This window comes from Lissotriton vulgaris, chromosome 7 (assembly GCF_964263255.1).
Source record: "Lissotriton vulgaris chromosome 7, aLisVul1.2, whole genome shotgun sequence".
NCBI classification, from domain to species: domain Eukaryota; kingdom Metazoa; phylum Chordata; class Amphibia; order Caudata; family Salamandridae; genus Lissotriton; species Lissotriton vulgaris.
In genome coordinates, this window is record NC_141695.1 from 173,493,102 (window position 1) to 173,565,190 (window position 72,089).

At 44.8% G+C, this 72,089-nt stretch overlaps 1 protein-coding gene across 1 annotated transcript; it reads left to right on the forward strand.

Moving 5' to 3' along the window:
• The first annotated feature begins 736 nt into the window (after positions 1 to 736).
• LOC147701115 (putative G protein-coupled receptor 33) lies at positions 737 to 36,944 on the forward strand. The gene is made up of 3 exons (XM_086928578.1): positions 737 to 764; positions 1,368 to 1,478; positions 35,018 to 36,944. Exon 3 carries the CDS (start codon positions 35,071 to 35,073, stop codon positions 36,148 to 36,150), a length of 1,080 nt encoding a protein of 359 aa, XP_086784704.1. The 5' UTR covers positions 737 to 764; positions 1,368 to 1,478; positions 35,018 to 35,070; the 3' UTR covers positions 36,151 to 36,944.
• Positions 36,945 to 72,089: the final 35,145 nt, after the last annotated feature.

The following is a 72,089-nucleotide window of genomic DNA, read 5'->3' on the forward strand; positions in this document are numbered from 1 at the left end:
ATTTGTAAGGGAAGCAGAACGAGGAAGAGAGAAAGAAAGCTTATGCACTCTCAAGGGTGCTGGAAGATAAAGTAGGTCCCAAATGTGATCAGTGGGAGGATATTAGTCATCCCTATGAAAGGATGGTAAAGATGCAATGCAGCAGGGGAGAGAACACTATGGAAGAGGAAAGAAGCCATGATGGCAGAAAAAGAAAATAGAATCAAATTGGTGAGAAAGGCAACCAATGGTAGGCAATATGCTGGCCCAAAGCCCAATGTATGTTTTGATATTGTCCACATGAGGTCTTTTTGACACCTAAAATCTCTTTGTAGGTGAGACCTGAAAACGCTGAGGAAAAGGAAGTTATTCTACAAAACCTTTTTGTCTGAAAATATTCCTTCGAACAGTAATTTATTGTATTTTAATCTCTGTCATAACATTGTTTTGGTACATTTTTCACTTGATTTTTAACCTTCATTCAATGTATAACGTTTGCAATCTCTTAGGAAAACAAGTAGGTTTGCCAAAGTAAAGTCCCTCCCCTTTCTTCAGAAACAAGTGTTTTTGAGTTCGTCTTTGGCTCTTAAGGTTAAAGTTGTTTGGGACAGCTAAAGCAATGGGCGCTAGTAAAGCGCTGCCATTCACAGGAGGGCAAACAACTGCTTATAAAAATGTGGGCAGGCGGAAGTTACTTGAGGAAATGCTTTCGAGAAGTAGTTTGAACACGAAGAAGGGGTAGCACTCAGTGCTTCGACGGAAACCTGGCAGCGGACCAGCAAGACGTAAGTCATGCAAAATTATATATAGGCAAGAACTCTCCGTGCATGATTCATTGTCAATAATGCCCGCTTCTATAATGTATTTTAAATCAGTTTGTTTGTCACTGTATATGTCCAATGGCCTATATATCTCCCATGGGAGGCTTACAGTATAAATATTATTAACTGCATGCAGGCACCACAAATTTGTCAAAATTAGTCTTTCACACAGTAATGTTTTTCTGCAAAAACATTTTACAATGACATTTCTCGTTTTAACATTTTGGGTATGTCTTCTACCTTATTTATATTCCCTTCCCCTTTGCTATCATATCTTTCACTGCTGGAGTCGGTGTCAAAGAAGAAGAATGAGTATCAAATAGAAACTCGAAAAGTGATGGATATGTAAGCAATGGGGGAATGTAAGAGAAAAAGCTTAGGTAGAGAAAAAGGTGGGACAGGGCAGTATCGGATTGTATTGGAGAATAGATGTAATGTGGTTGCACAAAGAGAGGTGGAAGCAAGCTTTGGCAAAGCCAATAAAACGTGCAAATTTTAAAGACTCCGTGGTAATAACACCTAAAATCGTCAGACTAGTTGCAGATAATTATATTTTTCTGGTTGCAGACTCTGCCTTGAAAAGAAGGAGGGGATGAATGTGGGACTCGGTGCTGAACCCAGAGCAGGGGCTTGTATCTGCCGTTGACTGGGTGCGATCAGAAAGCATCTTGTTTACAGGTAAGGCATTGCTGGTTGTCAGAAATAACATCACCAGCTATTTAGAATATACCACCATCACGATACACAAGGAACGAGGCCCCAGATTTTCAAAGATTTTGCGTCAGGTTTTCATCACTTTGTGACTCGACAGAAAATACATTTTGGTATTTAGGCTTTGTTAAAAATATAAAAAAAGAGTTGCCTTTGCTGTCACCTCGCCAAAACTAAAGCTCAAAGCCTTGCAGAGAGCTCCCTTCGGGGCGAGGATTGCCAACAGCCTCTTGAGGGTTGCCCTCAGGTTACTTTTCGAAAAATAAAAAGTAAAGAGTTTGTGCCTTAGTCTATGCGTTTCAATTATTCCCACGGGGTGGAAGTGTGATTAAGGGTCTCAAGATCACTGGGAACCGGTGGAATCAGTGTGTTGTGGGGGAGACACAACCTGCCTGAGCTGACCAAGGTGATGGGGTCCGTTTATATCCCCTGTAGGCAGGCCCGTCTCACAGGCTGCGCCCTCTGACGGGGTATCTACCTCTGATGGTCGCATAGCACTAACTGTCCAAGGACCTGGTTGTCAAAGCTCATCATCAAGTTATGTTGCGTCTATTGCATACCTATCTGGATGATTAAATAGACCAGCTGAGTGAATTATCTCACCCAGGACCAGCGGGGCAACCTGGACGATCCCCTTCCCCCCCCCCCTCCAACGTTCAGTCCCAGGGCCAGCTGGCCAGTCTCTGTCCAAGCCTTTATGAATGGATTCAGAAGTGCAAAATTCCCTGCTGTAGCATCCACCCGAGGAGGCAGGAATTTCGGGGGGTGATGGCCCTTCGCAAAAAAAAAAAAAAAAAAAAACTATTCAGCTTGGCTTTTGCTTCTAATTTTGGGATCTGCTGGAATTTGAAGTGCCAGAAAGGAAATACAATGTTACACATTTTCTGTAAGTCACATGTCACATGAAACAGCCAGCAAAAAAATGTGTGGTGATTGTGGTACCGCACATTAATACCAGCAATCGTGGTTACCCGGACCTCAAAATGAGGAATTCTATTTCAGCAGCTTAACACGGATACTTCATCCTTGGAAAATGAAGTATGGACGGTATTAATTTACGAGGGCTCCTGACAGGTGAACAAAGGACATGAGCCTAGCTCAGACCGCTGTGGGTTATGGTGCCCTGACCTGCCAGAGGCTGTGGCAGGCACCGGAGAACAATGGTGCTGGGAGAACAAGGGATATAAGCCAAGCTCAGGCCCCTGTGGGGTGTGGTACCCTGACCAGACAGAGGATGCGGGAAGCACCAGGGAACAATGGTGCTGGGAGATTAATGGTATCTGTGGAGACTATTTAGGGCCTCTTTGTCCACAGACTGGACATACCTGGTAATTCTCCTCTTCCACCCCAAGAGTCCACCAGTCTGTGGCAAAGCTTTATTTCAAAGTAGTCACATCTTCTAACTGTTATTTATTTATGAACACGGGTCGCGACTCCATGTAACTGTATGTTGTGCTGCGTTATTCCATACTATCCTCTGTTACATTACCACATGCAGGGCAGTGTTGTTTTATGATATGCTAAATTACTCGAGACTGCAATATGTTATGTTCAGATATTCCACCTCGAAGTTCTGTACAAGACCATGATACACTAAGCAGTGCTATGTTATGCATCCTATTGAAAGCCATGTTTCGCTATGATATCGTATGCTACTCTGCTATTGCCTTCAATGGTATGTTATTCCATCCTAATGCAAGCTTTATTGTTATGCTACCACGGGTTGTGCAGGGATTTGTTATACTGTGTGACTCCATATGGTCTTTGTTAGATCTGGGGGTCTCTAGTTGGCAGAGGTAGGTACCAATGTCTAAATAGCGACCCATGCTTCTAGTCAGGGTAAGGGGGATACACTCTTTGGATAACCCCTGCTTACCCCTTGGTAGCTTGGCATAAGCAGACAGGCTTATCCAAGGCAATGTGTAAAGTATTTGTACCAACACTCACAGTGATACTGTGAACACAGTGAAAACACCACAAATGGACTCCACACCAGTTTAGAAAAATAAAGTATCTTTATCTAAACTATAAAAGACCAAAACAACAAAAATCCAACATACACTGCTCCAAAATAAGTCTTTAAAAAGAGTTCAAAGGTTTGCACCAAAATAATCCACAGTTGCGTCACTTTTAGCCCAAAGTACCTGTAGATGCGTGTATGCATGCAGCAGGTGTGTTGCGTCGAATCCGGTCTGTATGGGGAGCCATCCGATAACTTGTATAGATTCTGGTTTGCTGGTTCTCCGTTAGAAAGCGTCTCGCACATGCACAATGTGACGATCTTCGGGGCGGCAATCCTCTTCTGTCGCGTCCCTCGATGTGTTGGTGCTGGACTCTGCGATCATGTTTGCAGGGACGGCATGCAGTGTGCAGGCAAGCAGTGCGATGGGTCTCACAGCGACAACAGGCTCTGCGACGACATTCGCAGCAACAGGAATCTTCTCGCACCGGGGCGATGCGCTCCGCAAGCGAGCGATGCGTCGGGTCTTGCAGCGGCAACAGGTGCTGCGACGATCTTCGCTGTGACGGGAATCTTCTCGCACTGTCGATGATGCACTCTGTAAGCGAGCGATGCATGCAAAATTGTAGATCTTCTTCTCTCATGTTTTTCCAGCTCCCCAAACAACAGGAAACAACTTCCAGAGGCCCCACAACTGACTCAAGCACTCTAGGCAGGTCAGAACTCACACAGCAGAGTTCAGGGGGAAAGCTGGGGGTGAAGTCCTTTTGTTCCTGGGATTTCTTAAGAGGAGGCCAGCTCTCCTCAGGCCTTTGGAGATCTCTTCAAGCAGGGGACACAACAACAGCAAAGTCCTTCCCCTCTTCTTGGCAGAATAGCAACTGCAGGTCAGCCTGCAAACAAACAGCAGGGTAGTCCTTCCTCTTCAGTCTTCCATCTTTTCTCCTTTGCAGAGGTTCCTTCTTGATTCCAGGATGATCTAAAATTCTGGGGTCTGGGTATCCCTTTTTTTATAACAATATTTTCTTTGTTCTCAGAAGGCAGAGAGGCCTTTGCCTAGTCCAAACCAGTTCTGGTCAGTCCTGGAGCACTCTGTTTACACAACTCCTTCTTTCCTTTGAGAGAGAGTGGCAGGGTTGTCAGCCTCCCAGCAGGAGGTGGAGCCAACATTGTGGAAGGCAGGCACAGCTCTATTCAGGCCCAAGCGCTTTCCCCTCCCACCAGTCAAGATGCAGATGGAGCTATTCAGCCCAGTGCTGACTCATCCAGCCTCCTGGAGCCACCCCAGCTCCTGTCACTCACAAACCAGACAGTAAATTCACAAATAACCAGTGGCACACAGAAAGGTTAGACAAGAAAACAGCCACTTTCCAAACGTGCTGTTTTCAAACACAGGATTTAAAAACCATCTTTCCTAAAAGATGGGTTATTAAATTCTGAGTTCATGGAAACCAGACTTCAAGTTTCTATTTTGCTCCTAAGGGAAGATATGCAGGTAAACATTATAGACAGCATTCCCCATTCTAGCCTACGGGCAAAATTAAGTTGCCAGTATTTTTACTATCAGAGAATGTCACTCACACTATTACATGCCCTACCTATCACATACACTGCACCCTGCCTGGGGGCGGGGGGAGTACCTAGGGCCTTCCATAGGGGTGCCCAATGTATACAGAAAGGTAAGGGTTAGGCCTGGCCAGTGAGGACACTGGTCAGGTCAGCATGGCAGTTAGCAACTGCACACAGGCACTGCGGTGGCAGGCCTGAGACACCATTTTAGGGGTACTCATGTGGGTGGCACATTCAGTGCTGCATTCCCACTAGTAGCATTTGAATCATCAGCCCTGGCACACTCAGTGGACTTTACTAGGGACCTACTGATGAAACAAATCTGCCAATCATGGATAACCAATCATAATAGCAATTTAAATACAGGGGGCCTTATTTATGAAGGCTTTGCGCCGCCGGTGCGTCACTTTTAAAATGGGAAAAAGTGACGCAGCGGCGGCGCAAGGCCTTCATAAATAAGGCCCAGAGAGCATAGGCACTTTAGCACTGATCAGCAGTGGTAAAGTGCCCAGAGTCCTATAGCCAACAACCACGGGTCAGGAAAACAAAAGGAGGAAGAAGCAAAAAGTTTGGGGATAACCCTGCAAAAAGGGCCATTTCCAACAGTATTGATATGCTTTGGTATCCTATTTTATGCACTGTTACCTTGTATTATGGAATATTATGTTATGCTGCCTTAAATTACTCACATTACAAATCTATGCTAAAGCTATGCTACACCGTGCTGTTATCATGATTTGTTTATTTTAATATGATAAGCTACAAGGAAGTAACCAGAAAAATAAAATACCCCCCACTTAGAACCAGTTAAAAACAAAATATCCTACCAAAGTGGTAGATCTCTACAGGGGCCCATCACAGTTGTTACCCGAAAGATAATACATAAAAATTACCATTGCCCAGCATGTGTATAATAGAAAAAAGTGCACATTTACCAGTGTTGACTTTCTTTCATTCTTTCTATTCGCTTCATCTTTCGTTCATAATTTCAATTTCTTTCTTTTCTTCTTTTCCATTCTCATCTCATTACTTCTTTTCATCTTTATGTCCTTCTGCCTATTCTCCTTTCATTTCATGTGTCCTTTCTATCTTTCTGTCCTTTTTTTTATTTCCTGTTTATATTTTTGCTGCTTTTTATCTTCCATTCCTAGGATTCTTCTATTATTTTCTTGCTCCTTCATTTATTCTTGTCATCCCGCTGTACTTCCTTCACAAATTCTTTCCATTATTCATTTTGTTATATTACATCTATATATATATGTGCTGCTTTCCTTTTATCTTTTTCTAATTTCAATTTTATTTCAGTTTTCCTTCTTTTTATTCTTGTTAATCTTCTTACCAAGCTTCATTTTTTCATTCCCCTCTGTTTCTTTTTCCTTTCCATCCTTCTTTGTGTTTTCCTTTTGTACCTATGTTCCATCTTGCTTTCTTTTAATGTTCCTTCTTTCTTCACTTATTTGCATCTTTATTTTCTGCTCTCTCATTTAATTTGCCTCTAGCTTATATTTTCTTTGCAATTAAAAAAAAACTATTTTCCTTTCTATCGTCATTTTAGGCTTCTTTGCCAGAATCAATAGTTCTATCCCCTTTTTTATTCTTCCTCACACCGTTCTATCAACATCTTTGATTCTTCCAGTATTTATATGTTTCTCCTTCTGCCCTGCAAGGGCTTTTGAGACAGAAATGAAAACTAATAAGGGCTGTTAAACAATTTAATCAGTCTCAAGCAACCCAGATTAAACTGGGTGCATCACTACTCCTTTTAAATGCTATTATGGCAATGCCCTGCTATACCTTGCTGTGTTGTATGTGCATTATTCTCACGTGGAGAAGTGTGGCTCACTGGTTAGAGCGGCAGACTCTGAAGCAGAGATCAGGCCTGGGACCAGGGCTCAAGTCCCAACACGGCAGGGTCTTGAGCTCAATGTCCGCGGACTCGATAATTATCGCCTCAGCGCCTACTCTAATCATGGGTCCCATCCTGCAACTCTGGGCAATAGCTTGCTTAATCTCCACAACGGCCCCTACAACACTGGGATGCCTGGCTTCACCTTGGGGGTGCCCAGGAGGGGCATCTCACAGGGAGAGCCAGGAAGGGCTCCACAGCTTTATACAGCGCCGGGACGCCCCGTTGGAGCAGCTGTGCGCTTTACGAAATACACTACATTTACTTTACAAAATACACTACATATGCTACGTCTTATGGATGACAAGGTCTGTGTCCACTTTGAGAAGCAGGCTTTACGATCTCCTAGGGTGCAGACATGATCTCACCTCAATTAAACTAAAGTTTCGGATGGGCGTAAGTCAGAATATTAAGGTTAGAATAAATTGTGACATCAATATGGTGTCCTAAAGATTGTTTTCAAACATATAGTCTGAGTAAAATCAATGAGGCTTTATTTTTTGTAAATTATATTTAGGACATGAGATATATACCATACAATATTCTTCCCTGGATAATTTGGTACCAAACCTCCGAAAAGGACCATGACGTTTGCAACCATGTAGAAGTTCATCGATAATCATGTGGATGAACCTAGCTGAAAGACAGTGCAGCACTGTACCGTGTCATAGGCAAAGATGCAGGTACACAGAGGGCAGACGTGGAGGTTTACTGCACTGTCATGTAAGGTTCTTGAAAGAGGTGTGTGCCTGCCTTCAGCACTTTCCTAAATTGAGGTTGAGGTCCTAAGGGATGTAGTTCCAAATCCGTGGGGTAATGATGGAGGGTAAACATCGTTTACAACGTGGGGATTACATCGCAATGCTATTACATTGCGGTTTTCACAACGCAAGTCGTTACAATGACTTGCGCTGGATGGTGCTCTAGGACAAGGAATAGTATAATTTACTATCCAACACCTTCCCTACTGTAAGTAGACTGGAGTTGGAATAGTAAACGATACTACTCCTAAGTCCAGCGCCCTCCAACGCAAGTGGTTGTAACGACTTGCATTGTAAAAACTGCGATGTAATGTACTGCGTTGTAAATGTATGCGTTGTAACATCATACATCCTGATGGAGAAGACCAGTTGACTTGTGTCTTCATATTTGCACTTTTTTTAATCTCGTTTTGATTGTGCTGGAGGTGTTCATCCTTACAGTAAGTTAAGCGAAGGTACCAGTCCTGATCGCTTTGCTGCTGATCTGTTGGGCTTGAATATAGTGTGGTCCAGCATGGAGAGCCAGTAGAGTACATCAGGGTTGTTGTGATGTGTTAATATTTCTTCAGGACCTTGATAAGACATACAGTGGCATGGAGGATGATCTTGAAAAGGGCCATCATGAAGTCAGTGAGGCTGTGGAACAGGCCATTGACACTATTGAGAAACAGTAGTTCTGAAGAGTCTTTCTAGGATGATTGGTTTCACTTCCTATAGTTGAGGGAACTTGTACCAGGCCATCTTGACTTCAATAACGATGTGCTCTTTGAGGATGTGCTTCTTGAGGGCGACGTCGGTGAATACAAATGTCTTTGTGTTAAGTGAAAGTTGTGGTGCTGTCAGATCTTTCCAGGTCTACGTCAGTGAGCCGGTTTAGTCTATTTGTTGTTTGCTGTTCTTAGCAAACATTAGGAAGTGACCATAATCCATTGGAGCTAGAGCTCTTAGAGGACCACCTGAATCCCAGTGACAAAGTGATCGATAAACAGATGAAGTACCCCAGGCTTATTACAACGAGGCTATCAGAAGAATACATTTCAAGGATGGAAAGATTACAACAGGTCTGGGAAATGCGAGAGGGCAGGGCTTAGATTGGTATGTGGACAAATTAGAACAAGTGAACTTAGAGGGACTAAAAAAATGTAAAAAAGCACCAAAATGTAACACAGAGACAAGGAAAGTGATTTACTGAGGATTGCCTAAAAAACAAGAGGGAAATAAGGAGAGAAGCACGAAGATTAGAGGTGAAATATGAACAGGAAAGCGTTGATAAGCTTGTAATATTAAAAAAAGAATATATTATGACAATCAGTAGCGCGAAAATAACTCATAAAGAAACCTGCTGGGTAAGACTGCTGAAGACAATTGAGACAAATAACTTAAGCTAGTTCTGGAAGCTGATACAATCAGCAGCAGAACTCCTGGGCGTCTAAATGAACTGTGTGGTGGAAGACGCGGCATGGGAAGAATAGCTGCTGCAATTGTATAGTCCGGGTAGAGAACCGGAATTTGGGAAGCCACAGGAGTGGTTCGGGCTAGTAGAAGAGCTCAAAGCAGATTTCTTACCCCTAAACATGAAAAATGCAATAAAAACCCTGAACTTAACTAGGGCAGCAGGTCCAGACAATCTCCCGGCCCTGTTGATAAAATCACAGTTGAGTTGGTGGGCAAAATTCTTATAACTTATGTTTCAAGCTATTTTAGGAACTGAAAAGGAGCAATAATCTGACCGGTGCATTAGAAAGGAGATATGCATGACCCAAAGAATTACAGATTAATACATTTGTTAGATATAGGGGAAAAGATCTTTGCAAAAATAATATTAGGAAAGCTGAAAGCTTGGGCGGAACAGGTTCCAGTTGTACCGGTAGAACAGGGTGGATTTAAAGAAGGCCACTCTACCATAGGCCACTGCTTTGCCCTTTGGGCACTCGCCAAGAAGTCAATAGAGCAGAAGGGGAAATTGTATTGCTGTTTTGTTGACTTTCGGGCAGCATTTGACACAGTGAATCGCAAGTGTCTCTGGGAATGCTTGACTAGGTATGGTATACCGGTGGGATTACTGGCCATCTTAAAAGAATTACACAGAGAAAATTGGGCCCAGGTAATTAAGGACACACAAGGTGCTCTGATGCAGAAAATAGTGGTAGGGAACGGGCTAAGGCAGGGCTGCGTTTCGGCTCCCCTGCTATTTACCTTATTTTTGGCCGACTTACCAGCAGAATTAGAAGTGGAAAGAAGCGCAAGCCCTAGAATGAGCGGAAATAAAGTGTCATGTCTTTTATATGCAGATGACCTTGTGATACTTGACCAAACAGAGCTTGGGCTCCAAAGGAAATTAAATGTTTTTAGGGAATATTTTGAGGCAAAGTTTTTAGTAGTAAATATGGATAAAACAAAGATGTTATGCTTTGGGAAAAAAAGATAAAAATTTTAGCTGGTTTTTAGGACAAACAAAACTGGAGATTGTAAAAGAATATAAATATTTGGGTCTCTGGTTTGATAGTGCCCTAAAATGGTGTACCCACTTAGAAGCCCAAAAAGAAAAAGCCTTATCTTCAATACACGGTCTAAAAAAATGTAATAAGGAATATGGGGGCATATTACCAAGCAATAGCGATAATTATCGCTATTGCTTGGTTAGAGAAAAAAATTTACCGCTGAGCTGCGGCGATTTTTATCGCAGATAAACCTTGGTATTACCAAGTTTTATCGCAAATGCGATAAAAATCGGCCGCAATGCATAAATATCGCTGAAAAGTCAGCGATATTCATGCATTACCGAGCTAATGCTCTTAGCCATGTTATCCACCTCCCATTGGATAACATGGCTAAGAACTGCTCAGGGCAGGTGTTAGCTTTTGGAGATATTCGCGCTTAGCGCGAATATCTCTAAAAGTTGGTAATAGGAGATAGCAATGTTAGCAACTGTTTCCAGTCGCTAACATCTTGGCACGCCCACTTTGCATGTCATGAGTGATAAATATCACTGACATGCAAAGCGGGGCCCAAGATGGTCGCTATCTCCTACTAGCTGTCGCTAACTGGTGTTAGCGACAGCTAGGTATAGGGAGATAATTTTATCTCCGCTTTCTTGGCTTTTAAAGCCAAAAAAGCGGAGATAAACCCCCTTGATAACAAGCCCCATGGAGACATGTCCCACAGACCAATGCTAAAAGCATATGAAGCAATGATCCCCCCACAGTTATTGTATGTGGCAGAAGTCCTGTACTTAAGTGGTAAATGCAGATGGGACCAGGAAGAAGGAAAGATCCTAAAAACCTTACTGTCTCTACCAAGCACCACAATGATCCAAGCTGTTAGAATGGAGACAGGAACAACAGCATGGAGCATTCAGATCCAAATGAAACTCTTAAGATTTTGGAAACGACAGGACCCAGGGGGTGTGAAGAAGGTCTCACAATGGTGTAGGGAGGAGATCCGAAGTAGCAGCCTCAAGTGGGCTAGGGAACCAAGAAAGAAACTCCTGTCTATAAGGAGAGATTAAATGTGGGACTATCTCAGCACTCACTGGAGATAGAATTTACCAAGTGTTCACTCAGACTCCAAGGTCAGGAACAGTCAAGGAAGAATGACTTGGCATACCTGAGGGAGAAACAATCAGTGCAAGGTACAAGAAATTCATGGGTAAAGGAAACATGGAACCCGTACCTGGACACCATGCCGAACTATGAGCTTAGGTGTGAAATACTAAGAGTACGAATTGGTATTAACCCCTGGCTGTTGGAGGGAAAATCAAAAGCAGAAATGATACATGCTGATGGAACTTGTAAATGTGGGCTTGGAAATAAAAATGATATTCTGCACATATTGGTAGATTGACTAGCAGTTTTAGCCTTGAGGAAAGTGTTTTTTCTCCCAAATTTCTTAAAATATGGAATAAGATCACAAGCTCAAGCTATAGTAAAGCTTATAGAAATGTCAATTCTTGATATTGCCATTGCATTGGGGAATTATATGAAAGGCATAAAAATGTTCTTGAGGGATAGACTGAAGGGGGGTTAGTAATTCTATCCCTCCTTCTAAGATTCCTTTATCCAGCTTACGCAATATATCTCAGTTCAATGTATACTACTGAAATGAGTCAAAATGCTGCTGCATTTATGGAAAGGAAGTGGACATTATATTTGTAATTTGTACTTATTTGATAAGGTATTTTTAATGAACTGTACTGTTATTTATTTAGTTAAATATATATAACTAGCTTACCCGTCACGCGTTGCTGCGATCTCAGAAGAAAGGAAATTTAAGGAAACGTGTTATGATAACATTTAATTTACATTGTGTCATTTTTATTGAAACGTATTCATTTTAATGAGAAAAACATTTTAAAGTGTTGTTTTAATTCTGTTTATTTATTCAAGTGCTTGTGGATACACGGTATTTTTTGGTTTTCCGTCTGGTGCGTACACAAATAAATCAGAAGATTTTCCGACGCATAAATGTAGTATTCTTTTGCCAAGAATCTGCCCAAGATTTCACTAAGGGTCTAATCGGCTCCGTACCTTAGTTTAGAATGGAGAAGATCGGTCTTGAGACTCAATTTCCCAACAACCCGCAAGGGAAGCTTGGAATCACTGGAGCTGGATTTCTCGGCAGGAGAAAAGACAGCGTCTCTCTTAGTGCGTCTGATGGAGGGTCGGCTTCCTTCAGCACTTGCTGTAGCTGGGCATGCCGGGCACGTAGATAGTCGAACTGCTCCAAACCATTTGTGTTTGCTTGGGCGAGTGTGGGCATATTTATACCATGAAGGTGCCAAGTTTGACGTACAGTTGGACATAATAACGTCATCAAAGAGTCTCAGTTCCTTGAAAGCTCCATGAGTTCTTGGAAAAATCAATATTCAAGCAAGGGGAAGTCCCAAGCTGCTGAAGCTGAGTTTTTCCAAGAAATCGTTGTGGATTTTCGGAACGAGTGGAAGTAGCCCTGCCGTATTTGGACTGCATGAGCTATGCCTAAATATTGTTATGATTTCTATGCCTATATAAGGATATGGTGATTTATACCTATGTAAGGGCATGAATCAGGAAACTTACAATAGGGTCCTAAAATAATATATAACGCCCACTCCACGTTATCATGTTCATTTAAGTTCAAGCACTAAAACATATAAACTAGAAAATGTGTTTACAGCCCCCCAAAAAATCATATAAGATGCATTTGAAATGGTTGCACACGAAAAAATGAGCATTTTGTACAGTACACGTTTAAAGGCAATGATTTCATTGTAAGCATATGATATGATATTGGCAATGCTAACTGACTGAATCACGAAAATTACATTTACGAAATGGCTCTTAGTTACAGAAGAAAAAGGTCGAGACAATCCCATAGCAGAATATACAAACTGTTTTGGTTTTTGGATTAGGCTAATATTGTTTCTAGGAAGTGTTCAAAGAACTCTTGTTCTCTAAGAATAGTTCTACCTTAAGCAGATTACTTTTTTGTGCCAAAGTTCAGTTTGTTTTTTGGAAAAAAGTCAAGTAAATTTGTCGTAAAAATAGAGGTCCACACTTGGTAGCTTTGTTTTGAGAAAGAGAAAAAAGAAAAGATGAAGGTCGAATTTTCAGAGTTCGAAAGAACGCTGTGTGCTAATTTCAAAAGTTTTTCTCGGTGTCAGGAGAAAACATTAAGTCATGAAGGCTGGCAAAGAAATCATCTACCACAGTAGGTGGAAGTTCGACTACTTCATTAAGAAGGTCAATTGTGCACAGATGTGAAGCATCGCTGTCAACATCAGCCGCGTTAGCAATGTTTATAGCAGATGGTACCTGTGTGCCTGATGCTCCGCTTATCTCACCTCTAGTTGGATTTGCCGTTGAGACCTCAATGAATGCCGTCATCAGGATTGGTAGCCGCTGGGGGCAACACAACACATGAGCCGTTACCGGACGCAGTAATGCGTCAGTATCCGTTGGCATAACCGATGGTAGGATTAGACAGACATCTAACACGCATTCCTCTCCACAAAGCAAGCATCGTAGAACAGGTCAGATGCAATCTTGCCAGATTGGTCTGAATGACAGGAACCATGGGGTATTCAGATCTCTCAAACGAGCCAAGCCAAGGATCTGTGTTATTCTGTCACAGTACCTCATAGCCTGCAGCGCATTTTCCATACTGGCTTCGGTATCACTGGTGGCTGGATGTGCCATAACGGAGCAGGAAGAATAAAAATAAGATCCCTGTTATGAGTCCCAAAATGAGAGGCAGGCTGCCGAACACAGAGTGAACGAAGTTAGAAAAAAATGCCCAAGACTGCTTCAAAAGCTGCTAACAGTCCCGAAAAAATCGTCTTAAATACGTGTGCAAAACCGCTGGTATCAGACATGTTAAAGATACAACCTAACATTTCTGCAAAATGTATTCGGCAGTTTGTTGATAATAATGCATGTATCTCTGCAGAAGACCATGCAACTTGCAGATCATACGTCTCTCTGGACGAGGTCAGTGGCACAGTTTTTTGCAAAAGAATGGCTTTCATTCTGCTTAATGTATCAATTCGTATAGAAGAGATGTTCAGTGAAGGCCATAGTGGCAACTCTCCATCTGTCTTGCTTTTAGGAAACAATACTTGCATTTACAGCAAGTGACCCTGGCTGACACAGTAACGAGATAGCTTATTCCAGGCATCATTCCACAACAGCTGTGATCATTTAACATAATGTAGCTACCATTGGAAAGCTGCCTGAAAATTGGATCTAACACTGCTGTGGGTGAACCCTGCAGGTGGCAAGAAAGGTTATTGGAAGAACCTTCGCAGGCTCCGTGGAAATTAATACCCTGACACAATAAAGTACCACTTAGTGAGTTTTCACAATTTTTACCACTAAGAAATACTTCCTTACTCCCACTCCAACATTTGTGTGTGTATGGTAAATCCCAGGTCTACTTAATTTGTTCTTTACCCAACCTTTCATACAGGCCTGCTGGTATGTGTTTTAAGCAATGCTGAACCTGGAAAGTCGTGATGGCTCCATGTATTATCCATTCAACTGATGGTTTCTCAGAAACGGTCAATGGTAATCTCCAGTTTTTATATGATCCGCACCGTATAGTCTGCTCCCCTCTGTGCCAACAAGATTTGTTTATCTATAAACAAAGACATAGTATTGATTAGATGCCAAGGCACATAGCATGAACGAAGTTTTTGCCACGTCCAGCCTAATAGCATTATAGAACCTAATTGAGACTGGCCATGTTATAGCATTAGCATGTCTTGTTCCATTATGTCTATGGCAGATGATACAATGCTGTCCAAAAAATATATTCTGGATGACAGAGTTGCTAACCTTTTAGCTGTTTGAATTTGCTTGACTTTCCATGTTTCATTGTATGCAGCGTATATACTGGCGAATATGAAACGTTTATGACGTGGATTACGAGGTCCCAGTAAGAATTCTCGTAAATCAAAGAGTCTCAGTTCTTTGAAAACTCCATGAGTTCTTGGACAAATCAATGTTCAAGCAAGGGGAAGTCCCTAGCTGCTGAAGCTGAGCTTTTCCAAGAAATCGTTGTGGATTTTCGGAACTAGTGGAAGTAGCCCTGCCATATTTGAACTTCATGAGCTATGCCTAAATATGGTTATGATTTCTATGCCTATATAAGGATATGGTGATTTATACCTATATAAGGGCATGAATCGGGAAACTTACAATAGGGTCCTAAAATATTACATAACAGCACATGCAGTGCAGCCTATTTTCTCGCGTACTTTGAGGTAGAAAAATACACCAATAGCTAACTCATGAATCTCCCAGCAAAACCTGTACTGCATGCAAGGCTCTGGTAGGTGCCACACTGCCACATGATAATGACTATGCACTACCAAACCCCAAGCTGAAGGGGGTTAAATTCAGGGGGGTGTAAAATGAGACCAAATAAAAGCACCTTTCCCCCTTTACATATCCTCTGAATGCAAAGCAAAATTACTGCAACCATAAAAATAAACTCAACTGTGTTTAGTTTTACTTTGGCTTTGAATAAAAATAAACAATCTCCTACTAAACCGTCACAATTTGGAATCTATGGGTCTGATTCTCAAAGCGTTTTAATTGAGGCATATTTACTTCAGACCAAGATGAGAGTGTAGTAATATCCATGCCTTAGATCCAAAGCCTTTTCAATGAGCCGTGCTTTACTACAGGCTTGCGTATGAGCTAAAAAGTTTCCATGCCGTGGTCTCAAAGCCTTTTCAATGAAGCCTGCTTTACTCCAGGCTTAGGTGTGAGTTAAACAGTATCCACGCCTTGGCCATGAACCCTTTTCAGTGAGCCGTGCTTTACTCCAAACTTGGGTGTGAGTTAGACAGTATCATTGCCGAGGTCTTCAAGCCTTTTCAGTGAGCCGTGCTTTACTGCAGGCTTGGGTGTGAGTTAAAAAGTATCCATGCCGTGGTCTCGAAGCTTCTTCAATGAAGCATGCTTTACTCCAGGCTTAAGCATGAGTTAAACAGTATCCATGCCTTGGTCATGAAACCTTTTCAGTGAGCCGTGCTTTACTCCAGGCTTAAGCATGAGTTAAACAGTATCCATGCCTTGGTCATGAAGCCTTTTCAGTGAGCTGTGCTTTACTCCAGGCTTAGGTGTGAGTTGAAAACAAAACACACAAGACTGATTTGCATATGGATATGTCTGAACTGGGGTGGCGTGGTGAGCAAAATAACAATGGATTAAACCCAGATCTGTGACTGGGGGTGAATGTTTGACAAAGTTCAACATTCCGTTCATCATCTTTTTGTGTTGCATTCGGTGTGAGTTAAACAGTATCCATGCCTTGGTCAAGACGCCTTTTCAGTGAGCCGTGCTTTACTGCAGGCTTGGGTGTGAGTTAAACAGTATCCACACCTTGGTCATGAAGCCTTTTCAGTGAGCCGTGCTTTACTCCAGGCTCGGGTGTGAGGTAAAAATGATCCATGCCTTGTTCACAAAGCATTTTTAATGAATATGACAAGTTTATTTGTGGATTTTGTGATGAGGCCTGTCTTACCCCTGAAAACTACTTAGGAGACATGGTTTGTGAATCAGTCTTTTTTTAATCTAAACTAATAATTGTATTGCTACGTTGAAATGTAGGCTTTGCACTTTCTTCTAACAACTTTGAAACAGGCATGATGTTTCAGATTTTGAAATTTTTTGCATCCGGTTTGCGACACAAACTAACAAAAATGATGGTTTGCATGTGGAAATAAGCGCAATGCAACACAGCAAAATGCGATGCCTGCACTACTTTGCATCAAGGAGGCATTCCATTGTTGCAGCATGGACGTTTCCATGCACCCACCCATGGGTTGTGATGCAGATCCATATCTACAAAGAATTGTAGAGAGCATTTTCCATAGAAATCCTGCACCCTCACACACGCTGAAGCTGGTGTAATGAGGAGAAATATTATTATCTCTCCTCCTTTAGTCTCTTTGCGTGTGTGCTGCAGAATCTCCTTTCTATCCACCTATCATTATCCATGTATGTGTCTCTGTCTCTCTATATATCTATGTACCTAATTCTGACTCTATTGGTCACTCTGTATCTACCTCTATTTATCTCTGTCTCTACATGTATCTGTCTGTGTATAAATATATATGTACATGTCTACCCACCTCTGTGTTTCTGTTAGTATATCTCCATCTCTTATCCATATTCATAAGTCTCTCCCTTTCTCTCTCTGTCCCAGTCTGAATATCTTTATGCATCTTTGTCAGAGTACATCTCCCTTTCTTGCAGTGTATGCCTTTCCTGCCTCCTTGCTCTGTCTTTCTAAATCTAAATCAGTTTAAATCATAATCTCTTCCACCTGCAGGGCCCATACTGCTTCCTGGCCACAATCTTACCATGCATCTGCTTGGATACAAGTGTATTCAATGGACACTCTCACTACATCAGCGGTGACATGTTTTCACATTTGTATTCTTATGATAAATTAAAAATGCTGTTGAATTCCAATGAACTGACACACATACAAAGAGGAAATTGCCTTAGAGCACATTTCTGTCCAGGAAGAAACACCTTCCAGCACAAAAATATGCTAACCACAACGCTGACACCCTTCCAATATGACACAATGGCTACTGAGTTGGTGCATGGCTTCTGGAAGGGTGCCAGTGCGGGGAGAGAGCAAACCTCTTTGATATGGCACCACTTCATTATAGATATGGCACAGTTGTACTCTCTCCTGTTAATGCAACGCAGTGCTGAAAAAATCTGGCCCTACATTTCAACTATATGGAAATCAATCTTCACAGCTTGATTACAAACAGCATTGGTTGGTAGCTGCTCTTTTTTTGCGATGTCGGTGGTACATCGTTCAGTAGTAGATGCTATCAGGTTATTCTTGGATGCCGGAAACCCCACCATGGTCGTCTTCCTGGACCTCTTGGCAGCATTTGATACCATGCTGAATCCACACAAATCATTCAAAGGGCGCCTAGCTCTAAATAACATCTCCTTATGGGGAGTCAGTTGCTTTGAATATTTGGGCATCAAATGTCCCAAGGCTTGGCCTCGAACCAACATCTATACAAGTTCACACAGGTAGCCGGGGCCCTAAGGAAGAGACATTGTTGCTCCTATACTAAACTGATTGCACCAGCCCTAGATAATATATACACAAGCAATGCTGTAAGTAGCGCACTTTGTGGGCCTGAGCATTTGGGCTTTGAAAAAGCAAACGATCTAACAGTGATTGAGAAGAAGTTCCTATGGAACTTAGTGTCTCTTCCACCAAGTACAACATTCTGCCCTCTTCAATTGAATAAGGGCATTAAACCTGTTAAAGATCTAGCAAAGCTGCACCTGCTGCTATTTTGGCAGAGGTTAGCATCCACCCCGGAATTGTCCCCGTACGCATTGCTTTTCAAGACGTTTGTTCACTGGACACATAGAAACAAAAAGGCTGGATTAGACATATCAGAAACCTCCTCAACCACATTGGAGTAAAGAGGAGTAGCATTAATTGCCCAAAACTACCTACCAAGAGAAAAATTAAAGCAATGCACTGGGATTGGGCAGCACACAATGAATTTAGTGGTAGTAGGAGGGGTAGACTAACTAAGGAATGTATAGACTTCGAACTATCACGTATCCAAGAAGGATAACTTGATCTTATCCAGATGCCGGCTGATAAAAAGCTTTACACACAATTTAGGCACAGCTCTCTACCCCTGAATTCAATTACAAACTCTTGGCTAGGTAACGCTGCCCCAACCAAAGGCTGCCCTTGTTGCTCTCCTCCAATGGGATCAATTGACCATGCTCTTTTTGGCCCTCCTGCATATTCTAGACCTGGGAAAGAAGGGCTAAACCCCATCTGTAAACAGCTTGGAATGAATATATGACGTTACAATGCATACATTTTAAATGCATGTTTTTACAACACAGTCTTTACATCGCAACAACCATTACATTGCATGATTTTACAACGCATGCCATTACAACGCATTTTTAAAAACTACCATTACAACACATTCCATTACAAAACATAATACTTTTAGGGTAAACAGTAGGGTAAGTGTTGGATAGTGTAGGGGTATAAATTACTATTCCCACTCCAGTGAGTGAAACAGTAGGGTAAGTGTTGGATAGTGTAGCAGCAAAAATAACTAAGTGTAGGATAGTGTAGGGGTAAAAATTACTATTCCCATTTATCCCAAAACCCATACCCACCCTAATACAAAAAAAATCTCCATTACTTACCGTATAATGCATTGTAATGGCATGCGTTGTAATGGTATGTGTTGTAATGGCATGTGTTGTAGTGACATGCGTTGTAATGACATGTGTTGTAATGGCATGTATTGTAATGGCATGCTATGTACAGGCAATTGTGTTATAGCAGTTGTGTTGCAAAGGTAGGTTGTTGTAATGACTGCATTGTAATTGATGTTTCCTGCTTGGAACCTGTGACTATAGGGCCGCTTTGTGCATACCAAAATCAGACACAAGACCACTATTTGTGTGCGCAGCAGCGAAGTTCCCGGGCCATATCTGGGGAATTAGAAGAAAGGCTCAGAGACTTATTTTTTCGTCCCCTCTAATATGCCCATAGCACAGTATATCCCTATTAGGTTCTGCCGGCGGGGGAATTTAGTCTAATCACTATGGAGTGCAGCTAAATGAGCAACTATTCACGCCTCGATTCTTATGTGCTCTTGTGCCAGTGGAAGTATTGTAGTAATAATTTTATATACATTACTTTAGTGTTATAGACTTAAACAACTTTGTGTATTTCCGTATTGAGCAGCATAAATTGATTAGCAAGAAGTTGTTTAAGGCACTCATTGTACAGTTTTAGTCTCAAGAGAAGGTTTGTGTTTTAAAAGTTATCTCTTCAGTTTTTTTAGGTGTAAGGAAGGTTTTTAACATAGTTAAATTTTACAGGGCTGCATATATGCACTTTTCACTTTTATGGTCTGATGTCCGAAAAACGTTTATTGAATTGATTATCATCATATGAGTTTCCTGTTTTGGTACAATGCGCCTCCTCAGAAAAATCTTCTGGTGGCTACCTTTTAGCTCCCTGAAGATACTCACCCAGACCCTAATCATCAGTTGTATAGATTACGGCAATGTGCTTACCTTTGTCTCATATGAATCCCTCCTATCCAAAATGCAAGTCGTCCAAAATGCCGCTTCGTGCATGATTAACAACTTGCCATCATAGACACCGACAGCCCCCACACTTAAAGCCCTTCATTAGGCCCCTTCCTCTCTGGCGAAAAACCCACCACATCAGGAGTGCCCCAGGGGTCCATACTCAGTCCACTCTTTTTTAATATCTACATGGCCCCCCTCCTTACAGTGATTGAATCCCACGGAATACTCGTTACATCTTATGCTGACGACACTCAGCTCGTCGTCACCATAGATAGAAAATGCACTGATGCCGCCCTCAGATTCCAGAACTGCCTCTCCCAAGTCTTCTCTTGGCTCAACAATAATCATCTTAAGTGTAATAGTGCCAAAACGGAAATTATACCCTTAGGTAAAGACATCCTCTTCTCCCCAAAAGATTGGTGGCCTCAAAACTCTGAAGCCCCCCCGAGTGCGGTTTCTTCGGCCCCCAACCTGGGTGTCCAATTCGATTCGTCCCTCAGTTTTGACGATCATGTGCGCATCACTGCAGGATGCTGTTTCAGTCTCATTAGACAGCTGAAGAAATTCTTCGACTTCCTTCCCATCTCAGCCAGGAAATCAGTCGCGGTGGCCTTAATCCTATCCCGGCTAGATTACTGTAATGGCCTTTTAGCAGGAATAAAGAAGTCCACCCTCAAGAAACTGCAAAGCGTTCAACACGCGGCGGCCAGGCTCGTTCTCAAACTTCCAAGAAGGTCCTCGGCCTTAGCAGCCCTTAACACTCTTCACTGGCTGCCCCTCCACAAAAGAATCCTCTTCAAACGCCTTGTCACGGTTTTTAAAGCCACCAGGAATACAGGCCCTTCTTACCTGTCTAAGCGCTTTTTGCACTACACTCCATCGCGTTACTTGAGGTCATCAGGAGCCAACCTGGTTACTGTTCCTAGAATCAAGTTAAAAACGAAAGGAGGAAAAACTTTTTCATTCCTGGCGGCTAAGGCATGGAACGGCCTCCCCTTCAACCTCAGGCACGCCCCCACAGAAAGCCTTTTCAGGAAACTCCTGAAGACCTGGATATTCCCACAGTCTGATTCATCGGTTCTCGCAGCCATCTGATCTATGCCTCACCAAGCTGGTTCTTCTGTAGGCTTAGCGCCAAGATGCTCCTTCCGGAGTGATAGTTGCGCTATACAAATCCCCATAAATATCAAATAAATATCAAATACATTGGCTCCCAATTCAAAAAAGAGCAATGTTAAAGCTGCTCTGAATGGCTGACACATTTTTGTCAGGCTCAGCTCCAAAATATTTACAGGAAAGACTCAATATGTACCTCCAGAACAGGAATCTAAGAACTATAAACCAACTTTTGCTACGGACACAGCACATCCACGCAGGCAAACAGGGTATGCAAGCTTTCTCTCATCTTGGCCCGTACCATTGGAACAGACTTCCTCCGTTAAGTCGATCATGTACCAGTGTGGTACAAAATGGGGGTGGTGATGGACGGAGGTGGCAGAGTGGGGTAAAGAACGGTGATGGATTAAACCCAGATCTTTTGACTGGGTGTGAGTGTTTGATTGATTCAGATGCTCCTTCCATCACCATCCCCTTTTGTACCGACCATGTACCAGAGTGGCGGGTTTAAAAAGAAACACCTTAAAACGTGGCCCATTCGGTTCCTACCAGCGCCCTAACTTTTTGTGGTTTGCGATGGAGCAGGAGAGTGCCATTTCTACAGATATATCTCTCTCTCATCTCCTCTTCCTATCACCGGTGCAGAATTCTGCTGCTGTGCACCATGCACATACCTTTTATACGTGAGTCTATCTTAGGTTTGGTACAATACAGGTACCCATCCAGTACAAAATACTATGCCTACACATGTATTTAACTTTTCATACTTTGAATGTGTATTGTACAGTGCAACACACATGTAAAGTCGGAATAGAAAGGAGAAATAAAGCATTTCTACTTTTAACACCTGTTTTTAAATGGCTTAATACAAAACTAAGCCAGGATGGATCTCATTGAGTTTCACTCTGTCGAAATCTGCAGAGTTACTGAAAAACTTTGCCAAATTCTGTGAAGCTTTGCAAGTGGGAGAAGTATTGCTCGGCCACCCATAGTGAAGTCCCCTTGGATGCTGATCATTTTTTGGGCAAAGAACACCTCCTGTTACCACAGTAAGTCCCACACAGTGGGATTTCTTAGAGTTCATCTGAGGCCTGCCCCCTTTTTCCACCACACTACAAACGCTTCTCCCTGCACGCTACTCATTGAGGGATAAGGTTTCCTTGGCTGCTGAGGGTCGTTGGTGGCCAATAATTTGTCCTTTTGCCCCAGTAAGCCCCACACAGTGGTATTGCTGAGAGCTCATTGGAAATCCTGCCCCCATTCTTAACTACTCTGCAAAAGGACCTCCTGGTGCACTACTGGTTGGGGGATGAAGTCTCCTTGGCTGCTGAGGATCATTGGGGGCCAAAGCCCTATTGTTACCACCAGTAAATCCCTCACAGCATGATTGCTGGGAGCTCGTCGGAAGCCTTGCCCCCTTTCTTAACCACACTGTAAATTTGCCTCCTGGTGCACTACTCATGAGGATATAAAGCCCCTTTAGATGCTGAGGGTCATTGGGGCAAAGAATCTCTTTTGTGACTGCCAGTAAGTCCCACACAGTGGTATTGCTGCAAACTCATCGGAAGCCCTGTCCTCTTTCTGAACCACTCTTCAAACACCCCTCCTGGCACACTACTGCTTGAGGGATGAAGTCCCCTTGGCTGCTAAGGTTCGTTGGGGGCCAAGAACCCCTCTTGGTACCACCAGTGAGTCCCAGACAGTTGCATTGAAGATAGGTTGTTGGAGTTTCAGCCCTCTTTCTCCATCACTCTGCATATGACACTCCTGATGCACTACTGGTTGGGGGATGAACTCTCCTTGGATGCTGAGGGTCGTTGAGGACCTAGAGTCCCTCCTGTTACCACCCGTAAATCCCACGCCAAGGGGTTGCTGAGAGGTCATTGCAAGCTCCACCCCATTCTCAAAGACTTTGTAAAAATGCCTCCTTGGTGCACTATTTGTGAATTTATAAAGTCCCCTCGGATGCTGAAAGTCACTGGGTGCAAAGAACACCCTCCTGCTACCACAGTAAGTCCCTCACAGCAGGATTGCTGGGAGCTTGTTGGAGGCCCACCCCCTTTCTCAACCACTCTGCAAACACCTCTCCTGGTGCACTACTGGTTGTGAGATGAAGTCCCCTTGGCAGCGGAGGGTCGCTGGGGGCCAAGAACCCCTCCTGGTACCACTACTAAGTCCCACATTTCTGAGAGCTTATCAGAGTCCCTGTCCCCTTTCTCCACCACCAAACAAATGCTCCTCCTGGTGCACTACTCATTGGGGGATAAAGTCTAGGGGTGAGCATGCTGATAAAATTCACTGCACGGGCAGTTGTCCACGTTTTTACGAACTCTGCTCAGCTTGGAGGGCGGATTGGCAGACTCCATAAATATCACAGATGGAGCAGAGTTTACTGCATGAAGAGACACAAAAGCCTGTCTCTGATTCTTGATAGATAGGGTTTTGTGTTAAAAAACAATGGTGGTTGCATGTCAATACCCAAGTAATGTCCCCGTTAAGCTAAGTAATGCAAGGCAGCGCTTTGCACAACTTTGCGTTACTTTAAGGCAACACACAGCACAGAAGTTTGGCACAAAGTAAATATTTGAAAAAACATTTTCTGCTGCTTTGCATTACTTTTGTGATAAACACTTACTATAAAGTGGTTCAGTTACCAAAGATATATTAAAGCTTCCAAAGTTGCCCAGGCCCTTCTATTCTTTAGTATATGTTCCTACTGATTTTAGAAGTTTCTTTTCAAACAGGCCATGAATTAGAGTTTAATATAATTTCATGTTGCAAGATAATGGTGAAAATTATAGGGCAACTCATATTTCAATATTTTTTATTGTGCTCTGGCAGTTGTGTTGCATGTCAATTTTCCTTGTTGAGCACACTCAAAGATTGTGATGTCTCCTGGTACAGTACCAAAAAACAGCTGCGGCTCACTGATATTTTTATGAGTGCCAGAAACCCATTAGGATTATTAAAAGAACCCTCACCCACCAACCTACAGTGCCAACAATTAATATTCAAAGGTAAAGAAGCCAATATTTGATAAGAACAAAGATAGTTTATCTACCTAGAGCGTTAGTTAGTGGCATCATTTCAGGAACTGACACCAATTTCCTGATAGTAAACTTGGATATCACATGGTATCTGATAATGACTTCACTCTAGGAATTGAGGGGAGTTTAGAAACTTAAAGTGGGTCCTCAATGTAGGGGGCTGGCTTATTATACGGGGCTCGCTTATGAAAGTGTAGCGCACTACACTAATCCATGCAACCCTTATGCTGATTTTAGTGGTCTTAGTCAACCTTAGCAAGCTCTCTTAGTGGAAGCTGTGGAGAGCAGCCTTCAGGCTTAGTCCAGAAAGTGTGTAAAGCAGCTTTTTTTACCAGAACAAAATCTTATTGGTATATGTTAAGTGAAAAAGAACCACACATTGTATTTATTAAAATATGTATTTGTTATAAGACACTCACTAACATCTAAAAGTATATCCTACCCGGAGATATAAACACAATGCACACTATACTTTTCAAATAGAACAGGTAAGTAGCCCAAATACACAGCGGTTGCCAAGGGGAGACCAAACCATATACTAAAGTAGTGGGATGCAAACCACAACTCAAGTCAAGGCTGTACCCAGAAGACGTAGAAGTGCTGGGTACCCAAGGAACCACCCGAGTTAAGGACCCTGGAACCCCAATGAGGCTGTCTACAGAGTGGAAACATGACTGCATGCTCAATTCAAGTCAATGGGTAAGTCGCTGTTGAAATTTTAAAGAAGAAGGCCCTTCCCAGTGGACCCTGAAGAAACCCTGTGGAAGACAGAAGGTTGGAGAGCCACCCCACCCACAGATATCCTAGGATCCAGGATAACTACACCAGGGAAGCCGGGTGCATAGCAAGCCTGGGAGTAGTTTGCGGTGTTTTACTCCGCAGAACTATGCAAAGTGACAAAAAACTCTGCAGAGCTCTGCAAGTGGGGGAGAGCAGTGCAGACTGCTGTTCACGCTGATCTTCCTGCTTCTCGGGTAAAAATTCCGCACAAGAGGGGTACAAACGCTGCTGCACTATGTGCAGCACAGTTTTCTGCACTCTATGAGCTCCACGGAGCACGGAGTGCAGAAAACTATACAAACTCCACAAACGGAGCAGTGTTCACTGCCAAGGCCTAGTGCATAGGTGCGAAGTGGCATAGGAAACCACTGTGAACTCAATGGAGGACTTCAGGAAGATGCCACTGACTGTCGAAGAAGGTGAAAGTGTCCAGTGGAACCCAAAGGTGTATATAAGATAAAAAGTACCTGCAAGCATAGGGGACTGAGTCTATGCCACTCAGGCGTGACCAAGAGGCACAGCAGACAAATGCCCACCAATGTCGGGTGATGCAGGAGAGTTGACAATGAACTTGGAGCTGCAGCTGTGTGGACCAGGCAATGCTGTGGAAGACCAGGAGCCATTCACAAGCTGTCCCACTTTAGATGTCGAGGGTTGAGGGGTCATGTCCATTGAGAGCATTGGCAGCTGTAAAGAACATGGCAAGCGGAAAAAGTGCAGTGTCGGGACCAGCAAGGTCCAAGTGACTCCCTACAAGCAGGAGAGTTGGAGTAGGACCTGAGCAATCAGGGGAGCCCACTGGAGTAAAAGAAGATCCTCTAGAGGAACCAAAGGAAAGAAGCACAGGAGTCGCAAGAGGACCTTGAGCAGTTCACCAATGATGCAGGCCCAAGGTGCAGGGGATGTGGTGAGGCTGATGATCTTGGCTGCAGGAGAGGCTTGAGGTTGGAGCTTCTTGGAGCCTAAAGATCTCTGAGGAAGAGCGACAGCAAGCCTTGGCAACAGCAAGTCAATGCGATCCACAGAGGTTCTGTTCCATCGGTTCCGACGAGGGATACTTGCATCAAACTCAGTGAAAAGATAGTGCAGGCCTTGAGGGAGTGGTAGAACCACTCGATAGACCTTTTGTGAGGTTCCTGAGGCTTGAGCCGGGAACAGTGTTTTTAGCGAAATTGCAAATTTGAATGCATTTATTTTAAAAATGATTTCTGTACTGTTGATGCCATAATATTCCCGGGGCATTTGTCAGCTTATTTAATTGACTGGCACACGCATATTACCTTCGCGCTTCTAGCTGGGACCATAGCAGCAGGAAAAACGCTGCATTGGAAACTCGGCCGCCATCTTAGGTCAGTCACAGGGCGAGCAGACTACTTGCTCGGCCCTCCCACCCTCCCACCCTGACCAATATAAAATGGGACCCTTTCCTCGGAGGTGCAGCGGACGGGCGCAGCGGGCGCGCCGGCAGCGCGCCGAAGGCTCGCCAAAGGCAAGCCCGTCTGCGCCCGTCCGAGCCAGTCCCGAGCCTAGGGCCACCCCCCCTGGACTAAATACTTCTGACTCTACACACTCAAGGATCTGCTACGATACCAATTATTTAACATCGTTTAATATTAATAAAGCTTCCTGTTCCCCGATTAACTTACATACTTTAGATTATGCTCCATATACCTGTCCTTTTTGCTCTCTTCACATTATGGAACACCCTCACTTACAAAATCCTGTTGTCACCTCTCACAACAAATCCTCTCCTATTATCAAACTAGCCCTCTTAAACGCTCGATCACTCCCTAAACACAGGTATGAAATCGCTCAATTCATTGACAGTTGGCAGTTGGACATTTTATTACTCACTGAAACGTGGGGAGACCAAGCCTCGGACCCTGACTTCACTTCAGCTACTCCAGAAGGATTCTCCAATATCAGGCTTGATAGGTCACTAAATAAAAAAGGTGGGGGAGTGGCGATTATTTTTCGCGACACCTTTCGTCTACGTACGGAACCCCTAAAAATTAATACATGCGAAGCTTTGAACTTCACTTTTGTCACTCCTTATTCTACCTCCTTTCGAGGTATTTTGCTTTATCGCCCCCCTGGCCTCCGTTCCGCTTTTCTGTCCTCTTTGAGCCACATTTTAGAACCAATTCCTGGAGAAAACAATTTCACAATTCTGGGTGATTTTAATTTTCACTTGGAGAAGAAGGAAGATCCTGATACTCATTCCCTCCTTACGGAAATTAATGCAGCAGGTCTTACGCAACTGGTTCATTCACCTACACATCTAGCGGGACATACACTGGACGGAGTCTTTTCCAATCTTCACTCCTTAACCATAGAGCACATACTACCTCTCACATGGACAGACCATTCTGCTGTCTGTTTCAATATTCTTCCTCTGACACCGATTCTCACAAAATCCTGTAAACCAGGCACTTTTAAATCCTGGAAAAATATCAATGTTCCTGAATACACCAACAACTTAGACGCCTTGAAAGAAATTGATACTGCTGATCCAGAAGCCGCAGCCATTTACTATACCAGATGTATTAAGACCGCAATTGATACCTCTGTTCCCATTAAAAAACGCTCTTCTAACAGGTTGTCAAATTCTGCCCCATGGTTCACTGAAGCACTTAGGTTAGAAAAGCAAAGCTGTAGACGCCAGGAACGCAAGTGGCGTTCTAACTACGACCCTTACGAGAAAAGTTGTTATAAAGAGAAACTAAAAATTTACTAATTATCAATCATTAGTCAGAAAAGTATATTCTTTAATAATCAAATCGAATCAGCTCAAGATTCAACTAAACAACTTTTTCAGGTCGTTTCTCATCTCTCTGGACATGATAAACCTTCCACTGCAGAAGCCTCCCAATCTATGTGCAATGCACTTTCCACCTACTTTCAAGAAAAAGTGTGCGATATCTATTCCAATTTTAACAAGTCCACTAACCATGCACATCAGACCGATTTCCACATCACGATCAACTTGACTCCCCTTAATTCTTCTACAACTCCCAATCATTCCAATTTCTCATTTAGTCACATTTCGCCTGAGATGATCCTCAAACTAATGATGTCGAACAATTCTGGTTCACCTGATGATCCTTGCCCACCTTCAGTTTTTAAAATAGCTCCAGAGAAGATTTCTATTGCTCTCGCAAACATCTTTAATGCTATGATCTCATCTTGCATCTATCCTACTATATGGAAAAAAACAGTTACTAAGCCTTTTCTCAAGAAAACTACGTTGGATCCTTCCAAAGTAACCAGTTACAGACCGATAGCATGTATTCCCTATCCATCCAAGATCATTGAAAAAATCATGAACATTCAATTATCCGAATATATAGACTCCAACAACTGTCTGGATGCCTCCCAATTTGGCTTCAGGAGGGGACACGGGACCGAGACAGCATTAATAAAAGCCTCAGATGAGATACGAATGATCCTTGACAAAGGAGGCACCGCGGTGCTCATACTACTGGATCTGTCCGCGGCTTTCGACACGGTCGATCACGCTATTTTGATCGACCGTGTCGGAAAAGCTGGAATATCATCTGATGCTCTCTCGCTCCTGGCATCCTTCCTGACAGACCGAGAGCAATCAGTCTCTATGGGCTCATTCTCTTCTGACTCCTTTACACTACCTTGTGGAGTCCCCCAGGGATCCTCGCTAAGCCCAACGCTTTTTAACATTTATGTGACAGACTTAGCGAGGATCATCAAAGCTCATCGTCTAGCAGTTACATCGTATGCAGACGACACACAACTTGTCCTGGCCATTAATAACAATGGTATGGAGGTTGCCAATAACTTCCAAAAAGGAATGAGTGCCATATGTAATTGGATGCACTCGAATTGTCTGAAACTCAACTCGGACAAAACCGAGGTGATGGTGTTTGGGAAACTCACTCCTGCATGGTCTTCTATATGGTGGCCACAAGATCTTGGCCCCCCGCCCAATCCGGTTACTAAGGTTAGAAATCTTGGCGTTATCTTTGATAACAAACTCTCATTTAATCAGCATGCCAACTCTATAGTTTCGGCTTCATTTTTCATACTTAAAATGATAAAAAAAATTCAGCCCTATCTTCCATTAAACACCATAAATACCTTGATCTCTACCTTATTAATGTCCCGAGTGGACTACTGCAATGCTCTCATGCTTAATGCCCAAGAACAAGTAGTCAACAAACTTCAACTAGTTCAAAATGCAGCCGCTCGACTTGTCACAGGTACACCAAAATTTAAGCCAATTTCCAATACCATCCGTAATCTCCACTGGTTGCCAATTAGACAACGTATTAAATTCAAAGCCCTCTGCATTGCCTTCAAGAGCATTCATGAAAAATCACCTGCCTTTCTTAAAGACGCTCTCCATCCCTACCGACCTTCACGCAATCTTAGATCTGCTGATGCTAATCTCCTGGAAGTAATCAAAACTAGGAAAGCTACTTGGGGAGATAGATCTTTTGCAGTAGCTACAGCTAAGTTATGGAATTCCATGCCAAGACATCTAAAAAATGCTCCTACATCACTATCATTCAGGAAGCAACTGAAGACGTGGTTGTTTAATTATTAATCTCCCTGACTCCGGGCCCAACCTTCGATTTCTGTCTATCAAAGCGCCAAGACACCCTTGGGTAATCGTGCGCTCAATAAATTGCATAAAATAAAATAAAATAGAACCACCAGCTGTGTTGCTGAGCCTTTTTGGAATCCATGGGAGCCCAGGATCAGCAGACCAATCGGCTGTGTTGCGGTGCCTGCAAATGCAGGGAAGTGACTCATTCACTTCAAGGGAGTTTCCTTCAGGTGTGTTGGATGTCAACAGGCCTTGTGAGGATCATGTATGGAGCACAGGCAGAGATGTTGTCGCAGACTAGCAGGAGGACGAGACCAGGAGCAGCAGGAGTCTTCTAAGTTGCAGTCTCGGTGCCCGGAGCACAGTCCAGCAAAGTCCAGAAGGTCGAAGATGAAGTGCCTTTTGATCTGAATCTTGTCCCATGATGAATCTAGGGACCCACCCACAGGTAAGCCCTTAAGTACCGTAAGGAAAGGGTTGGGACTATTCAGGGGTCCCTGCCAGAGGAGGGGCTGGACAGTGGGGAGGATACTCTCATGTCCTTGGTCCAGTTTCACGCCAGAGAGGGAGCCAGTGGCTACCCAAACTTGTTTGAACTGGGGTATGCAAGGAGGACACCAAGTATGCAATTTAAGCAGTCTAAGAGGCACTGTCAAGCGCCCCCTACCCTGCCACAATACACTAAACCTTGTCTGGGAAGTGGTCACACCTCCCTGTGGCAGGATATCTATTGTTTTACCTTCCCTTGCTCAAGCTTGGCTCAGCAGCAGGAGGCCAGAAACATGTCTCTGGTCGACAGTAGCCCTAGCCTGCAGCCCATTTCTGGAAGACTGGTAACGGAAGAACTGAGGGACTCCTGGAGTAGCTTTACAGTGCTTGGAATCATACTTATGATGTTAGGGTATGATTCCAACATGTTTGATACCAACTTGACAGGGTTTATTATAACCAGTTTAGAGATGGTCATCACATAATGATGTATGTCCATGTATTGTAATGGCTGGGACACTTACAACACAGGAGAATGGACTCCGAACGCTCTAGGGGTGTCCTGCTCATGTAAGGGCAACTCACACTTAGAACCGAGCACCCTGCCCTCAGGTCTGTAAGGCCCGCCTTAGGGGTGACATATAGGTTTCAAGTGCAGTGGACGCAGATTTAAGGAAACTTATATCTATTGTAAGTGGTGCTAGCACCTGCTTACACAGGCTGCAATGGCAGGGCTGTAGTCACCATTTGAGTGGTCTCTCTTGGGTACCACAATACATGCTTCAGTCCATGGGAGACCCCTGGTGTACCTATGCCCTGGGTACCCTGGTACCTGTTAGAAGGTGGTGCTGACCATCTGAGCCGCCAACATTTTTTACTTTTGGAAAACCACATTTTTTAGCTTTTACTGAGGGAGAGCCTCATAAGCTGGAACTCAGCCACAGCGAACTCGTGATAAAACAGACTGCATGTGGATTGCACCGGTTTCCCCCTTGTGAGAAAAGGCTGCTGTGCTGCAGCCAGGGTAGGGGCTCCGGACTGCTTCCATGTAGACATGTGTGCACACATGTGTGCACCTGTGTATGGGCTGTGCGTGGGAGATTCCTATCATGCACAGCCCAGGAGCAGGTACAGATAGAATGGTGTGGCAGGAATTATGCAGCGTTGGGTGGTAACATGGAATAGGCGTTAAATTGTGGGGAGGCACATGTAAGGAAAAGTCTGTGTGCTTTACTGTTTTCACTCTATAAAGATGGGGACCACGTGGGGTAGTTTCACTTCCCTAACGCCTACAGATTTCAGAGATGCACGAAAGTACACTGTAAGTTGTGTAGAATGAGGTATTCTGCTGAGTCCAAAGCCATATCTGTTCTGCTTAAGGGTTATCCAGAAATGTCATATTCCTTTCACTCATCTCGTCTGGCTGGGTGTGACCCTGACTGGTTTGATTAATTACCTTCCTCCCCAAGATGTAGCATCAGAGTCCTAGCCCTTCACTGCAATCATCCCAAGGGGGAAGTTCTTCTTTCCAAGAGGGAGAGATGGAGGTGCGGCTGCAGGTAGTCTATCAGCAGCTGTCACCCGGTGCCAGGCAACAGGCCTGCTGCAGGATCGGGCCATGAAGGCTGCAAGGGGAGAGGGAGGCTTTTCAGAGACCACGTGGCATGAGACCCCTGGAAGAAGTCATTTTGAAATATCCCAGAGGCCTGTGCAGGAAGGAAGGAGCAGGGGCAGAGAGGTGATGTGTCGCTGCAGGATAGAGCAGAAGTGCCTTCCTGCCAGCCCACTCAAAATGCTTTTAAAAGGTCTTGCACAGGAAGAGGAGCTCTCTCTGAGGTGTTGTCTTACAGAGGAAGACTGGTGCTGGAGCCTGGAGCAATGAGCAGTTCGAAGGAGGAACTCACTAACTGTCCCAGGACCCTAGACCGCATCTTGTAGGGAGTCCAGAACAAGTGAGGTAAAGCCTGGGCCTATGTGCAAGGAGAAGAGAGGTCCAGAAGGAGAGCTGGGCAAAAGGCTGGAGCGGGGAGCCAGTGAAGACAGCTCCCTGCTGAGTTCACCCTCTTGGAAACCAGGAGCGCGGAAAAAAGTGCTCCAAGTGGTTAGGGCTGGCCATCAGGAGCAAGAAGAGGCCACAATTGTCCAAATCGGCCATGAGGGGGCCATGAAACGCCCTTAAGAAGGTGGGTGACCTTTGAGCTTTGGCTAAGACCAGCAACAAAGCATGTGGGGCTCTGTTGTCTCTCTTGGATGTGCCCTGGGATGGGTCAGGTCCTGGGGGCTGCCCCCAGAACACAGCGAGACTGGGTGGCACCGGCGCGCCTCCAAAGAGGTTCCTACAAGGCCCAGGCTTCCCTTGGGCACCACCTTGAAGTAAAGTTGAGGACCGCCGTCGTGCTCCCCAGGGGTTTGTTCCCATTGGAGCCTACCCTGCCCCCCGATGAAGAGAAAGCCAAGGAGCGCAGTCATGCTCCCCATGAAGGAATTCTAGGCGCCAGGGACCCCCAACTTAGGGCCCCGCCGAAGATGAAGTCAGTGAGTGTCGTCACACCCACGTGAAGTGGAGAAGTTGAGGAGCGCTGTTGCGCTCCTCAACTATGACCCCCAACTCTGGGCCCGCCGAGGATGAAGTAGGGGAGTGAAATTGCACTCCCCCTGAAGAACTCAGGCGCCCGGGACACCCAACTCAGGGGTTTGGTGCCTGTGCATGGAGAGAGGAGTGTGGCTGCAGTCCCCCATGGCAGGTGAAAGGAGGAGTAGTGCCGTCACACTCCCCTGAGGCCCTGCTGGGCTAGCGGTAGCCTTCGTGTCTGTCCGTAAGAGCGGGCAGACGATAATGGCAGTGCCAGCTCCAGCAGCAGCTCACAAGGGTGCTGTCAAGTCAGGAGAGCAGCCGGGGTGGGCTCCCTGGGCTGCTCTCCACCCTTACCTACACGCGGGATGCCTAAGTAGGAGCGGGCTACCAGAGACAGAGATGGCATGGCGTGAGGCCATCAGCTGAGCAGCGCGGGTCTCCCCGGGGCAGCGGGAGACCCGCTGCTCTAATATGCAAGTGCATGAGGAAAGAGCCATATATTGCCCTGCAGAGCCCGAGAAGCCCTGAAGAGGAGAACCGGTTTGTTGATGGCATGGGGTGGCCCCAGGACAAATGGTTCACCGCAAAATGCATGCAAAAGCTTTGAGGGAGCTGCAGGAGCAATGCACACTCTCCCAGCACAGAAATGGAAAGTCCCCACCCTCAGCCTCTGAGGGACTTAAAGGAGGCTGCCACTCAAGGGTTCATCTGTGTTTTTAAACCTACCTCCTGCTGGAGCTCTTGTTCTACAGCCAGGAGCTAAAGCTTAGGGTTGCACTGAAGTGTGCAGGGTCAAACATAGATTATCACTGATGTGATATCCCCTAAAGGTGGAAAGGTGTAATTACACAGGTGGTGCATTTACAAATGGTGTTCCTTTTGGGGGCTGGGAATTACATGTGTCATGTGAAATGATAAGCAAATTGAGGTTATGTTGCTGTCAGGGTGTCAGACTGTACATGCTTAATCCTGTGATTATAATTGTGATGCCTTTTAGAGGCTTTAATTGCAATGCATCATAACTCTTATCAGAAATGATAAGTACCTGCCATTCTAAAGGGATGCTTAGACATATATTCTTGCTACTGCATTAAGTGATGAACATCCCAGATTGTTTGCCACTGTGATTCAGGGGTTTATACTGTATAGCCAGCTCAGTCAGGGGTATGTGTCACTAAGGCAGGTGTTCTCATTATAAATGCTTGTTGAGATAATGTGGCGGTTCTCCACTGGGATGGTGTCAGTGGACAGGGGCCTCACTCCAGGTCATGGTCAACCACCTGCATTAGGGTTCAGGATGATGCGCATACATGGGAGTGGTGGTTCTAGACCCCATCCTTCCTGTGGGAGGGGTGGGAATGCTATGCAATGTTACAAAGTAATTCAAACAGCTTATGTACATTTGTAGATTGATGCATAGTAGTGAGTAGTGTGTGTGTGTAATAAATATACTCTACCTTATATAATGCAAAGTACAGGCTAGACAAGCAGTTATTGAGTGTTATTTCTGGGGACTTCTAAATGGCAATTACTAGCCCACACCACCTCCATTGAGTAAGCCTTAGACTGATCTGCAACGCTACCCTCTGAGAGTCGAGCGCTCAAGGGGGTGTTTGGTTTAAAGTGAAGAACAAATGTAGATATGTTATTTATACATGTCTCACAGATACGGACTAGTATTCCAACAGTTCCATATACTAGGGACTTATAAGGGTACACCAGTGGCCAATCTGGGGGGTACCTAAGTCCTCACCATATCCAATTTAGGGGCGAAAGCACTAAGACTGCGGACCTGATTAGCAGGAGCCTGGTCCGACTAGTTTGAAACAGTATAACACCAGGCAAAAAGTGGAAGTAACCATAAAAGCAGATCCTTCTTTCCTGCGCCCAAGATAAGCTATATAGCTCTCAATTTAAATGAAAAAAAATCACAAGAACTTATAATACATAAACAAATTTATAAAGACAAGAAAAAAATGACAAAACATAATTTGAAAAAAGTTATGATAAAGCCAAATGAAGAGAAGCATTTTAATATAAAACTGTCTTCACAAGACAGCATGAAATAAAACTACCTAAAACTTGTTTTCCTTATCATCTTTTGTAGGCCTGCATCAGTAGATGTCTGGGATGAGCTGATTGGAAAAACACATTTCTGCCATGGAAGAGGTCAGACTACCACAATTACTGGCGGCTCTCTTTTTTATGTTCATCTTCATCATCGCATTAGTGGTAAATAGTCTGTACATCTGGACACTTGGTTTCAAGATGAAGAAGACAGTCAGCAGTATTTGGATTCTTCACCTCATCATAGCATCTTGGATATTCACCATTCTTTTGCCATTTTTCTCTGTGTCAGTCCTGATGGGCATGCACTGGGTTTTTGGCAAGGCCCTGTGTAAAATAATCAGCACTCTGGGCTTGCTTTGCATGTATGCCTCAGTGATAACTTTGATGATTATCAGCCTGGACCGCTACGTTTTGGTCATACATCCTCTGTTGGTCAGGCATTGCAGGACTATAAAGAGATCTACGGTAATCTGTGGTGCAGTGTGGATACTGGCCTTCCTACTCAGCATACCTGAACTTGTTTTCATGGATACCAAACCTGGTGAAAAAAACAGAACTCTCTGCCTTAGGAATTATGCTCCTTTAGAGAACTGGAACAGCCCTGAGGCCAATGTGATCAGGCAGAAGAACCATTGGGCAATGTTTATTTTTCAATTCATCTTTGGCTTTATTCTTCCCTTTACGGTCATCTGCTACTGCTACATTGCTATTGCCATGAAGATGAGGATGAAGAAACTGAACAAGTCAAAGAAACCCTTCCAGGTCATTATGGCAGCCATTGGGTCTTTTTTTGTCTGCTGGATTCCCTATCACTTGTATCATGTCTTGACCATCTACAAAGGAGACATTTCACAGATTGTGGTTGATTCAATGTATATGGTTTCTGCCATACTGTGCTGTGTCAATGTCTGCTGCACTCCCATTCTTTATCTCTTTGTTGGGGAAAATTTTAAGGAAGTTTTCAAAAAGTCCATTCTGACATTGATCGAGAAAGCTTTCCACGAAGATCTCGACTCAATTGGTGTCAGTAAAGAGAGAACAATGGAGCTGTCTGTATCTGCTGTCTATGAGAGAAGAGTGTCATTGGATGATATAGGAAAAATGACTCCAGCAACTCTCGAAGGGGTTCCTAACATGCTTACTGTCCCTTGCTATGCTCTGTCAAGATAATACTACAATGGCATCTCGGAAGTCATGGTGAACTAACCACTACTCCTAGACTTGGCTTTCTACATTTATGCAAATATTGCATGGTTTATGTTTGAAAGGGCATATAATTCTACAGTCAAAAGAGAGGGTGAGTCCTATCAGCTAGAACTGGAGTTGAAAGGGCAGTGAGGGAAAGTTGCTGTCAAGCCTGTAGGCAGAGTTTGACTATGAAGTGAGGTAGGGTCTTCTGGAAATGGATGTCTAAACTGGAGGTCTGATTGGGCATAGAAGGTAATGCAGCGTCTCTCATTTTGGAAAGGAATTTGGAAATGTAAGGGAAACATGAGTACTGTGCTGGAGACAGAGTTTGACAGCGAAGTAGGACAGCAGTGCCTCGAGTGAGGATAGAATATTAAGAGGAAAAAACTGCAGGACCTCTCAACTGTTGAGATGAGAGTTAGAAAGGGAAGTGATGTGATGGGAGTTATGTAAGCTAAATGCACAGTTGGAATATAAAGTGCCAGATTCCTTCCTTGGGACAAAGATATGGAATATAAAGTAGAGCAGGACCTCTTGGGTCATAGATATTGAATATGAAGTGACGGAAGGCTCTCCTTGGTGCATAGATGAAAATATGAAGGGAAGCAGGACCTCTTTGGCGTCCAGATGATGCGCATAAGCTGAAGCGGGACCTCTTTGTAGCATAGATGTTGAATATGAAGTAAAGCAGGATTTCTGTGGGGAGAAGATGTTGACCAGGAAGTTATGCAGGACCTTTTTGGGGCATGGATGTTGAATATGAAGTGAAGCAACAATACGTTCGAGCAATTTGCTAATGCTTTGCGTTACTTTAATGTATTATCTTTTTATGTGATTTATGTTGTTTTTATGCTGTTTCAAAGATGTAAAGTTTTATCCCATGGTGGTAAGACCCACCCTTTTATGATTTTCACAAATCAAATAAAGTATTACTTACTGCAACAATACGTTGGGGCATAGATTTTGAATTTGAAAAGAGGCAGGTAATCCTTGGGAAATGGATGTTGAATGTGAAGAAAAACCAGCACTTTTTGAGGCATATAAGTTGATTATGAAGTGAAGCAGGAACTATTCGGGCAATAGATTATAAATATGGAGTGAAACAGCACCCTTTTGGGAAGTAGATGATGAATATAAAGTGAATCAACAACACTTTGATTTTGAAGAGAAGAAGGATCTTTCTAGGGAATAGATGCTGAACATGAAGTGAATCAGCTCTTCCTTGGAGGAATAGATGTTGACTATGAAGTGAAGGACAGCTTTGGGGTGTTGATGTTGACTATGAAGTGAAGCAAGACCTCTGTGGTGAGTGAATGTTGACTGAGATGTTATGGAGGACACTGTTGGGGATAGATGTTAAATATGATGTCAAGCAACATCTCTTCTTGTCATGGATGCTGAATTTGAAGAGAAGCAGGACCTTTTTGTGGTGTAGTTGTTGAATATTAGGCGAAGCAGGATCCCCTTGGGTTCCTAATGTTAAATGTGAAGTGAAGGAGGAAGTCATTGGGTCATAGGGTGATGTAATTGTAACTATTTGCTACATAATTTCACCAGAATATTGTTCCAGGAGCAGACCGATGAATACTACGAAGAGAGTAAAGCAGAAGGCAACAGCAAGTGCTACACACGGGGCAACAGCCATGTCTGTAGTAGTTTTTGAAAGGCCCTCAAAGAGGTTTCTTCTCTCAAGTAGACAGGCATTTGGCATTAAAGTTAAAATGGTCTAAACATGCTGTTTCTTTTAACTAAGTGTGGACACTATTAAAATAAAGAATGTGTGGAATAGTTGTTCACAACTCTCTTTTAATTATGAGATTTATTCACCTTTTTTTCACATTACGGAGCTTAGACGTTTGATAGATGACACCATCACTCACACGTAATTATTTTCTCACCAATTCACAAGAACCTAAGAGATAGGTCACACTTCTTTGTTTTCTGTCAAGAAAGTTTCCTATGATGACAGAACTAGCAAAATGGTGAGTACCAACCAGTAGCTCCTAGGATGGTGCTTACGTGAGGCACTTTCTGACTTCTCTCACATTTTTTGTTTGGTGGGTGTGAGATTAGCTATCGATGGTTGATACGTTTTAAATGAGGAACACTTAGAAGTAGACATGACCAGATAATTCAGCATAGCCATACCAAGGAGTACATAATGCCCGCTTAATATAAGTTATAACGAATACAAAGTGTTCTGTTTAACCAGGTTATTTCTGTGTATCTACTGTTCTTCCTCCCGGAGTTGTATATTGCCATGTAGGGATACTAAGAAGAGATTTTCACTTTGATCTTTAGCTGCAGCATGTTTATAAATTAGGAATTTTTTACATCAAGTATTTACCCTTTGAGTGGCTTAAAAGCAACCCTCTTTGCTACCAGTAGCCAATGCAGCTTTCCTACAACAACCAACATTGATGTGCATGTTTTATGTTAAATATAAATTTGGCCGATATGTTTGTATCTAATAAAATGTCTTTGTTAGTTCTTCTGGGAGGTCGAGAAACAGCACATGACAATGATAATCATATTCTGGATTTATTGTTTCCAGGAAAACAGATACATTATCTGCTGTAAAATTCATATTTGATACAAGCATGACTTTGTCACTGTGTTCATTCCCATTATAAGTGATTCAAATTTGACCCCATGATTCTTGAAAACCTCTACTGGACTAGCTTCTGATCCTAGTGATGTCTAGAACTGATAGTTCCATACTGATATATCATATAATTGTGCAAAGATCTCCCTTTAATTCCCTTCAAAAAATATTAGGTCAGCCATAGCCTTATCTTTGTCATGCAGTTACTCATGTTATTCTGCTTTTACGTCTGGTTCCCTATCAATCACAAAAAGTATTTTGGTATCGTCCGCATACATAAGTAGAGTAAGACCAAAAGATTACATTAGATATAGCAAAGGGAACATGCAGAGTTTGAAGAGCAAATGTGAAAGTACGATTCTTGTGTTACTTCATAATTCAGTGTTTTTTCCCGCAGAGTCGTAGGAATAACCAGTGAGACAAACAACTCTTCACGCATGCATAGACTGTGCTTCTGATGCTAAAGCCACCAAGACAGTGAAGCGGCAGTTGATGGTCAAACATATCAAATGCTGCTGATAAATGAAGTATACTGAGTGCTACTAGAATATTTTTGTCTAAGTATACACTCAAATTGTCTAGCAGTGCTGTGATTACAGCCTCACTGCGGCACCCAGCAGGAAAGGGTGGTCTCTAGTTAAAAACTGCCTGATCCAGTACTTTAGCCATGAATGTCAGTTGGAGTACTGGCCTATAAAGTTCCACACTGTCTGATTTTAAAAATGCCTTTTTTAGTAAGAGATGAATGAGTGCTATTTTTATTTTAAGTTTAAAGTTTATTGAAGAAGAAAACATGGCATACATAAATAGAAATATCATATAAGCCAAATCATAAAGCAAAAACTTCTATGTCTTATTTATAAAAGGGGGAGAAAAAAGAGGGGAGAGAGAAAGAAGAGGGGGGGGGGGGAGCAGATCAATCAATAAAAAATGGGTAAACATTACCTGAAATATAAGTCTAATACAACAACCGTATTATTATTAAGTATAATATGAAACATAAACAAAGAATGCATGAAAAAGAGAAAGGAGTAAAATTGGAAAATAATTATCTGGAATGTAGAATAAAAAGACAACAGAGAATTCATGGAGGTTTACTAACTTCGTCCGGAGTGTCAACTATAGTGAAGGGAGCTGAAGCTAAGGTCATTAGGTATGAGGAAAAAGGAAGCCATGAAAGATCTCCTTTTATGCATAAAGAAATAGGGGTGACAGTACCTGTATCTAGTCTATGATGAAAACAAACGGCATTCCACCAAGCCGTGAAGGTCACTTTCTCAGCTTGTTTCTAGTTAGAGGTGATTAGATGGAGGGCTATTGCTAATAATAGATCAATTAGTGAGGGGATGGGAGTTGAATACGACCAGGAGGGTGATAAGGAGCCTAAAAAGATGTTGGAAATGGAAAAAGGGATTTGGGTATTGAAAATGTTATTAATTTGGGACCAAACTAAAAGCCAAAAACGGGAAAGAGAGGGACAATCAAAAAGCATATGTTTTAAATCGGCTACAGAGCCATGACATGACCAACAGTTTGCGGAAAGGTCTGCGGAAAATGAAGCTAATTTCATTGGGGTGAAAAGAAGGCGTTTGTAGATAAAGAATAAGGTTTGAGAGGTGTTAGCTGCTCTTGACGTTTTATGAGGTTTTATCCATAATTTGTCACAAAATGGAATAGACCAACATTCCACCAGATCCCTTTTTCAGGCCAACTCGCATTTTCCCTTGAGCCTATCAGAATAGAAAAATAAATTTCTATAAAGAGAAGAGGCGGAAGTAGTAGTAGACAATAAGGGGTAGATAGTGGAACATTTGGCAGAAACATTAGTAACTGGTGGCAAGGAAAGAAGATATTGCAAAAGAGGAGGAAGAAGTGAGTCATATTGAGATTTTCAGGAAGAGGATAATGAAAATTTAGATTTAAGTTCCGAAAAGGAAAAAGGGAGATTATTAGAAGCCAGTTGAGAAATCCAGAGTAAACCTTTGGATCTCCATGTTTTCCAATAAAATGTACAGCCTTTAATGCGTAGTAAGTGATTGTGCCAAATGGGTTGTTGATCTAATGAAGAAAGAGCAGGGTGGGAGGATGGAAAAAGAGGAATTAATATTTTATGTGTGTGAGAAATTACTTGAGGAGGAAAAGAGGAAATATTGTTAGTAAAGGCAAGAGATTCCTTTAAATGAAAAGAAGCTATAAAATGTTTCTCAATGTTTAACCAAATGGGAGGATGAGCAACAAGATTGTGATCCTGAGAAAGCCAACCAGAAGATTGCATCAAGGAAAAAGCATAGTGATAAGATTTAAAGTCAGGAAATTTGAGACCACAAGAGAGTTTATCAGCTTTGAGGGCATTAAGAGCTATTCGAGGAGACTTATTCTTCCAAAGAAATTTGGATAATAAGGAGTCAATTTTTTTAAAGTAAAAACCAGAAATGTCAACCAGAATCCTAGGTAAGGGATACAGAATTAGCGAGGAAAGCATCATTTTGATCGAATCTAGGCGACCCCACCAGGAGAGAAAAAGTGAATGCCAGCAATCAATTGATGCATACAAAGTTTTGGAGAGATTATCAAAGTTCTCTTTCAAGGTTTCTGGAATGGTAGGAGAAAAACATAACCCTAAGTATTTAATTTTAGAAGTTTTCCAAGAGAAACCAGTAGAAGTAAAATCGTGTTTTAAACAGAGAAAATTTTAGGGAAGGACTTCACATTTATCCGAATTGAGACGATATCCAGAAAGTTGAGAAAAAGTATCAACTAGGGAGAGAAAAGCTGGGATAGAAGTACCTGGATTGGAACAATAAAGAAGGATGTCATCTGCGTAGACAGACATTTTAATATGTGTAGTATCAAGTTATAAATAAAAGGGGTGATAGGGGCAACCTTGACGAACTCCCCTAAAGAGAGAAATTAATTTAGCAGGGAACCCAATCCATTTATGGGCCTGGAACATAAAATCCCATCCAATTCTATCAAATGCTTTCTTAGCATCTAATGCTATAGCAGCAGTGGGATAGTTAAGGAAAGAGGCCTTACTTAAAATATTAAAGAAAACCCTGGAGTTGTCTGACGATAATCGACCTTTGACAAAGCCTGATTGTTCCAGGCCAATACGAGTAGGGAGAACGGGATCAATACGAAGGGCAAGAATCTTTGCAAAAATCCTGTAATCTAAATTAACCAAGGAAATCGGACGATAATTTTTACAAAAAGAGGGATCTTTATTATCTTTGGGAATTAAACAAATCACGACTTCTTGAAAGGAACTGGAAGAGGAACCACCTTGTATAAAAGACTGATATAGCAATAAAAGGTGGGGGAGTAGTAAGGAGGCGAAATGAGCATAGAATTCAATAGTAAAGCCATCAGTGCCAGGCCGCTTACCCCTCTTTAATTTTGAAACAGCATTCTTAATTTCAGATAAGGAAATATCCGATTCCAATGAGGTAAAATCCGTATCATATGCGAGAGGGGGGCGGATCGATTGAAAGAAAGAAGAAAGTGCAACAGAGGAGGGTTGGTGTTCCGGTGTGTATAGAGTCTTATAAAAAGAGACAAATTCATTGAGAATGTCATCGTCCTTGAATAACATTGTTGCCAGCAGTATTATGAATTAGTTCAATCTTAGTCTTCAGATAATTTGCAAGTAATTTACCCATTTTATTCTGGCCTCATAATAACTCCACTACTTTTTAAAAGATAGGAGGAAGCAGCTTCTGTAGAGGACTTGTTGAAAGAATTTTTGCCTCAATAAGATTTTTTAAAGAGATCTCAGAATAAAAGCGGTAATAAGAATATTCAAGAGGTTTAATCTTGGCTAATAATTGGGTATTTTTGCTTTCCAAAAATTTATTTTTCCTTGAAACAAAGTTTATAATAAAACCTCTAGCCGCTGTTTAAAGGAGTCCCAAATCATTACTGGAGAAGAGTCTGGAGTAGAGTTAATGGAGAAGAATTCAGATTCAAAAGAAGTGAATTGGCCTGTGAAGTTGCGATCAGATAGAAATTAATTATTAAAACGCCATCTGCCAGCATGAGGAGAGAAGGTTAACAAATCAAAGTCCACATAAACTGGGACATGATCTGCTATTAGGATGAAGCCAATCTCGGAGTGTGAGACAAGTTGGGACAGAAGATTACTTAAGAAAAGATAATCTATTCGAGATTGGGAGTTATGAGGGGGAGAATGAAATGTATATTCCTGTAAGTCTGGATTACAAAGTCTCCAAATGTCAGTGAAAGCTTTGCGATGAATAGCAGAAGTGAATTGTGAGTGCATCTTGGTATTAGAGAATTTTACAGAGGAGCGTCTATCTAGAAAGGGGGCATACTGTGAGGTCTAAAACAGGCATGAGCATCATATAGCTAATGTTGTTGTGAGGCGTGGGACAGACAGAGCAGAACGCTCACCAGGTGTCACGAACGCTAAAATGGCGGTCGCGTCACAGGCGCGACACTCTGAAGAAATGAAAAGCGGGATACAAGCTCCTCTGGTCACCGAGCCCGGCTGGAATCCTTCAGTGCGAATCAGCAGGTGTTCCGGTAATGGGAGTCACGGCATTGCAATCCAGAAGAGTTGTGTAAACACCTGGAAGGCTCCCGTAACTGCTATGAACCGACAGAGCTCCGCGGATCAGCCGCCATTTCCTGTGGCGCCGTAGTCACGCTCCCAATCAGTGCTATTTTTAACTCCTACTCGAGACACAGGGCCTTATTACGATTTGGGGTTGCGTTCCACCCGACATCTGTGGCATCGGTCCGACCGCCGCTGGTCTGACCCATGCCTGTGGGGGAATCCCCACTGCCTCTGACAGGCTCAATGAGCCCCCGGGGGCAGATGTCGGATCATAATCCCCAAAATGGAGGTGGTGCCTACTCAGGCACCGCCGTGTGGATGACGAGCAACGTTTTCAACAGTCTTTTCATGTTGGTTCTTCCACTATGAAATGGCTTGCAGATAGGGTCCTTTTCCCCCATGGCCGTTGGCTATTGGCCCTGCCCACCTAAACATCCATGCATTGTGTGGAAGGCACCAATTGTGCCTGCCACACGGTGCAAGAATATTTTTTTTAAAGTGCATATTTCCTATTGCTGCTTGTGCTGTGACCTGCAGCATAAGATAAGACATATACACTTTCTGACCGCTTTCAAGGCAGTTGCATTGGAATTTGGAAAGCGGGACCACTTACTCCATGTCGGGCGGTCCCGTTTCCGACTGGCATCGTAATGAGGCCCACAGTTCTTAGCGATAAATCAATGATTTCCCAGGTGTGAAGATGGGGTTTATAATCAGTTCATTGAATTACATGGCAGGAATAATATCTGTGGCAGAACTTAATAGATTACTACTTTTATTAGGGCCATTAATTCTTTCAATTCCCACATATAGAAATGGCTCAGACTTTCTATGATTTGGGGCTAGATTTCTTAGCAACATTTTTTCTCAGAAAAAGAGAGACATTGGTCTTCAACTGCGATTTGACTTTATTTGCAAAAAAGATCTGCAAACTTATTACACATAATCTCTGAGTGGGGATCTAGCTCTTAGCTAGGAACTTCTTTCAGGTCTTTGATTTTTGTAAATATTGCATTAGATGTATTTGGCAAATTTAAAATTGTGATAGCCTGATAGCTCACCGTTGTATCTTTTATTTGATTTTTGTATCCTTTACTCCACATCTGCACTGGTTCATATCATTTTCAGAGTTCTCACTCTAGCTCCGATTTAAATCACTGGTTTTGCCTTCTCTTAGCCAACATTTTTGTCAGGGGACTAGTTCTTCAACTCTTAACTCCAAACATTGATTATATTGTGTTAGCATTAAGTTGGGATCAATCACTTCAGGATTATAACTGTCACAGGATTTATTCTTTTTGATCCATACTCCTATCACTGCACTTTTGCCAACCACTAACTTTCCTTCTCGGATTTTTTATCTGCTCATGAAACTGCAACCCATGTCTCTACCTTACATAAATGATTATTGCTACATATAATATCCAGTGAGTGTCTGCCTTATGAGCAGGACTCCAACATATTTCAGATATACGATGCCAAAGATTATTTTAATATTGCTTGTATCGGGTTGGATGCTACATTAAATGAACATTCAAGACTGATGACCTCATTTATTATTGGCGGACAGCCCAGCCTCCTCCAGGGTGACAGGATAAATTACTCCGTTGTCCTGACAAATTCTCCGTGCCACCCACCAAATTCTGAAATTTCCACTTACCCAGTGGACATTTCAAGCATTGACAGAAACCGCCAACACAGCTGTTAATTTCAATGCATTGTTAGTTTGAAGGAGAGCTCCATCAAACTTACAATGTGTTTTGTCTTTTTAAAAAAAAAACAATACCCCCTCCCCCCTCCCCCCCCCCCCCACCATGGCAAGGGAATTTCCTGCCATGGCAGCAGAGAAGGCCATGGCTTTGGTGGTGGTGTAAATAAGCACTTTTCAGTGCCCCTTACCACCCGGCTTTTGCTGGTGATAACAGTCATTGTAAAATACTGTGTCTCTACCCTTTTAGGTTAGGTGAGTGGACATACAGCCAAACCTCCAATGGCCCTTACTCCATCAGGCCATTAAAGGGGTGTGACCAAGGTGGAGACAGAGTTGTCTCCACTGGCGCCAACCTATGGTCCTCCCGAAATTAAATTGGGCTGGCGGACTATTAGGTTGGTGGGGTGAAACCCCCAACATATAAATCGGGCCCTATTCCTCAAATTTTTTGTGATGAGAGAACAGTTAAATAAAAGTATTACAACTGGGATTTCTAGTTGGTCAAGGCTTGCGCCAAAGCCAGGCAGAAACCACCACTCTAGTCAGGGCAAGGGGGTTACACGCCAAAGATAACCCCTGCTGACCCCCTTGGTAGCTTGGCACTTGCAGACAGGCTTATCCCGGAGGCAATGTGTAAAGCATTTGCGCACGCACACAGCAACAACATCCCAGGCACACTACAAAAGGAACTCCACACAATGTTATATAAAAATAACTTTTGTATTCTTAAAATACATCAGATAGTAATCACACAATATACATTGTGCCAACTGGCACTGGCAATATTCACAAGGGATTATTTACACAGGACAGGGCCACGTGGGCCACTGTCAGGATCAACACTTAGTAGAAATAGCATAAAACAACAATTGTAGAACACAACCAGTAACCACTGGTAAAAGGTAGGTACACCCTACGCAATACTAATCACCAAAGGCATAGATCACGCAGGGGCACATGAACTCACTAGTATAAACTATACTAAGTAAAACAACCTCCTAAGCATGAAAACACATCTAGAGGTATCACAGGCATAATGGCGTTGCACATTACGCATAAATCGCATTAGGCCTAACCAGTATAAATACAGTAAGCAATCTCCTCACTAGTCTAAACACATTAGACCCTACCTCCTACGTATAACTCACATTTGGGGGCATAAATCACAGTGAACTATAATCTCAGTAGCACAAACCTCCATAGGTAAAACCATCTCTAGAGGTATCAACACAGGGTGCCTAAAACATACTAGATGCATTACATTTCCTAGCACCCCATTTAAAGTACACATCAATTACATTAGGGCCTTGCACCCTATACCTCTACCATTCCCCCTGGCCAACTGGCCATCAAGAAGGGGCTCCAATGCCCTGTGTCCAGAATGTCAGGGCACGCTGCCAACGCAGCGCCAGTCAGGGGTGCGCCACCGGAGCAGACCTAAAGGTTACAGCTGCCCACTACTTGCTGGGCAGCTGAGAACCAGAACTGGGCCAAAATGCTGCATCTGGCACTAAGTGCTGTGCAGCTGTGGAGGGCCAAGGTAGGGGTGAAGGAGTGCGACTCACTCCTGAGTCCAAGAGCGCATGTCCCCTGAAATAAATACCTAAACGGTGCAGCTGCCCACTACTTGCTGGGCAGCTGGGAAATAAACTGCGGCATGGGCCCTCACTGGCCCTTGGGAACAAAAACTGCGCCACAGGTTTGGAGCCCTCTAGGCTCTTAGAACAAATAATGCGCATGTTGGAGCCCTCTAGGCTCTGACAACCAACGTGCCCAACCGTGGAGCCATCTAGGCTCTAAAGGAAATAATGTGCCAAACGGTAGAGCCACACGGGGCTCAGTGACTAAATAAGCTGTATCTGGAGAAACAACTGGGGCCTCGTTGGAACCCTCGGGCTTGGGAAATGACCAGTACAATGTGGGTGTGGCCCACTGCCATCCGGGGCCACCCTACATGCCCCCTGCCACTGTGCAAACCATTGGAGCAGCCCGCTGCCATCCGGGGCCACTCTAAAATGCCACCATCATAGTGGGCCTTAAACAGGCATCGAAGCAGCCCCCTGCAACTCGGGGCTGCCCTGGCTAGAGGTACGGGCAATGTCTCCCGTCATCCACACTCACCTGGGCTCTTGAATCCGGTCGGTCTCCGCTTCGCCCGGTCCCTCTTCTGGGACCGGGGCCTTACTAGCACTACAACCACGGATCTCTTTCACAGCAGAGGAGGGCCCTGCCGAGGATCCATCGTTCGGTGCCGCCCGCGGGGCTCCCTCAGCTTATGGGAGCCCCGGACACCTCCACCTTCCTCCACCTTTCGTCCGGTAATGCCGTGGGCGCGGGGCTTCCTTCGGGAAGCGGAAGTCCCGCCCCACATCAGACATCGCACTGCCTGACTTCCTGTGGGGCCAATCGGGCCCGCGGCGGTGATTCTTCGAGGTGCAAAACGAGTGGTAGGCTCCCTCGAGTGCAAAAATGAAGGTATGCGCAAGGTGGGCACCCGCGCCAGACCCCAATAAGCGGGATAGGCACCCGCGGTGGCCATCAAATCAAACACAAAGCTGCAGGGTGGGCACCTGCCCATGGATCTCCAGAATCACCAAAATAGGCAGCCATGACGGGGGGAATCCCCAGACAGCAGCCCAGAGCTGCAAAGGCACACATAGAAGCGCTCTCTAAGCGCCAGGGCAAAGTCACCAGCCTTCTCCCCCAAAAAGCGCTCCCAGTGCGCTTAGGCCACAAAAAGTCTGGGCAAAGGCAAAGAAAGCAAGGCGAAGGGTCCCAAAAGTCCGGGGCAGCAAAGGTGGGGTAAAACAGCTCCCCACAAGGAAAATCCTCCAGGCATCCAGGAGCTGGGCAGGGCCCAGGGAGGCAGGCCTTCCCCTGGGCCCCACCAGCAACACGCCCCTGGCATATTCAAGTAGGAACAAAAGCATTTGCTTGGAGTCACAGCCCCTCTTTTATACACTGAACCCCTTTATTTCCAAAGGTGCAGACAAGGGGCGAACCAGATGCAACTGCTTCCTGAGCACTTTTTTTGCTTAGCCCCTCTGCCTATTCACAGGATGCGTCAGGGACATCAGACACACTACAGGGGGTGGAGCCAGCATTGTGGCGGGAAGGCCCAGCCCTATTCAGGTCGCAGGTGCACTCCTTCCTCCCATCAACATTAACTATGGGCTGAAAATCCGTTCCGTTTGTGGAATTTACGGATTTTTGGCAATTTCGCAGTCTGCGAATCGCGGAAATTTGTTCAAAAATCTGTAATTCGCAAGCTGGCGGATTTTTTTCTTGGTCACGCTTCAAAAATAAAATCTTGCGTGCACGGCGTTGACTTACCATGATTCTGAGTTCGCCGAGTTGTTTTTCCTCCCGGTTTGCGTGCGCTGTGCCATTTTGGATCTTGCTGCGTGATCGCGCAAGAGTTTTTCGACCACGAGTACGTCATCTTGGCCCACCATCTTGCACAGCAAGAGTTTGACAATGCGAGTACGTCATAAGGGCCCGCGATCACGCATCGCGAGTGTAAACAATTGCGAACACGTAGATGCGGCGCGCAGCTGACTTCTGGCAGGAGATTTGAACAGCTCGCTTTTCCAAACTTGCAAAAATTTCAATTCTGCACAAGAAATCCACCGCAGGCAGCATAAACATTCTGAAAATTATGGTTTTGATCACAATAACTCCTCAGATTGACATTTGGCTGCACTTTTTTGTGCAAGGAGTCCATTTTTAGAGGGGGGGGGGAGGAAGGAAGTGTCCCAGAGTCTCCAATTTCCTGTTCCTGTCCAGCAGGCTCCTCCCAGTGCTTTGTCCATGTCCTGGTCACTTTTCATTTGGATCTGGAGCTGGAAGGATTACTTTTTGTGGCTGCTGCTGGATATTTGTATTTGAGGACTTTTTGGACTTTGGATCACTTTTGGATTTGAGATTTTACAAGTAAGTTGGTGTTGTTTGTTTGGGGCATTGCAGTTGCTGCAATTACAATTTTAAAACTTTTTCACAACTTTAAAAAAATGTATTGTGGGTAGCCACAGTATCCAGTAGGCCCAGGGTTAGTCGTGGGTGCATGATACAACTGTTTCTATGAGTTTTGTTGAACTTAAATCTCATTTATGTCATGGAATTTTAGCTCACTGTTATATGTGGAGTTTTTTTTTATTTTGGGGTGCCCGTAAAGCCACACTAGCCTGTAGGCCCAGGGGTACTCAGTAGTGCATGGACCAAGTCTTTCTGTGGGGTGTCTTGAATTCAAACATCATTGAGGGCATGCATGGCATTGGATTGTGGTTATTTTTGTGTGTTTTTTGACTTTTTGGGGTGGTGTTGGGGCCTGGCCATGTGGGTGGGGGCAATTTTGAGGCCTGGTACAGGCAGGGCCTGGCCATGTGGGTGGGGGTCAAGGGGCCATTTTGAAGCCAGGCAGTGTGCTCAGGCCTGCACCCAGTTTGCCTTGCTTTCATCCATTATGCCCAGGGGTACTCAGTGGTGCATGGATCAATCAATCAATCAATCATACCACTTGTATAGCGCACTACTCACCCGGAAGGGTCTCAAGGTGCTAGGGGGAGGGGGTCTGCTACTGCTCGAACAGCCAGGTCTTGAGTTGTCTCCTGAAGGCGAGGTGGTCCTGGGTCAGCCGAAGGTGGATGGGCAGGGAGTTCCATGTCTTGGCCGACAGGTAGGAGAAGGATCTGCCTCAGGCGGTGGCTCTTCGGATGCGTGGTACGGCGGCGAGGGCGAGGCTAGTAGACCGTAGCCGGCGGGTGGGCGTGTAGAAGTTCAGGCGGTCGTTGAGGTACTTGGGGCCCAGGTCCTGTAGAGACTTGTGTGCGTGGGTGAGGAGCCTAAACGTGATCCTCTTGTTGACGGGGAGCCAGTGCAGGTCCCTCAGGTGGCTGGAGATGTGGCTGCGTCGGGGGATGTCCAGGATGAATCGGGCGGAGGCGTTCTGAATGCGTTGGAGTCTTTTTTGTAGCTTGGCTGTGGTTCCGGCGTAGAGGGTGTTTCCGTAGTCCAGTCGGCTGGTGACGAGGGCCTGGGTGACCGTCTTCCTGGTTTCTGTCGGGATCCATCTGAAGATCTTGCAAAGCATGCGAAGGGTGTGAAAGCATGATGAGGAGACAGCATTGACTTGTCTGGACATCGAGAGGGAGGAGTCCAGGATGAAGCCCAGGTTGCGTGCGTGGTCTGTTGGCTTGGGAGCGGTGCCCAGGGCTGGGGGCCACCAGGAGTCGTCCCATGCGGAGGGCGATGGTCCCAGGATGCGGACTTCCGTCTTGTCTGAGTTCAGTTTCAGGCGGCTGTTCTTCATCCACTTGGCGACGTCTTTCATCCCTTCGTGTAGGCTGGTTCTGGCGGTGTCGGGGTCTCTGGTGAGGGAGAGGATCAGCTGGGTGTCGTCAGCGTAGGAGATGATGTTGAGGTTGTGTTGGTGTGCGATGGCAGCAAGGGGTCTCATGTAGATGTTGAAGAGGGTGGGGCTGAGAGATGATCCTTGCGGGACGCCGCAGATGACTTGGGTGGCCTCGGAACGATACGGGGGGGAGGCAGACTCTCTGTGTTCTTCCAGCGAGGAATGAGATGATCCACTCCAGTGCCGTCTCTTGGATGCCGATGTTGCTGAGGCGTTGGACTAGGGTGCGGTGACAGACAGTGTCGAACGCTGCAGAGAGGTCCAAGAGGATGGGTGCCGCTGTTTCCCTGTTGTCGAGCAGGGCCCGGATGTCATTGGTGGCTGCGATGAGGGCAGTCTCGGTGCTTTGGTTGGCTCTGATACCGGACTGCGAGGGGTCGAGGGATCCGTTCGTCTCGAGGAAGGCGGCAAGCTGTCTGTTGACGATCTTCTCGATGACTTTGGCAGGAAAAGGAAGGAGCGAGATGGGGCGGAAGTTTTTGAGGTCGGTGGGGTCTGCTGTTGGTTTCTTCAGTAAACGAACTCTTTCTGTAGGGTGTCTCGAATTTAAACATCATTAAGGGCATGGATGGCATTAGATTGTGGTGATTTTTGTGTGTTTTTCGACTTTTTGAGGTGGTGTTGGGGCCTGGCCATGTGGGTGGGGGCCATTTTGAGGACTGGTACAGGCAGGGCCTGGCCATGTGGGTGGAGGTCAAGGGGCCATTTTGAAGGCAGGCAGTGTGCTCAGGCCTGCACCCAGTTTGCCTTGCTTTCATCCATTATGCCCAGGGGTACACAGTGGTGCATGAAACAACTCTCTCTGTGTGGTCTCTCTTCTATTAATGTAAACATCAATTTTTGATTAGAATTGCAATTTTTATTTTGGGTCTTTCCGTTTTTGGGTGTGTTGTAAAAATATATGCCTAGTTGCAAATAATAATTGAAACACGACATATGCAACATTTATTTTAACTGATGTACCTCTGGCTTCCTTTGCTTTTAGGTGCACAAGGGAACCACAAATCAGTCATCGTTCATCATCAGTGCCAGGAAGAATTCCTGCTGCAGTGTGTGCAGCACAACGTCACGTGTGCCCACAGACAACTCTGCAACTCGTGCAACTGCGGCCTGCTGTTCTGACATCTGAAGAAGATGGGCCCAAAAAAAGATGGCCGTAGCTCCTCTACCAAGAACGTTGCCAGTGCCACTGCCAGTAAGAAGGAGCAGAAGAAGCAAGTGGTGCCACTTACCAAGGAGACTGGTGTGCCCACAGACACTTTTTTTGGGAAAATAAAACTACGCCTGAAGCAGCGGGGTCTGCCCGGGACCAAGCTGGGAGTAGCACCTCTGCTTCATTGGTCTCAGTGCCACCACGCCACGTTAGGTCCAAGGCCATGAGTGCTGCAGAGGCAGACACTTTAATTGTTCAATCACCATCGACCAGTGATGTTGGCTCATCACAAGAAAGTAGCATCCAATCAACGCAGGGTGTAACTCATGTGATGAGTGTTCAAAAACCACAGCCGCAACAACAACCACAGGTGCAACTAGTACTAGCGCAAGTGCATGTGCAAGGAGAGGCGCAAGGAGAGGCGCAAGGAGAGGTGCAAGTAGTGGCGCAAGTAGATGCGCAAGGAGAGGCGAATAGAAAGGCGCGAGGAGAGGCGCATGGAGAGGCGCATGGAGAAGCGCATGGAGAGGAGATACCCCTTCGGGGCTGATTCACGCACGCTACAAGACTATAAATAAATAAATAATAAAGAGGCACAACTGGAGGCGCATGAAGCGGCACAACTGGCCACAATGCTTGTTCCTCCAAAAGTTGGGGCACATCAGGAAATCGAGATTCAAGCGGAGGTATCATCCGAGGAAGCCACTCCTCCTGATAATGATCTATTGTCTTCCAGATCCCCAGCAAGAAAAAGGTCAAGGAAGGCTACTACAAGTTCTTCTTCAAGCCCCCTAAATTCTGATGATCTTGATGTTATTTGGAAAAGACCAATGGAGTCTGAGAGTGAGGCACGCCACCATGAGCTGACAAAGGTAGCTAAGCCTAAAAGGAAGGTTTCGCAAGGCTTTCACTTATGGGTGATGACGACGAACATGAAGTGGTGTATTCCGCTGCTGATGAACAGTCTGACGACGACCCAGTCATCACAGTCATCACTCCAGCCCCAGCGGGCATGCAGCAGATAGACATTTTGACCCTATTCTGAATTGCTGCTGAGCGAAATGTGGGCGGAGTGGCGATAAAAACCCATCTGTTCCCTCTCAGACCCTGATTCTGTAACATGCACCAGTCTGCTGTGCTACTCTGCCTCTGACATTGCAGCCGGAGTTCCTCTGTTAGTCTAAAAGCGCCGGGATGCCCCTTTGCTGGGGCAGCTGTGCGCTATAGAAATTTTAATAACATAACATAACATAACTGGTACCACCACCAACGCAGTTAACTACTACACCAACACGACCTACAGCTTCCATATTTTCTCATCAGAAGGGACCTCCATCCAGCTCGACCTCCATTACCTCAAGTAGTGGTGCTGTATGTGCACAACAGAGTCAAATTCAGCTATGCCCATCCTCCACTTGATCTGGCATTGAAAGTAGCACCTCCATCACCAGCATACATCTCCAGTCCCCAGTTTGGGACTTCTTTAGCGTTAGCAAAAAGGCGGAAACATGGTCGTTTGTTTGATTTGTAAAACTTTAGTTAGTCAGGGTAAGCTTGGTATCAACTATTGTACCGGAGGCCAGAGAGGTCATCTCCAAAAACACCACACTATCACTTGGGAGGCGCACCTAAGGAAGATCCGGGAAGCCAAAAGTAAAAGAAATCCAAATGTATCCATTGACATTGCATCTGATGATGACGAGGGGCTGATCATGCAGGGGGGAGGTAAAGAAGCGACAGACATTTTTTCTGGTACACCCAGTACCCCTGGCAGAAGCACTGCAGTGGTAGCACCAACACTCTCTACCCCAGCAACATCTATGAGGCACACTAAGAGTTTGGGAGAAACACCAATGCGAAAAAAGTACATCAATGAGCCTAACTGGGTTGAAGAAGTCTGCATCATCATCATCATGTATGAAAACGGTGCAGGCCACCATTAAAAGCATGTTTTGGTCGGATGCGCCATTTGAACGCAACCACCCAACGGCACGTCTTTATAATGCACTGCTGGCTAAAATGTTAGCACTGGACCTTCTCCCTTTTTCTTTTGTGGAAGGGGTGAGTTTTCTAGAATTTGTGGCAACAGTCTGCCCTAAATGGAAGGTTCCTAGCCGGTCCTATTTTGCCAGTGTTGCAGTTCCAGCACTACATCAAGATGTGCTGGAGGTGATTGGGGCAGCTTTGCTCTTCACACTATCTACCTGACAACAAACATGTGGACCAGTTGCCAAGCCCTTGATTACATGTGCATCACTGCACACTGGGTCTCTTTTAAAGGGGTTAGAGACAAGTTATATGCAGGTGTAGACACGGACACAGTTTTTCAAGCTACTCGGAAACGTGCAACAGTAGCCATGTTTGCCATGGAGAAATCTCATACTGCAGTAAACATTTTGGAGGAGTTTAACAGTAAGGTCTTTGAATGGCTGCATCCAAGAAAGCGCATGATTGGTTATGTTTCCACGCATAATGGTAATATAGTTAGGGCAATGAATGATGGTGACTATTTCAGAGTGCCGTGTTTGGCGCACAGTATTAACATTGTTGTTCAAGATTTTTTGAAAAAAGAAAACAGTCAGCAAGGTACTGACCACTTGCCGAAGAATCTGCACACATTTCAGCCATTCTTTTAAGGCCCGGAAGCAGCTGAGGAACATGCAACATGACCATAGACTGCCAGTCAGAGGACTCATCCAGGAGGTGGTAACACGTTGGAACTCAACCTTCTACACGCTTGAGCATCTGTCTGAGCAGTGCTTGGTAATCAATGAGTACGTCTTTGCATTGGGTTCTACTATGAAAGACATGAGGCTATAGTTGGAGGAATGGAAGCTAGTTAAAAGCCTGACAGACATTCTTCGTCCTTTTGAGGTCTTCACGTGTGAAGGTAGCAGGGAGGACTGTACTTTGGGCAATGCTATCCCATTGTTGCGCATGCTAGAGCACCAACTGAAGGCAGTGTCTTCAACCTTCAAAGGTGATACTGACAAGCAAGACGCATATCAGTTGGCTGTGAGCTCATTAACCCGCTCATTAACCCGCATAGTTGACAATGAAAGGCTTAAAAAAATACATACAGAACAACGTTACATTTGTGTCACTATTCTGGAGCCACGGTACAAAAAGGCAGTGGCCAGCAAAGCATTCATTCCTTTTAATGAAGCAGATGTTTCAAAGTACAAACATTAGCTAGCTCTGTCAGCCACTCGGTTCGAAAAAGAGCGGTAGGAAATTGAAGGACCCGGCAGAAGTACTACTGAATGAGCAGGTCATCCGGCGTCAAGGTCCACTGCCGAAGGCAGTCACTTTCCCTCACAGCCGTTACCTACACCAGCAACCGTATCATCATCCTCACCTGCACCCGGCCCAGCCATAATATTGTCAGAAGCGGATTGGATAACTCATCAAGGGTTTGCTCGTTCCAGTGCTGATGCAAAGGCCACAGATGGTACGCAAAGTGGAGCACCCCTGGAGAACATTGAGTGGATGGTGATGGCCTATCTGGATGACCCAACAGAGGTCTTCTTTAATCAGAACCCATTGCTGTATTGGTATGGGAAAAAGGGTCAATGGCCACTGATCACCAACCTGGCTCTAAATTATTTGTCTTGCCCACTCACAAGCGTGTCTTTTGAAGGTGTTTTCAGTGCTGCTGGTGCCATTGTAATTTCGAAAAGGACCCGCCTCTCGCCCAAAAATGTGGAGAGGTTAACAATGATCAAGATGAATCAGCACTTCATACCACCAGATTACAAAATATGTGAATCCACGCAGGAAGAAGAGGACACCGACTTAGGTGACGGAAGTTCTTCTTTGTTAGCTGACCTACTCCTGTCTCAATTCACAGAGTTTGAGGACGAGCTCTACTTCCCTGACACCGAGCCCTCAAACTGACTTCCTTTTTTTTCGTCCTGACTCCTTATTCACTTTTACTCCTGTGTGTCTTTCTTTGTTTTGCAACTTTTACCATCCACAACAAAACTCTAATCACAACAAATCCATCAGCAGCACTGTCTTCATCTTATTTCCTTATTGAAGGTGCTGCTATGTCTGCAATCCTGAAGTTCACAAGTTCACAACTCAGTCATGCTCCTCTATCCTCCTCCTCCAGACTCCCCCTATCCATTTCCCTCAAGGCAGATGGCTGGATTACGCAGAATGAAGAAAATGTTGCTTCGTAGACGAGTCCCCTCAAAAGAAGTGGGACTGGAATTAGTGACTATAGGGTGATTGCTGACAGTTACTTCTGAAATTGACACGAGAGTCTGCCCTGTGGCCCTTCAATTTAAGAAAAAGATGCGGACAAAAAGTGGAACAGGTAATGAATAATGAGATGGCATGCAGTGGACAGCATTGGCTGTCTGGCTCCGATGAAAGCATTGCTGTTTGTTTGTTGTGCATGAAATGAATCATATGTCTTCTGTTATTATTTAATTGTTTACACACTAAATGAAACTCAAGTCTACTCTGTTTTTTTTACCATTTTTAATTCAAATTGTACTTCAACTGCAGGGGCCACTGCGTTGCATTTTCCTTTTCCAATATGCAAAATGTCCCTGGACTCACAGTTTGCCAATATACCAAGATGATAATGAGTGTTGATGATCAAAGTTAAATAATATGTCTTTTTTCTTTACAGTCACTCACTGGGATGGATGGATCATCATCATCGGTTTACGGATGAACTATGGTCAATTTGTGAGTGGCAAACAGGTAAACCAGTCAACAACAACTACTACAGCAGAACTACATGTCTGTCTAGTCGTGGTATGGAGTGGTCGAGCCAGTGTAATGTTGTTATGCCAGAGTCGAGACAGCAGTTCATGTACAATTGCGGCTATGTGGCTTGCTGCATACAATTAGATAGGCTTTGTCTGTCTGTGTCAAAGAGGTATGCTACATCAGGTTGCTTCACTCAGTGGTGCCTGCCTTGACCGTCTGCATGGCCCTGTGCCTTGCTATCTATTTAATTATATTGTTCTTGTGGGGTGCCTCGCTATTTTCCCTGTACAGCGCTTCGTCGCTCTAACTGGTATAGCGCTATCCTCTGCTGGCCTGAACTATTGTTGGGAACCCTCGCAGCATTTGTTTTCCTAAGCGCCATTTCGTGTTTACTTTCGGCCCGTCCCAGACCCTCCCTGCACCTCGCTCCCGCCTCCCAGCCGCCCCTCCCACCCACAGAGATACAGGCTGCGCTCGCCCTCGTAGAGAGCTGTGACCGCCCTGCTGCTTCCAGAAGCGGATCGCTCCCCCACCTCCTCTCGTGGTATCGTACCTGATTGGGGATTACTGCCTTGCTTTCAATTTTATTGAATTACTTAGCTACGTTGCGCTCTGCCAAGCTGCTGTACCTGATTGGGGATTACTGCCTTGATATTAAATATATAGAAATAGTTAGCTACGCTGCGCTATGCAAAGCTGCTGTGCCTTGCTATCTATTTAATTATATTGTTCTTGTGGGGTGCCTCGCTATTTTCCCTGTACAGCGCTTCGTCGCTCTAACTGGTATAGCGCTATCCTCTGCTGGCCTGAACTATTGTTGGGAACCCTTGCAGCATTTGTTTTCCTAAGCGCCATTTCGTGTTTACTTTCGGCCCGTCCCAGACCCTCCCTGCACCTCGCTCCCGCCTCCCAGCCGCCCCTCCCACGCTCCGCCCCCTCCACTATCCATTTTAGACGGATGTCCCAACGCGCAGCGTCCACGCGCTACGGCCGCGCCGAAGGTGCGCCAAAGGTAAGCCCGTCTACGCCCGTCCACGCCTGGACCGCGCCCAGCACCAGACCCCCTGGCCCTTGTGCCCCCCATACCACCCGCATCACATACGCCGCCTCCACCCTCCTAGCCCTTAACCCCGGCCGCCCCCCCAACTGCGTCCAAGCCGCTCCCGGACACATCCACGGACCCTTCTCTTGCCTCTCCTGCAAGTTCGATGGCACAAAGAACAACTCCTCACCCACGAACACAAAACAGCTGTCTGACACCAATCACCTACAATGCATCCTGCTCAACACCCGCTCAGTCCACAGGCACGCCATCGACCTCTGGAATCTGCTTGACACCATCTCTCCAGACGTCGCCTTCCTAACTGAAACATGGATGAACGCCACATCAGCCCCAGATATCACCATTGCCATCCCGGAAGGCTATAAGATCATCCGTAAGGACCGTACCGACCAAACAGGAGGAGGCATCGCTATCGTCCATAAGAACTCCATCCGCATCTCAACCAGCTCTGACGTCCATCTCGCCAACTCTGAACACCTTCATTTCCTGATCCACATCGACCCCAAGACCACACTCACAGGCACTCTCCTCTACAGGCCACCAGGACCACGGGCACAATTCAGTGAGGACATCACGGACTTCATCACCCCACACGCCCTCCCCTCCGAGAATTACATTCTTCTGGGAGACCTCAACTTTCACCTTGAAAAGAACAATGACCGCAACACCACCACCCTTCTGGACAACCTCGCCAACCTCGGACTCAAACAACTTGTCACTACCCCCACCCATATTGCAGGTCACACACTTGACCCTATCTTCACTTCCAGCAAACATATCTCCTTCAGCCACACCACAGCTCTCCTCTGGACGGATCACAGCTGCGTTCACTTTACCTACAACAAGACCACTTCCAACAACCATCCTCAACCCACTCTGCGAAGAAACTGGAACAAAATCACCATCGACCAGATCTCCTCATCACTTCTTCAAAATCCCCCGCCCACTCCTCAAACCCTGACCAAGCAGCCATTAACCTCACCCAATGGCTTTCCAACAGCGCCGACACCCTAGCACCATTGAAAAAACGTCAAATCAAACTAGGCAGCAAGAAGGCCTCCTGGTTCAACGATGATCTTAAGAAATCCAAGAAACTCTGCCGCTCCCTTGAGAAGACCTGGAAAAAAGACCCAAACACCAGCACAAAGGACGCCTTCAAAAATGCCACCCGTATACACCACCAACTAATCCGGTCTGCCAAGAAAGCCGCTTTCAAGGACCGACTAGACAGCAACGCCCACAACAGCAAGGAACTATTCAACATCGTCAATGAATTTACCAACCCCTCAGCCAACTCCAACGACATCACCCCCTCTCAAGCCCTCTGCGACTCCCTAGCCTCATTCTTCCACAACAAGATTGCAGACATCCACAACAGCTTCGATAATCGACCCGAACACCTACCCACCCTACCCGCTACAGTACCCCCATCCCCCTTGAACATCCTCAATTACTGGAACCCAATCTCCACTGAGGACACCATCCGCCTGATGAACTCCATCCACTCAGGATCCCCCACAGACCCTTGCCCTCACCACATCTTCAACAAAGCAGATTCCATCATAGCACCACATCTCCGAGACGTCATCAACTGCTCCCTCAACTCCGCCATCTTTCCGGAAAGTTGGAAACATGCCGAACTCAGAGCCCTTCTGAAGAAACCCACAGCTGACCCCACCGAACTCAAAAACTACCGCCCCATCTCGCTCCTCCCATTCCCGGCCAAAGTCATTGAGAAAGCTGTCAACAACCAACTTGCCGCCATCCTCGAAACCAACAAATCCCTCGACTCCTCTCAGTCCGGCTTCCGAGCCAAACACAGCACAGAGACCGCACTCATCGCAGCAACAGACGACATCCGAAATCTGCTAGACAACGGAGACACAGTCGCCCTCATCCTCCTCGACCTCTCCGCAGCCTTTGACACAGTTTGTCATAGCACCTTAATACAGCGCCTCAGAAACATCGGAATCCAAGGAAAAGCACTGGAATGGATCACCTCGTTCCTTGCCGGAAGAACTCAGAGAGTTCGCCTTCCTCCGTTCAAATCAGAAGCCACCGAAGTCATCTGCGGCGTGCCACAGGAATCTTCACTCAGCCCCACCCTCTTCAACGTATACATGAGCCCCCTTGCAACCATCGCTCGCCAACACAACCTCAACATCATCTCCTACGCTGATGACACTCAACTGATCCTATCACTCACCAGAGACCCTAACACCGCCAAAACCAACCTACATGAAGGAATGAAAGACGTAGCCGAGTGGATGAAGCACAGCCGTCTGAAACTGAACTCAGACAAAACTGAAGTCCTTATCCTAGGCACCTCCCCCTCCGCCTGGGATGACTCCTGGTGGCCAGAGTCCCTTGGAAAAGCACCCATCCCGACGGACCACGCACGGAACTTAGGTGTCATCCTGGACTCCTCACTCTCTATGAACAGACAAGTCAACGCCGTCTCATCTTCTTGCTTCAATATTCTTCGCATGCTCAAAAAAACATTTCGCTGGATCCCCACCGAAACTAGAAAAACGGTCACCCACGCACTGGTCACGAGCCGCCTGGACTACGGCAACACCCTATACGCCGGTACCACCGCAAAACTCCAGAAAAAACTCCAACGCATCCAGAACGCATCAGCCAGACTCATATTAGACATCCCGCGCAAAGACCACATCTCTAGACACCTGAAAAACCTCCACTGGCTCCCCGTTAACAAGAGGATTACTTTCCGCCTCCTAACCCACGCACACAAAGCACTCTATGAACTTGGACCCGAATGTCTCAACTCACGTCTTTCCTTCTACGCCCCCTCCCGCCACCTACGATCCTCCAACCAAGCCCTTGCAACTGTACCCCGTATCAACAAAACCACCATGGGAGGCAGATCATTCTCCTACATGGCAGCTAAAACCTGGAACTCACTTCCCACTCACCTTCGCCTCACTCAGAACCACCCTACATTCAGAAAACAACTTAAAACCTGGATATTCGACAACTAATTCCCCACCCTTCCTCAAGCGCCTTGAGACCCTCTGGGTATGTAGCGCGCTATATAAATTTCTTGACTTGACTTGACTTGACTGCTGTGTGCTAATTGCTATCCTTGAAAAGGAGACTCTGAGTACGCACTTTTCGAAATGATGCTTGTATGTAATACTGTTACCTCTGAAACTGAAAGTGTTATTTTTGCACTACACAGCGTACCTTATATTTGTTTCTTCCGTGGTGTTTTAATAACACTTCCTGTTTTTCCATCAACAATTACAGGCCGGCCTTTACCCTTTGCGATGGGAAAAATGATTAACTCAGGCTTACCATTAGCGATCCGCAATTCCGCATCCCCCAGGCAGGCAGTGGACAGGTGTCTGTTCATCAAGATTGATCGACGGAGCGTCAGATGGAATGGAGGAGTACCGCGAATAAGAGGAATGGCTAGATGCATTCAACTTCCTAAATTCAACAGGACAACTGCAACATACAGTTACAGTATCCCCCTCTTCACTTCTCCTTATCTTTAAAAAATGTTATTTTTGTGAACTTTTTTGAGTGTGACTTCTATGAGTTTGCTCAACTAATTTAATCTACTAAGTGTTTATTCTCTCTGAGGGCAGATAGGCAAGTGAAATTGCGCATTTACTGCAGCCCTGTACTGTCACATTGTTTCTTCATAGTTAGTAAGTTGTAGAAAGTACTATATAGTTTTCAGTAACCTAACCATCCATTTAGCAAACAACTTCATGTATGCAGTAGTGCATGCGCTTCCTTTATGTCCCTTAAAAGATTTATGGATATCTTCGTATACAAAGATTTGTTTATCTTCATTTGTTGTTTGTTCATGCTGTTTTTTTTTCCTCTCTCCACAAAACTTTCCCATAAACCCCATTCCCATCCAATTTTCAAACCCTAACCCTCTTCCCCCGGACTGTGTGGTTTTCATTGAGGTGTGACTAAATGACAACAATAATTCCACACACTTGCTGGGGAGGATAAGGTCAAAGCAACAGAAAAATCATTCAAATCAGAATTTCATGTGCGCCATCGTGGATTGATCATCAACAACATCCTCCTCCTACACGTGATGAACCGAATGCTTAATGCTTACGCTGCTGTGTCCTTCACCTTCAATACTATTTCTTATAGTGGCCATATTCCACGCAACTAGTACTGATATTTTGAATACTTTAGCACTGCTTAGGCTACAATTTATGGCACTGTTGTCTACCGTACTATCAATCGTACTGTTCTATTGCTACGCTCAGGCCACTCAATGTTTCCTTTGATTTTTTTTCATATGCTGCTACTGCCAGTGTGTACCACTACTACTACCAGAACAACAATGACATTTCATCCGTCCAGGATTCCATACCCAACCTTAATCGCCATTTGCCATGCAGCCAGCCCTGTGCCTAGCGCTATTCTCAAACATGAATCAGAGTTAAGATAAACATTTTGGGGAGGTGAAATAATAGGCTAGGACTCGGAGGAGAGGAGAGACTGACAGTAGTACTAGTAAAGTACTAGTAGGGCAATTGAAATTCACTAACTCTGTTAGTGGCACTTTTGTACATTTTTGGACATTTAGATAATTCATGCTGGTAAGGTTGAGGAAACCAAATGTACAGTAACCCCCGCCCACCACCACACAAAATAATATGAACGCGTATACTATGTTTAAGTATGTAAAATAAATAAATATATTTTCCCTAACAAAAATAAACTATTGAAAAGACCCAACTCACCCCCTTCCCTAACCCCAACCAATGTCCAAATGTCCTTCAAAACTCCCTTTGAATCCCCAACGCCCAAGTCCCACCCCCCCCAACAGTCTTTAAAAAAGGGGCAAGGGACAGTCACTTCTTCCGGCGGTTTCCTGTGGACAGGTGTCCCGCATCTCTTTGCGGAGGTCCCGGAGCTGGAGCTTCTCTACCATGCGCTCCAGGGAGTCCAATTTCCGGTGGAGGCAGTGCTGACATGCCATCCAGGCACTGGGGGGGGGGCAGCTGCTAGTGTCTTCTTAGCTGCTCCGCCGTGGCTGTCGGGCCATGGTGCTGTACCGCTGGAGGCTGCTGACTGGTGGACCCGGGGGCACTGGAGGAGGATGCAGCTATTGCTGTCTCCTCCTCCTTCTCCCGAGCCACCAGCCTCCAATATTCTGCACAAATGGCCTCCAGTTTCCGGGCCCTGGCTCGGACAGTCATCTCCTTCCTAGTGAGCTTTTGTGAAGCATCTATGAAGAAAGAAAGAAAAATACTGTAACCAATACTCTTTAACAATAACACAAAATAATTCAACAGAAAGTTCTCTCATAGTAACACTAGCAACTTGCAAGCACAGTATAACATTTTGGCATGTATCTTTCTGCCGTCTTTGTAGGCCTGTAACATTAGTGGGAATTTCAGGAATTCTACTAGCAGCATTATGGACTCACTAGAGAGTCAGAGAGTACACCAGTCTTCTTCTTTTTTTTCTCTTGTTTTGTGAAAGAAATTACTTGTATGTGAACTTGTGGTAGCCGGCATAATGCCAGCTCAGTCAGCTTGCACCCAAGAAAAACAGACACAAGCCATGATGACGCAGACTCGCATTACTTTAAGCAGTGCATGCAGGTGGGGATAGGGAATCTCTTACTTTTCTATAGGGGTGGCACTGGCCATACTCGGTTACATCAAGGGCTACTGCTCAATGTAATTTATATTTCGCACTTCCCCCCGGGCCTTCACTACTACAAAAGGAAAATGAAGATTATTCATTTCTGATTATATATCCAGCCAATCACATGATCTTTGCTTATAGGATGGATGACTTTAGGTGCTTTGTTTCGATAGATTGAGTGAACAACAGCGATAGTCCACCCATGATTGACACAGCAGAAAGAAAATTATTAACGTAGGGAGTGAGTGTGATACCCATAATTGGCAGAGGAAGGGACTTGACTTGATATAATGTGAACTATACAATACATACACAATATATGCTGTGCTTGCAAAGTAAACTACTGTACTGTTAGTCAAGGGAGTATTTCTGAACAATCACAACTTCTAGGGGCAGATTTACAAGCCTCTTGCGCCTCATTTACGCCGCTGTTGTGTCACTTTTGTGACGCAGCGGCGGCGCAAATCCTTGGTGCGGGGTACTTACAAAGTGACGCATCTGGAAGATGCGTCACGTTGTAAAGCCCTGCGCCACATGTAGACGTTCTGTGCAGGGGGGGGCGTTCCGGCGCAGGAACGCCTCCTAAAAGTGGCTGAGTGAAATCTACAAGATTTCACTCAGTCTCTTTTAGGCCCATGCTGCGTCAAAACCCTGCACCTGCCTGAAGCAGGCGTAAGGATTGACGCAGCATTAACTAGATAGGGCCCCCAGAGCATTGCTGGAGCTGCGTCGCACTTGCGACGCAACTCCAGCAATGCATCACTTTTACGGCACAGATGCGTTACGCATCTGTGCCGTTTTTGCACCATGGTGCACCGCATTGTAAATGCAGCGCATCCATGATGGCGGAGCTGTGGCGCACAATAACTGACGCATCCCTGCTGATTTGCAGGGATGCGCCAGTTATTGTAAATATGCCCCTAGTATTTGGATTTCCTCAGCTTTGCTACTCTGGCACGGACATGCTGTTCAAAGTAACACTCTTCATCCACTGAGCGTCTGCTCTACATACACCTCTACTATCTATGAGGAAGAAGATACCATCCAGGCTTTCGAAGTAAACGTTTATCATTCTTCTTAACCTCATCGCTGCGGCGGTAATTTTCTCGCTACGCAGCTTTTTTCAAAAAGGCGCGTTAGATGACGAGCTCAGCTCGTCATCCGCACACGCCCCCGTGGCTGATGAGGAGCTGAGTTCGTCATCAGCATCGAAGGGGTTAATGTCTCAACTGTACCAACTTTACTTTTTCTCAACAACCAACTAACACCCTTTTTATTTTATTTGGTAAACCACCTTCTTGACTTGCATTTGAGTTTCACCCAAATGATATATTGCACTACACACCACACATGCATTTTTCTGATTCACCCACACAGGCAGTCATCTTTTCTTTCTTCTCCAACCATTCTTGCTTCAAGCAGCCATCCATCTGATTCCTTCCTATCAGCCACCTCTGCCTGCATTCAAAAACATGTATCATCTTTACAGTCATAAATCGCTCGTCCTTCCTATCACCCTTCTTTCCCTGTTCGTTCATCACATCCCTCAAGTTCATCTGATATGACTTGGCTTCACGATAAAAGTTTCCCAGCTGAGTTGAAGTCCAATAGAGGGGGCCATTGCTTACTCGAACTACCGCCGCTAATGCTATTGCTAAATCAAGAGTGACTGTCTTCTCCGTGATTGGCCAAAATGTAGTTCTAAATTAGTAACTGTTCTTAACAGTACAGTGTACTTGTACTAGTGTACTGTCTACTGTACAGCACATCATACACTCCTTTGCGAGCCTACTCTAAAATGTCAATAAGTAAGGAGTATAATAACTTACCACCGTCCGCTGCTGCTGAGCCATCCCCCACACCTCCTCCTTGTGGCACTTGTGGTGCCGCCGCATCAGCCCCTGGAGTAGTGGACGCCTCCGCGCTGCTGGCCCCGGCACTGGTGGTAGGAGGTGCGGCATCAGATGTTGTGATGACGCCTAGAAAAAACATGTCATATTTTTAGATGCCATACACCACCCCCTATTTCATCTCGTAATGGAAGAAAATGGTAATACATAACCAATTTTAATTATTGGGAATGAAAAAAAGTGACGGTTTTGGGGAGGGTGTTAACCTTTTATATGCTTAGCCATTACATGCTACACTTTTTGGCACAACTGATGAATGCTTGCTTTTTAACGTGCACCATTTTTCTAATTACAGACAGAAGATTCCATTGCCCTTCTGCCAACAAAAGCTTTTCAATTTACCACCTACTCCTCATCACCACCAGTACTTGAAGTTCAAACAAAGTGAGGGCTTCCGCACAGTTATTCTAATAACTAGATGTGTTAAGTTGAAGTATATTGATTCTAGGGAAGGATGTTTACACTTTAACGTCATCTATCACCACTGCTCGCTCGGAATACTGCGCTACTAAAAATAAAGAAATGTTTATTTCTTATTTGAAAATAAAACTTTAAAACTAAAAAACACTGTGTGGTTTTTGTTCACGAGTGAGTGAGCGAAGGGGTTTGCACTACTGCACTTTGCAGGCATGCTTCCGTGACTCTGATAGGTCGGGACTCGGCGGTAGTCTTCTTCTGTTCTTGTCGGTCATATAATCATTGGTCAGACACACTGGATAGTCGGTCAGGGGATTGGGGGTTCAACTTCTGTTCGGACTGAGGTATGTGGAAAGTCGAACTGCACCTATCATTAACAATGTCCTATTTCTCTTTTCCATACTTCGTATGTGCAGAATAGTCCCTGAAACACTAGCGGTATGGTATGTGCTCCTATTTAAATAAAAAAAGCCAACTACTAAGTTATTCTTGGTGGACACATTGACATTTTGTTGTTGGAAATTGTCAAAGCACTTACATTAAGAAGACTGGAATAGACAGCAAGAGCAACCCAGAGTATTGCACTCAGTGCCTAGAGCTATTGCTGGATCAGAGTTTTGTTTAACACAGTTTGCCGACTGGGCAAGCTTACCTACCTACACAGACCGAATCATAATAATAGTAAATAGTAATAGCACAGAGAGTGATAGTACAGGCAGGATAAGAATGTAGAAACAGTCTACAAGAAGATCAAAGACTGTTTTGTAAAAAATAGAATTAGGAAACAGTTTGGAATTAATAGGTGCTGTAAAAGTTAGGGAAGTATAATTATTAATATTAATATTAACATTACAACAGAACAACTTACTGGGGCCAGCAGAAGAGATATCGGAGGACCGATCCTGCCCACCTTGTTCCGCCCGGCGTCCCTGTCGTCCTTTTGCCCCTGGGAGTTGCTGATGATCATGAAATAAACACAAACATGGATGAATGTTTTTTTGAAATATTTGATTTCTTTGATCACAATCTAAAATGATCTCGGGGAAACAAATTACCAACAATTGCACTACATGTATTGACCTATCTGATCTGGTCAACTAGGAGGATTGTACAGTATTGCTGGATTCGCGGACCGTCTACTTGGAAAGTTATGTAAATCACTTACTAAACCAACAACAAAAAGGTTCTAGTACGACTGCCAGCACTCAGCAGCACAGGACGTGACAGACACAGTCCGTCATCATGATTGCAGACCACTGAAAAATGTCCTACTACTAATAACAAGTCATAATATACTCAACCTATCAATCCACCACTATCTCTTCTTCTTAGTGGCAGCAGGAGTACAAAGGAAGGACTAGACTTGAGTCTCTAGTCTCTCTAGCATTACGCATTTCTGTAAAGTACTACACTCATACATAATCAGGCCAAATGAGCACAAAGTTGCAAACAAGTAAGCATAGTAGCAATGCCACTGAGCAGGCGATCATCAAGCTGCAATCACAGAAGCTATAAACATTAATTTACCTGCAATGCAATCGAATCGGCAGCATTCTTGCTCTTCGGGAAAAATATATATTAGCAATATAAAAACACAGAGCAGAAGAAAACAAAGTGGTTATTAAATAGCTACTCGCTAAGCCCAGGGATCTCCATGCAGGTCGAGCATGTCCTGCTCAAGCTCAAGGCGGTCTGCCCACCAGTGAGTCACCTGTTGGTAGGTGCGCCGGACCCCCGACTCCCTAAACATGGCCCGGCATACCTTATCCCAGAGCTTGCAATGCTCCCAGAGGTCATACCCTGCAGTGGGCCTGCTGCCTGCTTCGACGGACTTCGGGAGGCGGCGCTGAACATAAAAGATAAGTGCAGCCACCTCCACCTCGCTGAAAATCTCCCGGGCCAATACATTCTCCCCCCTTAATCACCCGCAAGGGAGCCGGGTACGGTGTGCGGGACCCTTCCCTTTGTTCTTCCCGTCTCCCTTTGCCATGATCCTGGACAGGAATAGAAATAATAGAAAGAGTAAATAAAAGAAAAGAGTTAAAAAAGTAGTTTTAAAGTAGCCAAAAGTAGAAAAAAACACAAAATGTAGATGTAGAAAAAGAGAGGGATAGATAATGAGTAAAAAAGATAAAAAAAGTTCAAAGAAACAAAGGATTGCAACGATTAGGGGAGGATTGAAAAAGCATGCTCAGAACCATAGCAATGAATGAAAAACAAGATGGCCACGCCCATTGAGGACCGCTTGGGTAAGTTTGCGCAATATTTCCCCCGCGAGCATGCACAAAACGCACACGACCACGTATTCACGCCCGCGCACAACGCAAGCATGCAACTAGCGCCCGGAAACGGAAATACGCAACGCGAACAAGATGGCCGCACCCATGAACGACCGCATGGGTAACTTCGCGGTCGGTGCGCTGAAAGCGGCCCGCGAACACGCAAAGCAGCCCGCGAAAACACGCAAAAAAATAAAATCCGCAAACTTGCACAAATTCGCTGATTAGGCGGACCGCAAATTTGCTTTCGCACCAATTTGCGTACCGCGATTTCGCAAATTTCCCCCATACTTAATCAACATGCAGATCTCTCCATTCACCACCGGGGCAGACCCATCCTGACTCCTGGAGCCAAGCACACCAGCCAGCTTCAGCCAATCACAAGCCAGACAGTCAATTCACATTCACTGCACAGACATGCCAACTTCTAGAAGTGGCACTTCCCCACTAGACACAACAAATCCGTGCACATCATCGCGCAGCATTTAATCTCACGAGTTTGCACATACCAAACTCGAACCTGCACTCCCCACACATCAGGAACTACCATGGTCACACATATTCCCCATGCATTCCTATGGGAGGGTAGGCCACTCTCACCACACATACACAGAGAGCGCACACACTTTACACCTGGACCGCAGGAAAAAGTGCGCAGAGGCCTAAAATCACCAACACCAGGTTACAGAAACAGGCTAGGCAAAAGCAAAAATGTTTCGGGGTGAACCTGCCAAAAGGGCCAAGTCCAACAAAGAGTTAAACTGCTCCTGGGTAGCTTTATTGCAGCTATTCAGTGGTCCATAAAAATATGAAAACAAACCAAATGTTTTTTTGCCAAGTCAATTAATTTAATTAGGAGAATTTCAAGATCCGTGTGAATACCTCCTTCACTTAGCTAGTGGCCTCCTCCCGCATATCAATACAATTTGGTAGTCGGATGGCCCTTAGGGCAGTTATGTCAAGTTTGGCAGTCAGGGTACTACATCACAACGTGGCTGACACGTTATCCATCCTAATACAAGAGCCTTAGACTACAATGCACTTGTAACACGGTGGATGGAATATTCGCCATGTTTGTGATGAAGCATCCCGCCCACCCAACTCTAAATTAGTCCATAGCACAGTCTTATCTTAGCCATGGCTCCCCCGCGTTACTCCGCAACCAACGTACATAACGTCCTCGAGATTCCCGGCCTCATTCTTTCTGCCCGAGCAGAATCCTGACAGCTCAGACGGCGCTCTGACATCGCAGTGATCACCAGCATTACTACCCTAGTCCGCGACACCCGGGGTAAGCCAGCTCCATGCCGGTCACTTTAATTTTCGTGCACCCGGCAGCTCTAATTTAGGCACAATGTAATTAGGGGTTAAATGTTTATCATGCCGGATCGGGTCACTAGTCTTTCGGCTCACATAATTGGCCAGCTCATTATACACTCGAGCAGGGGTCCGGTGCAGGCGCTACGTGATGCGCGCTTCCATCTAATTCATTTGGGTTAATGCATGGTTAGCTTCCCCTATAGCTTAACATTGGGCATCTATCCTAGTCACCGAGGCACTGATGCCCCTTGCACATCCAGTATCGCCCTTCACCATATGCGGTACTATTCTGTGTCACATTTGACGTCACTCCACTGGGTTCGCCCGATTAGTAGGGACTTAGCATGATTTGATCAATTAAAGAGATCTCAAACCAGTTCTACTTGTTCCCTCTAGGTTGACCAACCGGCTCCCTTACAGATTTATTCCAGTTCTACTAAACCCCCATGTGAGTATTCCCTACTCACTCTAGTCATTTGTGACGACCAATACCTACACCTCTCTGATACCTTTTCCCTTCCATTCCAGGCCCTTCCCCACCCCTTGTCTTGATAAAGACCCGCGGCGACCACCAATCGGGGCGTAACAGGGTCGAAACGTCGACGCTCATAATTGGTCAAGATACCTCCAGGAACAGGCGCAATAACCATCTGTTTCCTTGGAGAACTAACTCTGAACACTGGCCTTTCAACAAATAAAACACCCCTCCCCTTCCCCGTCTCCATTGTATAAATGTGTATATACGTGTCACTAAGTGTAATGCACTAGTCACTTTGTTCACCACAGTCACTCATCACATGTTTTAGCATTTATTGAAACCTAAAATGGAATGAAGTAATTCCTGTGTATTGTGATTCTGCCTTTTTATTATATAAAAGTTTTGTGAACTTCAGTCGTTCTCAGAGAGGTTTACTTTTTGTGTTATGAGCTGATATAGCCTTCTTTTAGAGCAATTCTTGCTGCCACCCAACAGAACCACTTTTGTTGTAAATCAGATTAACAATGGGACTTACACGATTTAACATTATGAGTGCGGAGTCTCCGTGGGGGCTGAGTCTTTACACTCATGGCTGAATCTCCTTACTCTGGGCACAATCTCCAAACGGCGCACTCTCTGAAGAGACTCCCCACTTGTAACTTTACTACGCGTGAGTCCCTTTGTGCCCACACTATGTTGACTATGCAGTGTAGCCGCACCCCTCAGGCTGTTCAGGATGAAAATGAGGTGTATGTTGAATACATACTCGCTAACAGACCCGGGAGACCCCATCAGCTTTTAGGCAAAAGTGGCTTTTTTTTAGCTCTCTCCCACACAAAATTGTCTTTGCTTCAGTAGAAGTTAGTGGGGAAAATACAGTCCCCCCTATTTTGATAGCAACATATCTCACTTTCCTGTTCTGATATATTGGCATGTATGCCTGTGTTTGCACCAGAAATGTAGTCTGTCTTCTTAGGCGGAGATGGCCTGGTACTTCCCTAAAGTCCCCCTCCTCTGCACCCTCAACCCTGGGGGTGGACACCCTCTAGGCTCCCATGGGGCCCACCCCACCTTTTATCCCCAAGGAAAACAATTCAAGCACCACACTGCTTTGGATTAGGGGTAGTAAACCCTGGCCCTATTTTATTACATAAAATAAAAGACAACATTTTTTATTATTATTTACATTATGTACGCTATATGCAGAAAGTCCAATACATTGATAGGTACAAGCTGTCAAATGGCTAACCTTAACATGCTTCTAATACATATACGCTCCTATCATAAGCTAAGCAATGAATATATTCTCACTCTGGGTATCCCTGTTAGAGCCTACGGCAAGGTCAATGACTGGTGGCCCTAGGTCCAGATGAAGCTAGGTCCCAACCTCCAACCGCAGTGACCTTGCTTAACATTGAGTTCTTCGTACTCTGATTCATTAACTGGAGTCTAGACCGACACATTCTCACGCTAAACGTAACTCCACGAGTAAGTAGTACCACTAGATGTGGAATGCGAATTCAAGCAAGCTAACAAGGCTGTCATAAATCTTTAGCAAGTAAGGATATGTTCGCTTCAGTAAGAGTATGTTCATGGAACAACAATAAGAGTAACAGGTAATATACCAAAATATATACCTTGCGTTTCTAGTGAACCGGCCCAACCTTACTTTAAGCTGGCTTATCCGAAACTGGGCTTTTGAAAACTTCAAAATAAATTTCAATTGCAAGAGCCTAGCATAGCACCCGTTGCATTACATGAGGAACATTGAAATCAGACTTTCAAAATGAGAGCACCTAGCATAGCACCGGTTGCATTACCTGAGGAACATTGGAATCAGACTTTCACTTGAGAGCGCCTAACAAAGCACCAGTTGCATTAAGCGAGGATCATTGAAATCAGACTTTCAAATGAGAGCACTCAGCATAGCACCAGTTGTATTACATGAGGAACATTGAAATCAGACTTCCAAATGAGAATGCTTAGCAAAACACCAGTTGCATTACCTGAGGAACATTGAAACCAGGCTTTCAAACAAGAGCGCTTAGCATCACACCAGGTGCATTACATGAGGACCCCTTCATATGTGCACAGGAGATTAAATGATTTGACCAGCATCACATGTCTTCCACGCCATTGCTGGGATATTCAGTTCCCCAGCTTAATGGCCACCCCCAAACACTAAACCTTGGGACCCTTTAATACCGATGCAAAAGCTTACCACGGTTCTCCCAGCATAGCCGGGTTTCCCATTTTCATGCCCATGAGAAAATGGCACGCTGAATATGCCCCGATAAATGAAACCTTTAATGGGAAGGACATGTGCCATCTCCCATACTGGATCCCTATGAGAAGAACTGCAAACAAAGCGTAATGCCCATGGCTTGACCCACCGTGTCTGACGAGAGGAAAATGCACCCCACTACTTCCATTGTAGAAAGGGCTTATGTTTAAACTAGCATGGCATATACCCAGCCACTCTGAATGTGCCCTCCACATGTGCGTGTCCATACATGCAGTTGCCAAGAAGTATTAACAAATACAGCACTGAATGTGTTCAGTTTCAGTTGTCTGCCGTATTTCATGACGCCCCATCAAAACTATTACTATCCTGTGGTC

Excerpts from the sequence above, each read along its gene's own strand:
- LOC147701115 (XM_086928578.1), top strand. The coding sequence starts at position 35,071 with ATGGAAGAGGTCAGACTACCACAATTACTGGCGGCTCTCTTTTTTATG.